At 46.9% G+C, this 69,969-nt stretch overlaps 4 protein-coding genes and 1 long non-coding RNA gene across 27 annotated transcripts in view; all 5 read right to left on the reverse strand.

Moving 5' to 3' along the window:
* Positions 1–277: 277 nt before the first annotated feature.
* On the reverse strand, positions 278–19,438 carry ZNF667 (zinc finger protein 667). Of its 17 annotated transcripts, none has more exons than XM_032487527.1 (7): positions 19,238–19,438; positions 15,434–15,516; positions 14,750–14,925; positions 13,371–13,624; positions 11,510–11,636; positions 10,134–10,226; positions 278–3,130 (listed from the first exon to the last, which is right to left on the reverse strand). In XM_032487527.1, the coding sequence occupies exons 4-7, from the start codon at positions 13,458–13,460 to the stop codon at positions 1,551–1,553; spliced, it is 1,890 nt and encodes a 629-aa protein (XP_032343418.1). In that variant the 5' UTR covers positions 13,461–13,624; positions 14,750–14,925; positions 15,434–15,516; positions 19,238–19,438; the 3' UTR covers positions 278–1,550. The 17 variants fall into 17 exon arrangements, with proteins under 17 accessions (XP_032343418.1, XP_032343419.1, XP_032343417.1 ...); XM_032487528.1 differs by lacking the exon at positions 19,238–19,438 and adding an exon at positions 18,862–19,216; XM_032487526.1 differs by lacking the exon at positions 19,238–19,438 and adding an exon at positions 18,628–18,723.
* Positions 19,439–26,754: 7,316 nt separating this feature from the next.
* Positions 26,755–47,457, reverse strand: EDDM13 (epididymal protein 13). Of its 5 annotated transcripts, XM_032487618.1 has the most exons (15): positions 47,286–47,457; positions 45,236–45,253; positions 43,576–43,679; positions 42,662–43,444; positions 40,626–40,768; positions 40,045–40,071; positions 36,169–36,186; positions 34,095–34,100; positions 33,351–33,359; positions 32,573–32,581; positions 32,216–32,242; positions 31,427–31,453; positions 29,618–29,742; positions 28,816–28,853; positions 26,755–27,071 (listed from the first exon to the last, which is right to left on the reverse strand). In XM_032487618.1, the coding sequence occupies exons 4-15, from the start codon at positions 42,724–42,726 to the stop codon at positions 27,047–27,049; spliced, it is 519 nt and encodes a 172-aa protein (XP_032343509.1). In that variant the 5' UTR covers positions 42,727–43,444; positions 43,576–43,679; positions 45,236–45,253; positions 47,286–47,457; the 3' UTR covers positions 26,755–27,046. The 5 variants fall into 5 exon arrangements, with proteins under 5 accessions (XP_032343509.1, XP_032343510.1, XP_032343511.1 ...); XM_032487619.1 differs by lacking the exon at positions 43,576–43,679; XM_032487620.1 differs by lacking the exons at positions 43,576–43,679; positions 47,286–47,457 and adding an exon at positions 46,915–47,254.
* A 912-nt stretch (positions 47,458–48,369) lies between these two features.
* LOC116665991 lies at positions 48,370–52,835 on the reverse strand. 3 transcript variants are annotated; one of them, XR_004322840.1, is made up of 4 exons: positions 51,850–52,835; positions 51,345–51,492; positions 49,554–49,680; positions 48,370–49,377 (listed from the first exon to the last, which is right to left on the reverse strand). It is a non-coding gene; the product is annotated as an uncharacterized LOC116665991 (long non-coding RNA). The 3 variants fall into 3 exon arrangements; XR_004322839.1 differs by having other exon boundaries at positions 48,370–48,730; positions 49,219–49,377; positions 51,345–52,835; XR_004322838.1 differs by having other exon boundaries at positions 51,345–52,835.
* A 10,690-nt stretch (positions 52,836–63,525) lies between these two features.
* LOC116665982 (zinc finger and SCAN domain-containing protein 5B-like) lies at positions 63,526–67,264 on the reverse strand. Its single transcript, XM_032487585.1, has 4 exons — positions 66,804–67,264; positions 66,348–66,500; positions 65,252–65,399; positions 63,526–64,967 (listed from the first exon to the last, which is right to left on the reverse strand). Exons 1-4 carry the CDS (start codon positions 67,245–67,247, stop codon positions 64,225–64,227), a joined length of 1,488 nt encoding a protein of 495 aa, XP_032343476.1. The 5' UTR covers positions 67,248–67,264; the 3' UTR covers positions 63,526–64,224.
* Positions 67,265–68,921: 1,657 nt separating this feature from the next.
* LOC102521125 (zinc finger and SCAN domain-containing protein 5B) overlaps positions 68,922–69,969 on the reverse strand; it is a 3,190-nt gene continuing 2,142 nt past the window's right edge. The window contains exon 4 of the mRNA XM_032487590.1: positions 68,922–69,814. Within this exon, the coding sequence (XP_032343481.1) occupies positions 69,072–69,814 (743 nt within the window). The 3' untranslated portion in view covers positions 68,922–69,071. The remainder of the gene's footprint in view (positions 69,815–69,969) is intronic.

A 69,969-nucleotide genomic window follows, 5' to 3' on the forward strand; every position in this document is an offset into this window, starting at 1 on the left:
GTGTTGCTTGCTCACCCTTTTGCTTCAAGTGTTGATTTTTTTATGCTGATTCTCCAGACTGATAGGACAAGTTTAGATGGAAAATTAATGGCTCTGTCATCCTGCATGCATGCTCACCTTCTGCAAATCCAACTGCGTTCTCAGTTGTGGTCACAGTTAGGCTGACCTAGCCACATAGCTGCACATTCCACAGAGCTGTCTTAATAAGGGGCTGATGCTTTTAAGAGTGGCTTTGGCAAAAGGGAAACTTACACAGAAGAGTCCAACTGTATATAACTCAATTACAAAAAAGGACTGACTTTATTTCTTACACGTTTTGCACAAGTGGGAGAAAGGCTGAAAGCGATTACATAACACGGTGAACAGCTGACAAAAAAAGAGCCTGGCACACAAATGTAGGGCTTTCCCCATGTATTAGCTTGGGTTGCCACAACAGAATAGCACAGACTGAGTGACTTAGACAAAGAAATTCATCTCTTACAGTTCTGAGGCTGAAAGTCTGAGATCAGGGTGCCACAAGGTTGGGTACTGGTGAGGGCTAGTTTCTTGCCTTGCAGACAGCCACCTTCTTGCTGCGTCCTTACATGGCAGAGAGAACGAGAGAGTGCAATCTCTCTGGTGTCCCTTCTTTTAAAGACACGGATCCTATCATGAGAGCCCCACCCTCATAACCTCATCTATCCCAAATTATCTCCCGGGGGCCTCAATTCCAAAAGCCATCACATTGAGGGTTAGGGTTTTAACGTATCGATTTTGGGACAACACATTTAGTCCATGACATCTCCACCAATCACTTATTGCACACCAGTGTTCTTACATGAAAATACCAATGTTTATTCATATAAATATAGACAAATTTATTTTCAAATGAAACAATAATTTCTCCCTGCTCTGAAGTTCTTCATTCTTCAGTTCATGCTGGGTTTTCTCCCCATCAGCTTATCTCAGGCTTGTTGTATTTTTCACACCATGAAGATTATGTATCTTCACATCCATGGAGGCAGTATGGTAATGACCCTGCTGTTCCACACAATTACGTGTTATCTTTCCCCAAGTCTTCTTTATTCTCACCCACAAGTTTCTGTCAGCTGAAGCACTCTAGTTTGTGAGGAAATCCCTTCCGTGATACTTCTAGTTCTAAGGAACAAACTCAAAACTATTAATGTGGCCTTAAATCAGGTTCAAAGTCCCATCCAGAAAAATGGATTTATAATTCACTTTGTCGTATGTGACCAATAAAATAAAATTACATTGGAAATAAAGTATCAGTAACTTTTATCAAATGAAGAATGCACTTCATTAAAAATGGCTGATCCAATCAACTAAGCTTGCTACGTTGAAACTAGGATAAAGCCACTGCCTCAGTTGATTTCAAGTCATCAGGTCAAAAGTCACCAATGACTTTTGCTCTTTGGCTTCCAAAGTGGGACATGTAATCAAACTGTCCCGTTTTTACTCAATTTATGTACAGACAAATGCCTTTCCCCCCATGCCTCTCTCTCCACTACTTTGCTAGCCTCCCTCTTTGCTTTTACACATTGAAAACAATCTTAAGCTTTTTCTTCGGAATGTGTATTCTGATGCCGAATGAGGGATGAGCTCCGACTGTATGCCTTCCCACATTTACTGCATTCATAGGGCTTCTCTGAAGAATGACTTCTCTGATGCCGAATGAGATCTGAGCCACTGCTAAATGCCTTCCCACATTCGTTACACTCATAGGGTTTCTCTCCAGTATGACTTCTTTCATGGAGAATAAGGGACGTGCGTTGACTAAAGGCCTTCCCACACGTTTTGCACGTATATGGTTTCTCTCCAGTGTGAATTCTTTCATGTTGGGCAAGGTGTGCACTCTGACTGAAGGCCTTCCCACACTGATCACATTCATAGGGTCTATCTTCAGTATGAATTCTCTTATGTCGAGTAAGAGATATTCGATGACTGAAGGCTTTCCCACATTCCTCACACTGATAGGGTTTTTCTCCAGTATGAATTCTCTGATGTTCAATAAGAAATGACTGGCGGCCAAAAACTTTACTGCATTTATTGCATTTGAAAGGTTTCTCTTCAGAATGAATGTTCTGATGTATTTTAAGGTTGGCAGTTCCAGAAAACATCTTCCCACATTCCTTACATTCAAACAGTTTCTCTTTCTTTGCATGAACTTTCTGGTGTTGAACAAGGGAGGAATGCCGACTGCAGACCTTCTCACATTTATTGCATCTGTACAGCTTCTCTCTACTGTGAATTCTGAGATGCAGAATAAGGGTTGAAAGCCGCCTGAAGACCTCCTCACATTTATCACATCTGTAGGGTTTCTCTGAAGCGTGAATTCTCTGATGGAGCATAATGGATGAAACCCTGTTAAAGGATTTCCCGCATTTTCTGCATCTATAAGGATTCTCTAAACGGCGGCTTCTCTGCTGTAGACTCTGACTTAAGGCGTTCTCACTTTCATGAGTTTTCTCTCCAGTATGAATTCTTTTATGCATAACAAGGACTGGTTTCTTATTGAACCCTCTCCCACACTTACTACATTTATGTATTTTCCTCCCATTATGAATTTTCTTATGAAGTAAAAAAGATGACCTTCGAATGAAGGCTTTCCCACATTTTCCGCACTGGTGGACATTTTCAGCAAAGTGACTTTTCTGACGTATACTGATAGGTGGACACTGACTCGAGGCTTTCCCACAGTCAAAGATTTCCTTTTCATCATGAGTTTTTCCATGTAGACTAAGCGTTGCTCTCTGAGTGAAGCTTTCCCCACATCTGCCACATTCATAGCTTTTCCTTCCATCGTGAATCTTCTGGTGAAGAATGAGGGATGAGATCTGTCTGAATGCTTTTCTACAACTACTGCACTCATAAGGCTTCTCTCCAGCATGAGAGTTCTGATGAAGCTGAAGAGAGAAGCTCTGACTGAAGGATTTCCCACAGTCATTACACTTTAAAGATTTCTTTCCTGAATGCACTTTCTTGGGTTTTATTAGGACTGAATTTTTCTTGCAGCCTCTCTTTCCTGTGGGAATTTTCTGTGGTGCAGAAACTGGTTTCTGATAGATGCTTTGCCCAGATTTGTTGCTTTGACTTGGAGGTAACTTCTTGGTCTCACATTTAGACCCTGAGTCTGAAAGACATCAAGAAATTCAATGTTTGTTTTCCTTTGCTAGAAAAGTGGAGCTTCCATGCAATCTTTCTCAATCATAATGACAACGATGATGATCAGAAGAGTAACTTTTTAGTGTTGTGTTATGGTTTTAACATAGTAAGGGCTTTATAGAAATACTTCACAACTGAAATTCAGGAAAGCTTGCAATTTGAAATGAATGAATGAAGTTTTACTTATAGAACAAATTTTTACCATATATGACATTAAACTCCACAGACTGTTCATTAGATCATACAGCTTTATTATATGAAGCATCCAGAAAAGGCAGAAGGTAAACTACAGGCAGAAAGCAAATTAGTGGTTGCCCAGGGCTGGAGGTGGGCACGAGGGATCTTATTGAGGTGATAAAAATATTCTAAAACTAGATTACAGTAATGGTGGCACAACTTGGTAAACTTATCAAACACTACTGAATTATACATTTAAAATGGGTGAATTTTACAATATGTAAACTATGTCTCAATAAAGTTGTACATTTTAAAAATACATTCATAAAATCAAATCTTTAAAACAAACTGGACTTCTGGTTTCTGACTCCCCATGTAAAATTTTGGAAGTCACCATTTTGTCCTAACAAGTAAAAAGCTAAACATATGGTAAAACCAACAACTTCTCTTGAATCCATCAGAAAGGGGAGGACACAGGGCAAACCACTTCCTCCAAGACTTGAGAGGAAGGTGAAGAATACAGGGAGTCACAGCTTATCAGAGTAGAGAGTCACAAGGAAAACCACCATGGGAATCTGCTCTGGGGTAGGAAAACCTGAACTGGGATTAACAAATTGTCAGAGGCTCACTACCAACAAGTCTGAGAGTTAAAGACTCAAGAGGCACCTAGTTATGAGGGGCCCAAACAGCACTGCGAGATTTACCTTTAGGAGCTCGATCAGATTCTCACCTTAAATACAGGGGAAAAAGAATAATTCTGAAATATACCAATCTGTCCCTCTTAACAAGGCCTGCCCTCAGGGGCCACTAGGTAGCCACAGCCTACCAGGCTGAGGTTATATCTGAGCCTAATTGACCTGGGGAGGGAAATACCCAACTCCAACTGGCTTTAGACAGCCTGTACCACCTAAGAGGGGAGGAGAAAACTGAGCATCACTTGTGATATTCACAGTCCAGAGGAACAGGCTCACTAAAAGACTTAAAATCTAATCACAGGACTATAGAATGCTTCTGCACGACTCCACCTCACTATCACATTACTAAAGGCCTATTCACAGCAGTTCCTTTTAAATGGTACGTCATGGCCGGCTATCAAGAAACAAAATTACAAGACACACCAAAAGGCAAAAAACACAACCTGAAGAGTCAGAGCAAGCATCAAAACCAGACTCAAGTATGATAGGGATGTCTGCATTATCAGACCAGAAATTTTAAACAAATGTGATTAATATGCTAAAAGCTCTAATGGAGGAAGCATATAGTGTATAAGAACAGATGGGCAATGTAAGCAGAAAGATGGAAATTCTAAGGAAGAACCAAAATGAAATGTTAAGAGATTAAAAACAGTTTAACAGAAATAATGCCTTTGACGAGCTTTTTGGTAGATCTGACACAGCTGAGGAAAGATTCTATACACTAAAAGATTTATCAATAAAATACTCAAAATCTGGAAAGCAAATAAACGTAACAGCCAAAGGCTGAGGGACAACTACAAGAGACACATGTGTAATGGAACATACGTGCAATGGGAATACCAGAAGAAGGAGGAGGAAAAAGAGAAAAAACATTTGAAGGAATAATAACTGAGAATTTCACCAAATTAATGTCAGACACCGAATCACTGATCCAAGACACTTGAAGAAGACCAAGCAGGATAAACGTTAGGAGACCTGTAACTAGGCGTACCATTTTTAAATTGCAGGAAGTCAAAGAAAAAAATCCTGAAAGAAGCCAGGAGGAAAAAGAGACCCCATCTATAGTGGAACAAAGGTAAGATTTACATTCAACTTCTCAAAAACAATGCAAGCGAGAAGAGAGTGGAACGAAATATTTAAAGTGTTGAGAGAAAGAAACCACCAACCTAGAATTCTGTACCCTGTGAAAATTCCCTTCAAAAGTTAAAGAAAAATATAAAGTCTTTTTCAGATAAAGAAATACTGTGGGAATGTGTTCCCAGTACACCTGCTTTGCAAGAAATGTTAAAAGAAGTCCTTTGGAGAGAAGGAAAATAATGTAAGTCAGAAACTCGGATGTACACAGAGAAAGGAGAAGCACTGAAGAAGGAAACGAATGAAGGCACAAAAATCCTTCCATTTTCTTACTCTTTATTGATATAACAGATAACACTTTATTCAAAATAATAATAGCAACAGTGTATGTGAATAGGTATGCTTATATAATTATCTTATGTTTATGTTAATGTGTACTTATACACAAGTGAAATAAATGACAACACTGATACAAGGGGCAAGAGGGAGGAATTAGCATTATTGTTATAAGGTACTCACACTACCTATGAAATGCTATGGTGTTATTTAAACGTGGACATGGATTAACTGTAAATGTATATTGTAAACTCTAGGGCAACCACTAAAAGAAGTTTAAAAAGTGAAAAAAAAAGTGTAACTGATATGCTAAGAAAAGATAGAAAATAGAATTACGTGAACATTCATTTAAAAATCACAAAAGGCAGAAAAAGAATGGAAGACAAAAACAGGAACAAAAAGTAAAGGTAACAAATAAAAAACAGTAATAAATATGGTAGATGTTAATTCAGTAATATCAATTATCACTTTGAATGTCAATGGTCTAAAGGTAGAGACTGTAGAGATTGGATCAAAAAAAAAAAATGACCCAACTGGATGTTGTCTATAAGAAACCCATTTTAGATGTAAAGGCACATATAGATTAAAAGTAAATGGATGGAGAAAAACAGACCACGCTGACACTAATCAAAAGAAAACAGGAGTAGCTATATTAACTCCCAGCTGGCTTAAAAACATGGAGAGTAATTATGGATAAAGAGGGGCATTATAATGATAAACAGGGCAATTCTTCAGGAAAACATAACAATTCATAACATGTATGTACCTAACAACAGAGCATCAAACTACATGAGACAAAAACCAATAGAAATGCAAGGAGGAAGAGATGAATCCACTATTATAGATGGAGACTTCAACACCCTCCTCCCACAAGAAATAGACAGACCTAGCAGGCAGAAAATCAGTAAAGACACAGTGGTTATGCCATCATTCAACTGGATATAACTGACATCTATAGACTATTTCACCCAACAGCAGAATTAACATTATTCTCAAGCTTACATGGAACATTCACCAAGACAGACCACATTCACCAAGATAGGCCACAGAACACACCTTAATAAATTTAAAAGAATAGAAACCATACACTGTCTGCTCTCAAACCACGATGAAATTAAACCAGAAATCATGAACAAAAAGATCACTGGAAAATCCTCAAATACTTGGAGATTAAGCAGCACACTTTAAATAACACATGGGTCAAAGAAGACATCTCAAGAAAAATTTTTAAATATTTTGAACTAAATGAAAATGGGAGCACAAGTTACAAAAAATGTGTGAGATGCAGTGAGTAGGTCTTAGAGGGAAACTTATAGCATTGAATGCATATATTAGAAAAGAACAAAGATCTAAAGTCAATAATCTAAGTTTCCCACTTAGGAAACTAGAGAAAAAAGAGCAAATTAAATCCAAAGTAAGCAGAAAAAAAGAATAAGAATTAGAGCAAATCTTTGAAATTGAAAACAGGAAATCAATAAAGAAATACAATAAAATCAAAAGCTGGTTCTTCAAAAATTAATAAAATTGTTAAGTTTCTAGCTAGGTTACCTAATAGAGAGAAGACACAAATTGCTAATATTGGAAATCAAAGAGGGCATATCACTACAGATCTCATCAAGTATAATAATGGAAAACTGAACAACTTTATGCCTACAAATCTGATAACCTAGATGAAACTGATCAATTCCTTAAATGACACAATTTTCCAAAACTCACACAAGAAGAGTAAGATGATCTGAATAGGCATATATTTATTTTAAACTCTTGATCAGTAATTAACAACCTTCTAAAGAAAAAAGCATCAGGCCCATACGGGTTCACTAGTGAATCCTACCAAACATTTAAGGAAGAAATCATACCAATTCTCCATAATCTCTTTCAAAGGACTGCAGCAGAGGGAATACTAATGCACTGTATGAGGCCATCATTACCTTAAAACCAAAACCAGACACATCACAAGAAAAAACTACAGACCAATATTCCTGATGAAAATTGATGCAAAAATCCTAAACAAATTCTAGTGAACCAAATTCAACAGCACATTAAAAGGATCGTAAACATGAGCCAGTGGGATTTATACCTGGAGTGCAAGGATAGTTCAATATGGGTAAATGGATGTAATATATAACATTAACAAATTAAAGGCCCATAAAAACACATGTTCATCTCAACTGATGCAGAAAAAGCTTTTGACAAAATTCAATACCCCTTCATGATAAAAACACTAAACAAACTAGGAAGAGAAGGAACTACTTTGATTTTACTACCAAAAACTTTTTGAATCAATAAAAGAATTTGGTAAAGCAGCAGGATACAAAATCAACACTCAAAAATCAGTTGTCTTTCTATACACTAACAATGACCACTCTGCAAAGGAAATTGAGAAAACAATCCCATTTACTATAACATCAAAAAGGATATATTTAGGAATAGGTTTAACCAAAGTGATAAGAGTTGTACAATGAAAACTATAAACATTGCTAAAAGAAGTCAAAGATACAAATAAATGGAAAGACATTTTCTGCTTGTGGATTGGAAGGCTTAAAATTGTAAAAATGTCCATACAATGTTATCTACAGATTCAGTGCAGTTCCTCTCAAAATCCCAGTAACAATTTTTGCAGAAATAGAAAAAAGTCCTAAAATTCATGTGGACTCTCAAGGGATACTGAATAGCCAAAACAATATTGAAAGAGAGGAACAAAGTAGGAGGTCCTCACACTTCCTGATTTCAAAACACACCACAAAGCAGCAGTAATTAAGATGGTGTGGTAGTGGCATAAAGACATAAAGATACACAGACCAGCGGAAAAGAATAGAGAACCCAGAAATAAACCCTTGCATATCTGGTCAAATGATTTGCAGCAAGGGTACCAACCCTGAAAGTACAGTTCCGTTCATGAATGACATTGGGAAAACTGGGTATGTACATGCAAAAGAATAAACCTGGACCCTTACCTTATGACATATACAAAAACTAACTTAAAATGGATTAAAGACCTAAGTGTAAGATGTAAAACTATTAAACTCCTAGAAGAAAACATAAGGGAAAAGCTTCAGGACATTGAATTTGGCACTGATTTCTTGAATATGGCACCAAAAGCATAGGAAAGAAAAAAAAATACACAAATCAGACTACATCAAACTTAACTTTTGCATGTCAAAGAAAACAACAGTGAAAAGGCAACCTATGGATACTGCAAATCATGTATCTGATAAGGGGTTAATATGCAGAATATATAAAGAACTAAAACTTAAAAACAGAAGACAAACAACCCTACTAAAAAATGGGAAAGGATTTGAATAGACATTTCACCAAGAAAGATAGATAAATGGCCTATAAACATGTAAAAAGATGTTCAACATCACTAATTATTAGGGAAATGCAAACTGAACCCACAGTATCACCTCACACCATAAAGATGGCCACTGTCAGAAAAACAGAAAATAACCAATGCTGGGCTGGCAAGAATGACAAGTTGGAACCCTTGCGTACTGTTGGTGGAAATGAAAAATGGTGCAGCCACTGTGGAAAATGGTATGGAGGTTCCTCAGAAAATTAAAAACCGAACTACCATATGCTCTAGCAATCCTACTGCTGGGTATATAGCCAAAGAAATTGAAATCACGATCTCGAAGAGATATCTATGCCCCCATGTTCACTGCAGCATGATTCACAGTAGCCAAGAGGTGGAAGCAACCCTGATATCCACTGAGAGATGAATGGATAAAGAATATGTGGCACATACGTACAATGGAATATTATGTAGCCTTTAAAGAGAAAAAATCCTGTCATATACTACAACACGGATGAACCCTGAGTACACAATGCTAAGAAAAAAAGGCCAGTCACAAAAAGTCAAATGCTGTAAAATTCCATTTGTGTAAGTATCCATAGTAGTCAATATCATACCAAGGGCTGAATGAAGGGGTGGGAATGTATACTACTTAGTGGGTATAGAGTTTCAGTATTGCAAAATGTAAAAGTTCTAGAGATATCTTCACAACAATGTAGATATACGTAATGTATATTTTTAAATGGTTAATTTAATGTTATGTGTTTTTTTTTTTACCACAACTGAAAAACCGTAACTTGACCAGCTGAAGAAGAATCTATTAGAAAACTGAATGAGTTATTGACAAATAGTCAAACTAAAGTTATGGAAAAGTCTTTTTTAAGGAATGAAGTTTGAACATTATCATCAGAAATGCTATATTTAGAGAGGTCAGAATACACATTCTCTGAAGGGAAACATGAAAGCCAAGGCAGGGGACTTGATAGGTGGGGATAAGGCTATTAAAAGCTGAGCTTGAGACCAGAAACCTGGGTTCAAATCCAGCTGTACTGCCACTTCCAAACTGGGTGACTTCGGGCAAATCTCTGAACCTCTCTGGTCCTCAGTTTCCTCATCTATAAAATAGGAATAATAATAGTACCTACCTTATAGGGTTGTTGGGAGGAAACTGTACTTAGAAGAATGTCTGATACCTAGTAAGGGGCTTATTAAATGTTGGTTATTCTCCCTCTGGGGGCTCACACTGACGAGACTTGAGTTCTCTACACAGGCCTCGGGACTCAGAGGTGGAGAAAGTCGCTCTCAACTATTATCTTAAAGATGTTGCCCTCTCATGGTGGAGGGAACGCTCGCACAGAATGTCAGCTTCTAAGCCCTGGTTCTCTGTCACTCACCCGAGCCCCAGCGTCTTTTCACTGGCTCCACCATCCAGGGCGCTTTCCCTTTCTCCAGTAAGGCGATCACATTTGGCCTCCGAAAGGAAAGTCCTGCACACAGGGAGACACTGGACTGAGTATGATGTGGGCACCACAGCTTTAGTATCAACAGAAATGGGGGGTTATCAGCACAAAAGGAGCACGGAGGATGTGAAGGGCAGATGGAGAATAAGGATGAAAGGTCAGTCACAGCCAGCAGAGCTGTTCATTTCTAACTCTACAAAGCCAACAGTTTTCCTGAAAAGTTGGACCAGAAACTCCTGAAGCTGGCTATTCAGCTACTGCCTTTCCACTCCGAAGCCCACCACTCTCTGACCTGTTTTGCGGTGCACAGTATTGGGCCCTGCAACCCACACTTCTACACCAGCCGCTCGCTGGCAGTGTCCACCAGTAGAGGCACTGGTGGTTTCAATTTCTGCTTTCCTTTTTTTCCCTGCACTCCCAGAACTAGCCTCATCTCGCCTCCTCAGGAGGATAAACAAACCAGGCACGGCGCCTCTCGCCTTCAGAAGTCTGAGTCCCTTCCTCGATGTCCTAAAAACTCCAAACTCTTCCCTCTGTCCCCCCAGCCCGAGGATGGTGGCCATAACCATCTCTGTGTTATCTCAGTGTCCGACACTCACCTTTTAACAATAAGTCAATTCTTTATATTCTTGCTCGTAAGACAACCTGGGCGTCCTCAAAAGGTTACATGTATGGTTACTATATGACCGGCACATACCACTCCTAGGTATATACCCAAGAGAAATGAAAATGTGTGTCCACGTAAAGATTTGTACTTGAACAAATCAGATTCATTACAGCAGCAGATTCATAATAGCCACACAGTGGAAACAGCCCAAAGTGCCCATCAACTGGTGAATGGACAAACAAAATGTGGTCTGTTATCTGACCACATGCTACAATGTAGATGAACACCAAAAATATCACAGAGTGAAAGACGCCAGACACAAAAGACCACACAGTCATGATTCTCTCTCTATGTAAGGCCAAGAATAGGCAAATTCAGAGAGACAGAAAGTGGATTCGTGTTTGCCTAATCTGCGGGGATCAGTGGGCAGGGGGAAATGAAAGGTGATTTCTAGTTAATAGGTGTGGGGTTTGGAGGTAATTAAATGTTCTAAAATTGACTGTAGTGATTGGGTGCACAGCTCTGTGAATATACTAAAAGCCAATGAATTACATATTTTATACAGGTGAACTATATAATATGAGAATTATACTTCAATAAGACTATTAAAAAGCAAAACAGATGTGGAGTGGCTTGTGCTCCTGACTAGACTGACTCATGTCTGTCAACGGGCCAGCTGTGCACTATGGGAGGAGAGCCTTACCGAGAGAAACCAGGTTCTGGTAGTTTTCCAACATGACATCTTCATACAGATCCTTCTGAATGGGGCTCAGCCACTCCCACTCCTCCTGGGAGAAGTAGATGGCCAAATCCCCAAATGTCACTGGTGCCTGAAATGGAAAATCACATGGCCTTTCACCGTGGGTTTGTGCTTCCACGCGGCTGGAGAAAACGTGGCCTTGCCCAGATGGGAGGTGTACAGTGCCAGGACTCTACTAAGGAAACATTTGCAGGTCTCAGGCCAAAAGGGGCAGGTGTATTAAATAAAACACAAGGTAATATATCTGTTATTAAAGATTGTGTTGCATAAAAAATGTATCAACTTGGATTTACTGGGCACTGACAAAGACAAGGCATTTTCCTAAGTACCATGCACATACTGGCTCATGCTAGCCAGTGACTGGGGCACTGCTGAGAGGATCACAGCAACGTGACAGATGAGGAAACTGAGGCCCAGAGGGGCGAGGTGACCTGCTGAAGGTCTCACAGCTTGTAAGTGGAGGAGCTGAGGTTCAATCTGGGCAGTCTGGCTACTGATTCATGTCCCTAACCTCATGTGAGTGCGTTACACACGGCAAAACGTTATTTGCAGCGAGGAGGGTACAGCTCAGTGGTAGAGTGCATTCCTAGCATACATGAGGTCCTGGGTTCAATCCTCAGTACCTCCATCAAGGAGAAAAAATTTTTTTAAATAAATAAATAAGTAAACCTAATTAACCTCCCCCTAAAAAAGGTTATTTGCAGATGAAATCAAGGTTATTAATCAGTTGACCATAAAACAGGGAGAGGAGCCTGGATTATCTGGGTGGGCCAAAGTCATCACAGGAGCCCGCAAGAGCGAAGAATTTTCTCTAGCTGGTGGAAGAGGAGAGCAGAAAGGGAAGCTGAGGAGATCTGAGGCATGAGTGGGGTCTGACCTGTTGTTGCTGGTTTGAAGATGGAAGAAGCAGGCCACATGGAAAGTGGGAGAAGGAACTAAATTTTGTCAATAACGAATGAATCCAGAAGAGGACTCTGAGCCTCAGTGGAGACCACAGCCAGCTGACGCCTTGATTTCAGCCTTGTGAGACCCAATGTAGAGGATCCAGCTAAGTCATGCTGTGCCTGACCTCCAACCCACCAACTGTGTGATAACCACAATGTGTGCTGTTCTGGATGGCCAAGTTAACAACAATGTGTGCTGTTTTGGATGGCCAAGTTTGTGGTAATGTGTTATAGCAGCAATAGGGAACAAATACACGTAACTTAGAGGGCAGACATGTTGATTACGAGAAATCTTATTATACCTGGCTTACTTGATCATCAAAACTGATGAAACATGATTACAAGAGGTTGACTCCCTGGCCCGGCTCCAACTAACTCAACCTGTATACAGGGTTACGAGGAGTCTCAGAGTTAGAGAGGCATCCTCCTTGTGAATATGGGTTGTACCAGCGAAAGCAAAGCAACACGAAGAGATTAACTCTGCAGCGCACAACCAGTCCTCCTCTGCCCTAGCAGGTCACACCTGGGCACACACAGCCTCCTCGAGAAGTCACGGTGGCTCTGCTCTTCCCCCTGGGGAGGCCGTGTCTCCCAGGGCAGGCAGAGGCCCTGGAGATGTTGGATGCACAGGCAGATGATCATGCGCATGCTGAGGGTGAAGCCGGGGGCTGGCGGGGGGCTGGGGGCTGGCGGGGGCTGCGGCTCCCAGGAGCCCTTCTCAGGCTCCCGCCCCCTGCGGTGACAGGAAGACACAGGGAGTAGGTCTCAGCTGGGTCTCTGTGCGGCAGAATGTTCCCATGCATAGAAAGCAGATGGTTTCTTACAGGATGGAACTTTCCCAAAGAGGAATCTCTACTTACCTTGGACTTGGGTTTCCCACGTGCAGCAGGCATCCTTTCCTTCTGCAGAGGGGCGGAGTGCTGAGATGGTGGGGCTGGGAGAGAAGTCATGAGGCTGACTGGGCCTTGTGGGTGGTCCCAGAGACTCTAGGATAAGACTCCCCAGGCCCCACACCCCGGTCACACACACATGCATATGGAAGGAGGCCAGAACATCTGAAGCATTCCTGCCCTTCTCAGGATCACGGAGGGGCCAAAGCCAACGTTCTCCGCTCCTAAGATCACAGGAGGCGCCGGATCAGGAGGCAAGTGAGACGTGCGGACACCCGCTCTTCCCCCTGACAAGTGTTTGCTGAGTGCCTACCAGGCGCCAGACACTGCCCCAGGCAATGGGGAGAGCAAAGTCAGAGCACAGAAGTATGGCTCCCATGCACCTTACATCCCAGTAGGGAAGACAGGGCCACACAAGAGCACAGGGTTAGCTGAGATCACAGCCCTGTAGGAAGAAAGGACCTGAGCAGGGCGGGGAGTGAGGGATGCTTGGGAAAGGCCTCTCAGAGGAGGCAACACTGAGGTGTGAATGTAGTGCCAGTGTGAGCTACTTGGGCACTGGGAGAAGAGCATTCTGGGTAGAAGCACAATAGATGCAAGGGCCCTGCGGCAGACACACGTTTAGCATGTGGAGGGAGGCGAGAAGGTAGGTCCGCTGAAAGAGAGTGAGTGAGGTGGGGAGTGGTGGGTGAGGAGGTGGCTGAGGTCAGGAGGGGCCAGGTCATGAAGAGGTGACAGGCAGCTCGGATTTCATTCTAAGTGTGATAAGGTATCACTGCAGGGGGTGCAGGGGTGGGTGTAGCTGAGCAAAGGAGTGATGGAGTGATGTGGCTGCCTTAACATTTAATAAATTTTTTTTGGTGACTATGTGGCAAATAAACTGGGTGTGTGTCCCAGACCACAGAGCTAGGCATTAACCCTCCTCTACTGTGCAGAGATGTTAGTCAGAAGCCCTCAGAGGCCAAGAGGCAGAGCTGGAGCTGGCTTGCCCTGGGTCCCACAACTCCGTTGTGCACACCTCTCCAGCTGCGTGCTCAGTGACATCGCTTTGATAGCTTACAGTGGGCCCTGGTGGGATTATTTACACCGCGGAAATTGGCAGATGCTACAAATTATCCAGCACACCGCTGTCGCAGGGTCAAATACAGAGAGAATTCAGGTGTCCAAGACTCTGTCACACACAGTAGTGGAGGGTTAATGCCTAGCTCTGTGGTCTGGGACACACCCCAGAGCAGCTGCCCATGACACAAAATCCTGAAATCTTCTGTTTCAAAACATCCATGCCACTTTTGCATCCTGCATCATGATAAACCTGAGTTAATCTATAAATCATGTTTTAAGTTATTTACCAGACAAGTACATTGCTTGGCTCTTCTGAGTCCTCAAGTAAAACGGACTGCTCCAGGAACCGGCACCGTGTCCGGCCTGGGTTTTCTCATAGCTGTTTGTGCTCAGTCACACCCCCCAAACTGAAGCAGCACGATTCCTGTCCACAAAATACTTTTCTCCAAGGAACTCAGCATAGCTGGGGAGAAAAGAAGAGCAGTTTGATATTAGATATTTCTGGATTCAAAGCTTGCCTCCACCAATTACTGGCTGTGGGAGAGCTACACAGAGCCTCAGTTTGCTCATCTGTACAATGGGGTAAACAAAACCTACCTCACTCTTGGCTGTTTAGTTTACACAAGACACCTTCAGCAATGGGCACATGGTTATCTCTTGCCTTTCTTTTCCTTTTAAAGTCAGTATACACCAAGTGTCGCCAGGGAAGCCTGACACCCCCTAAGAGGGTTGCAGTAAGAATTCTCACACAGTGCTAGTTGGAGAAACTGGCAATTTGGCAGTATCTCTAAGACTGAAGGTGCACAGAGCCTTTAACCCAGCAACCTCATTTCTAGTATTTGTCTTCAGACATCCCTGCATGTGTGTAAAATGACAGGGTCTGTAGGAAGAGGCAGCACAGCCCTTCAGTGAAGCGTGTCCGTCTGCAGTCAGGCTGTCTGCGTTCAGCTTCCACCTCTGCCAGCCCCTACCTGTGTGACCGCAGACCCGCTCCCTGTCCTCCCTGGACCTCAGCTTCTTCAACTGTCAGCTTCTGCAACCAGCCACAGGGCTGCTGTGAAAGTTAAATAAATGAAAACATGCAACACACTTAGAGCGCTGCCAGTGCCCTACAAATGTCAGTTTTTAAAATTATCATTATTATTCCCACCAAGAGACTGGAAACAGCTGCTTATCAATAGGAAAGTGGCTGAGTGACTATGACATGCACATACAAGACACCATGTAGCCCTTAAAAGGAACAAGGCAGCAATACACCAGTGGTTCTTTGCTGGGGGCAGTTATGCCCTCACAGGACACGTGCAATGTCTGGGAACATTTGTGGTTGTCCCAGCTTGGCATGGGCTGGGGAGAAGCTGGTGCCCCTGCGTGGAGGCCAGGGATGCTTTAAACATCTTACAATGCACAGGACAGCACTCAGAGCAAAGAATGATTTGGCCCAAAATGTCAACTGTGCTGAGGCTGACAAATCTGCTCTACATGTACTGTGTGAAATGATCTCCAAGACAGAGTGTAATAAGGGAAAAAAAGGTATAGAGAAAATGCTCAGAAAAAACAGAACACACAATACGAATGCATGAGTTTGAAAAGGCACACACAAGTTCTCAAAGGGAAACAAAAGAAATTGGTAGCAGTGGTTGTCCCAGAGGAAGGGAACTAGGTCACTAGGGTTGGGAAAGGAAACTAAAACTCACTTTTCCCTATCTATGCTTTGGCATTCTGTATCGTGCATGTATAATTACCTCCTCAAAACACCACCACCACAAATAAAACAAAGAGGCTGGATCCCACACCACCTTAGGGCAGGGATGTAAACCTGGCCGGTCTTATGAGTCCCAGACCATCAGTTGGGAGAGGGCTTTGCAATTTAGCACAAAGCTAAATCCTTGCTCCTAAGGTGAGAATGGCTAGACTGTGGATGAGAACAAGCTTCAGAGAGTAACTGGACAGTGGCCATGCCTCCCCTCACGGCACATCCCTGCAATACGGTGGGACTGTGCTGGGTGTTGAGCTGGATGTGGGTCCTGACATCCCTGAAAGCCAGCCATTACACACCCACCCAAGCTCACTGTTTCTGTTCAGCCAGAATTTCTTTTTGCTGTACACTTGTCTAGTAGTTTAAGATCACTCCTACCCTGAACCTGCCAGCCCTAGAAGCCAGAGATACAGGAAGGTACTTTCTCCAAACACCCAGCTGTAACAGAAAACACAGAATTTGCATGTGAATGTCAGCCTTGCCATTTCTCTGCTGTGCATGGGGACAGATTTGATTTCCTCACTTGCAGGATGGGGCTAGGAATGCCTCTAATGCAGGGAAGCCAAGCTGCTGGGACTACATTTGATAAGATATTGAAAGCACCAGTCACTGTTACCCTCCTCCCCTCTCCTCTCCACCAAATTAATTTCTTTCATTCCTAGAAGCCCCAGAGGAACCCACAAACTCTCACCCTGTTTGTACACCAGAATCTCTTGGGAGCTTTTTAATAAATACTGATAACTGGGCTCCATGCCAGAACAATTAAGTCAGAATCTCTGAAGACTGAGCCCAGGCATGTTTTATTTTTATCTTTTAAGGTTTCCAAGGTGATGGTAATGCAAAACCATAGTTTAGAACTCCTGCCCCAGTCTCTGGCTGTAGCCCAGACCTCAGTGCTGGGGAGGAGAAAAGTCTCTGATAAGCTCAAAGCCAAACTCTCACATTCCCTGATCAAATGAGTCCAAGGAGTCATTGATGGTGGCCATTTCTGGCTTTGGAGCTGACTGAGACGCCCACGGGAAGCCTGGGTGTTGATTCTGAAAACAGCACCCACTGTCACCCTGCAATCCCTTCACCCTGCTTTACTTTCCAAAATACTTATTGCCACCTGTTATCAATTTAATTTCATCTCTAGTAAATGCAAGCTCCAAATGAGCTGGAGCAGAGTCCATCTTGACTAGCAAGGTGTGGGGCTCATGCTCCTGCCCTCCTAGGACCCTGACTAGAAAATTCTAAGTCTAAGCTCAACCTGGATTTCAGGGTTATTTTATCTCTTGGCCTGAAACTTTTCCTTTGGGGCCCCACCTTTTGCTTTTCTTTCTGTGGATTTTATTATCTGGGTGTGGAATCCTTGGGGTTATTAGGTTAATAGTAGAGCAATTATCATTTATACATCACTTACTTGCGTCACGCACTGTTTCACTTAACGTTCACCACAAATCTAAGACCGGTACCACTATTATCCCCGTCTTGCAGGTGAAACCGAGAGGCAGCAATTTCAGTGACCTCTCCCAAAGTCACACAACTAGCAAGTGATGGAACCAGAAGCCCCAGAGTCCCACCAAACTACCCTGGCTAGGAAGGAAACACAGCCATATGCAGCCGCAGGTCCCAGAGACCAGGGTGGCCCCTGCCCTCCCTCCGCACGCACGCTGATGCAGAAACACACGCAGGAGCGGCTGGGCTGCTGGGGCACCGCTTCTCAGCTGGGGGAGGTCAGCCCCTCAGCTTTGAGGACCGACGCCCAACCGCAAGTCCAGAAACGTAAAATCCCCCAGCATTCACCTACTTCGGCACAGGGAGCAGGGAAAACCGCCACCGGCACCACAGCAAACGCCCGCACCCACACAGGCCCCGGGGGTGCCGAGCACTGCACGGGGCGGCTCACCTTTGCTACTTCGCGTAGTTCTCCCAACGCTGAGGCGGGCGCGGTTCCCACCCTGTTCCACCGAGGGCGCAAGCCTCCCGCAGCCGCACACGGAACCCCTCTCCCGGAGCCTGCACACCCTCACGGCCGCTCAGTCCTGCCCCCGGGGCCCCCCTCCCACAGTTACAGGGAGACACACCAGGACAGCAGTCACGCACACTCACTCCAACAGCACAGACCCGCGGAGCCACGCTCACGTACGCGCCCCGGCGCCCCGCCCCCCGGCGCAGGCCCTGCCCTCCCGCAGACGCCGCACACCCCGCGGGCGAGGGCGGTCGCGGCCCTGAGGCACGCTCCCGTCAGCACACGGCGGGCTCCGCCTCACACACGCAGAGGCGCCGACACGCGCCCTCCGCTCGAGCACACGACGCCGCCACACGCGTCACTCGCTCACACATACGGAGTCCTTCCCCTCACGCTCAGTCACCACACAGCAAGACACGGCCCCGCGGACATACACATACACCCCGTCCCACACTCACTCCGTCCTCCCGTGTCGCGCCTCGGCGGCGCCCACCCGAACGACGCGCAGGACGCGCAGAACCCGCGCACTCCCCTCCGCCGCCCGGGAGGGGCGCACCCTGGCCCCGCCCCCGGCCCCGCCCCCTCACGCGTGGGACACGTCGGCGGCCACGGCCCCGCCCCAAGGGCGTCCCCGAGAGCACGAGGCCCCGCCCCTAAACAAAGCCACGCGGCCCAGAGGCGCTCACGCTAACCTCTCTCGGGACCAGTCCACAGGCACCAGCCTGAGGCCCCGCCCCCTCACACGCAGCGGCGTACGCAGGCACGCTCGTGGGCGACGCCGTCGCGCGACAGCCCGAGCCCCGCCCCTGTGCCAACCCACGCAGCACGCAGGGCCGCGCGCACGCGCAGGGCCCGCTGTGCGCTTCCTGGGGCTCTACGCATCACTGTCCTAATGAAATCACGTAGTCGTATTCGGGCGCTAAAGCCCTTCCTTGAGCCGTTCAATCAAATCCAACCTCTCCAGCTCGCCGCCATCCTCGGCAACCACACTTTCCGGTCTGGGGCCTTATCGCCCCAACACCCTCCCCTTTGCCCTCCGCGTTCAGACGGAGCTGGAGCGGGGCTCACCCGCGGACCGTAACTCGCGCGTTCGCGCTGCGAGCTCTAGCTGCAACTCCCAGAGGCCTCGGGGTCGTGCTGCGGTTCCAGGAGGAACCCGGAAAGGGAGGTTGAGGGGTCCGGGCTGAAAGAAAATTATCCGGGAGAGGGGCGGAGGGGTGTCCCTCCAGGCTGGGAGCAGGATCTCGCTCGCGCCTTCACTGAACAGCCCCAGAGTCCTTTGCGCGGCGCCTTCTCGGGGTCCCAGACTACATCTCCCAGGAGACCCCGCGGCCGGCTTCCGCCCGTGTGCGCGGCGGCCGCGCGGCTGGCGGGGACGCGGGCGCCCTTCTGTGGCGGCGTGTGGGATGACCGCGAGTGTGTGAGAGGAGACGCGAGGTGTGACCCCGCCCCTGTCGTCCGGGTCCGGAGTGTGACTGCATTCGTGCATGTGGGGCCCAGATTGTGTTATCGTGTGTATGTGTGAGGATGAGCCATTGTTCGTGAACGTGTGACTGTGTGTGTGTGGGTTGGGGCCCACAGATAGTGGGTATAGAAGCTACCGTGTCTGGAAGTGTGTGCTTCTGTATGTATGAGTGTGGCCTGGTTTTTGTGGTTGTGTAGGTGCGTGTGGAAAGCTGCTGTTTGTGACCTTGTGTGTAGAGATCCAGTTCTGCGTTTTTATAGGTGTGTGTACATGTAATTCTGATTCCAATTCCAGTGTGCGGATTTTTGCCTCCACCATCAAGCAATTTTCTGACAGTAGCTGGGTGTCAATTATGTCCCTAAGGGTGTCCTCCCATCAGACACCAATCACAAGTCCAGGTATCCCCTGCACTTCTGACTGACCCATTATAGGCTGGAGGTTCCAGTGCCCCTTCCTCATGTTAGAGCAGGCAGACAGCTAGATATGAGCAGAGAAGGGGAGGCATGGGCCAAATGGCTCAAAACCATACATCTTGTGATCAACAGGGGTCTCTGGAAAGAGAAAAGAAGGAATCTCTGGACTGATAATAAATCACATTTGAGGGTAACAAGTGTCCTGGAGGCAGGCAAGGAAAAGTGGGGAAAGGCAGGAACCTCCAGTGTCCAAATGTAACCTTTTCCTCATAAAGCTCTCATTACAATAAAATTAGCCTTGCAGATTAGAAGCACCCATCATGCGCTGATGCCATGACATTTCTGATCCAGACTAAATAAGGAGGAAGATCCCTCCTCCCCTCGGGAAGGTGGGACTGGGATGAATATCAGGGAATACTACCCCAAACCCTTCCCTCCCCAATGAATATTCTGCCCATTTATTTTTACACTCTATGCAACCAACTTGCCAAAGAAACTCAGTGCAGCTGCTTACCTGAGCCTGCCTGCTCTCCCATGGAGAGTCCTGTCACTTAATAAATCCTCACTCTACTTTCTTGATCTCCATGTCTCATCTCTGAATTCTTTCTGAGACAAGAACCTAATCACTGGCTTCACTGGGGTTTGATTAATTTGCGAGAACAGCTCACAAAACTCAGAGAAATTTTTTACTTACCCCCCGGTTTTTATAAAAGGATATAACTCAGGAATGACCAGATGGAAGAGAAACAGAGGGCAAGATATGTGGGAAGGGGTACAGTGCTCCCATGCTTGCCACTGTTCCAGAACTGCCATGTGTTCACCAATCCGGAAGCTCTCCGAATTCCATCCTTCTGAGTTTTTATGGTGGCTTCATTACTTAGGCATGATTGCTTAAACCAGGACTTTAGTGACTGAACTCAGCCTCCAGCACCTCTCCCCTCCCCAGAGTTCTGGGGATGGAACTGAAAGGTCTGACTCCTGAATTACTTGGTTGGTTCCCCTGGCAACCAGCCCCATACTAGTCATCTCCTTAACATAACAAAAGATACCTTGTCTGGCTCTTCACAAAGGAAATTCCAAGAGTTTGGGGAGCTCTGTGCCAGGAGCTGGTGAAGAACAAATACATATTTCTCATCATGTATCACAACATCACAGTATGTGCGGGTGGGTCCCAGTGCTTGCGGTTATGTTGATATGACCCTATGAGTGAGAGAGTTTCTGGGACTGGGTATCAAGAGTGAATGTGTGAGATTAACAAACTTAATAATAAAAACCATATCAGCATCTCAATGGATGCAGAAAAACCTTCTGATAAAATTCAACATGCATTTATGATTAAAAAAAAACCTATAGAGAGTGGGCACAGAGCAAACATACCTCAACATAATAAAGGCCATATATGACAAACCCACAGCTAACATCACACACACTGGTGAAAAGCTGAAAGCATTTCCTCTAAGATCTGGAACAAAACAAGAATACCCACTCCCACCACTTTTATTCAACACAGTTTTGGAAGTCCTAGCCACAGCAATCAGAGAAGAAAAAGAAATAAAAGGAATCCAAACTGGAAAAGAAGATGTAAAACTGTTACTTTACTAAATTAGGAGGTTGGGATTAACATAAACACACGACTATATATAAAATAGATAAACAAGAACCTACTATATATAACAGGGAACTATATTCAGTATCTTGTATATGTATAATTGAATCATTTTGCTGTACACCTGAAACTAACACTGTAAATAAACTATACTTCAATAAAAGAAAACAAATAATTAAAATTTTTTAAAAGTAGACAGCTGAATGCTAAGTACCATACAGAATCCACTATTTGTATGATAGTGTATCATTGTAATCAAAAGGAGCTGTGTGCATACGATTTTGACCAAAAAATTCTTTCTATTAAAATAAATTATTTTCATTTTTGAAAAAAAAAAAAAAGAGTGTGTGAGAAGTTTGGGTTTCCCAACTCTGTGACTAGATAGTGGTAATCAAAATAGCAGCTAACAGTACTATCATTAGGGCTTTCAGTGTTACTACTACGACCGCTAATACCAGCAGTCAGCACTTCCCCACTGCTGTCCTGGGTCTAAATTGTATTTTCCACTTAAGGTTTTATTTCATCCTTTTAACCCTTGTCTGAGTTGTTTCTACTGAAATCTCCAGTTTCCAGGTATATAAACTGAGGCACTGGGAAGTTAAGGACCTCACCCAAGGGCACACAGTTAGAAAAGAACAGAGCTGACTTTTGAATCCAGGTCTTGCTGACTCCAAAGATCTTTCCAACCCTTCCAGGTTTGTTCTTGGAGTTTGTTCTTCTTCTTGGACTGGGAGATTCTTCTGAGTACCTGGTGGTTCTGGGACAAAAGGGGTGGCCAAGAGATCCAAGAAACCTCAAGATAAACCTGTAACTTGGCAGGTTCTCTGTTTTCTTTAGACCACCTCCCAAGGATGAGTATCATTTCTTCTGCTGTTTAGGGGAATTTGATGGGAAAGTCTGGGAAACCCTGGACTGATGAAAAAGCTTTATGCATCCAGAGAGACCAGAGTGCTGGGGGTCAGATGTCCTGAATCCCGATCCGGCTTGTTCTGTCTGTCTTCTGAATGAGGCAACCTTCGCCCAAGAGGCAGGTGAACTTATCGAAGGCAGCAAGTTTGTCCCAAACCAGGCTCACAATGCAGGCTTTTTCTTTGATCTGGTCAGTTCTCCCTGGCATCCTAACCTCTGTTGACATTTTGAAACTCATACCTGCTGTCTGGGAAGCTGCTTTCCCTCAGGAATTGGCCAGAGGCTGGGCACCCACAGGCCCTGGGACTGCTAAATGAACTGAGGAATGAATGCATAAATGAATGAACACTGCTAGTTTAAACACACAAAACTGAACTTTAAAGACATTACAGTATTTCTTAAGTGAAATTTTGAGAGCCAAGGTTCAAACCAGAAATTTCTGATACAAAACCACAGTGATATTCCAGAGCTTGAGCTTAATTTAAGCCTTTTTTTTTTCTTGGCTTTTTCATTTATTCTTTAATTTATCCAATATTTTCTTTAGTTATATACCAAGCTTTTGCCAAGCTGGTGTAAAATGGTTAAATAATAACAAAATAAAGATGGTCTTGTTGCAGCTGAGGGTAGGCTGCTCCAAAGTTTGCCTCAATAGCATATAGACTATTTTGAATTAAAGTTACATAAGAAACAGCTGGTGCAAGAGGGACACTTTGACCCTCCTCTGCATTTCCCCCGAAATCCTTACCACCGAAGATAGGGAATTCAGGGCCAAGAAGCCTGTATGAACAAATCTTGTTACTACTTAAATTTACCACCCAAATCCAACTCTGTTTAGATTCTTCACTAATTGAGCACTCAAAGCCTAAGTTTCTTTGTCCTATTAATTCCTCACAAATCTATCGCTTCTCTGTCTAAAACGTATAAAAGCTGCCTGCTCTGGCCACTTTCTGGGTCTCACTTCTATGAATTAAAGTTTGTTTCTTTTTCCCCTGTTAATCTGTCTTGTGTCAATTTTATTATTAGTCCAGTCACAAGAACCCAAGGCGGGTGGGGAATTTCTTTCTTGTTGACAGTCTTCAGAGTCATGGAGATCACAGTCAAATAAATAACCCTTCCATTAAACAAGCAAATAGAAAGATTAGGATTGGCCAGGGTCACGAAGCAGTGGCCATGACAAGGACAGATTTCTGGAATCCTGGTGTTTCACCATCAAACCTTGTACCATCCCTCTGGGAGAACAAAGCGCTCACAAAACCCAACGTGCCCAATTTGCAGGTCACCACACTGAGACCCCAGAGCGGAGGAGGGACTTGTCCAAATCCCCAAACGATGATCATGATGGCCATGCGGGACGCTGACACTTGAATGGTCACTGTGTGCGGGCACCGACTTAAGGCTCCTTAACTCTACAACAACCTTACGAAGGAGGCAAGTTCTAGCATCCTCCTCCTTCTACGACTGGGGAAACTGAGGCGCAGCGCGTGTGTACCTTGCCCAGGGTCCCAGGGCTAGTGAGAGTCGGAGAAGGGGCTCCACAGGGCACTTCGCAAAAGGGGAAACCAAGGCCCAGAGCGGATGGAAGGGGGCGGACAGGGTGGGCGGCTGAGAGTCCGCATCCCCTTCGAATCTGCTCCGTCTCCTCCCTGGGGGAGCTAGGACGTCACCTGCGAGCGAGGAGGCGGCTCTTACCGCGGAGACTGGGAATCCCATTCGGAAACCCGGGGAGGGTGCGGGGATCTCACTCACCTCCCGGGGCATTTCTACGGAGCCCGCACTTCTGGCCCCGGGAACGCGGCCCGGAGCGCCTTGCGTGCGCAGACTCGGCCTCCCCTCAGCGCGACCTGCGACACCGCTGAGTCTCCGAAGGCTTGCGGATCCCTGGACTCAACTGACCGAGAATGCGCGCGGGGCTAACGCAATGAGCACGCGCACCTCTGACCTGTCCTTTAAAACTGGCGGTGTGGCCGCTCCACCAATCGGAATCCTTCCCTCAGCCTGGCCCCGCCCCATCCTACAGGCTTCCGGCGTCTCTGTCTCCAAGGCAACCGTTCTACTGAGGGCCTGGTAAAGAGCGGCCCTAAGACTTCTGGGTATTGTAGTCTCAAAGGGGCAGAGAAATGGGAGGCTCACTTGTTCCTAAAAGGAAGACTGTGATAAAAATGCCTACATCCAGGGATGACTGCGTGGATAGAAAGCACGTGTAAATGGTTCACCAACAGTTATTTGCTAGGGAAGCAGGAAGGCATTTGGAGGAGGAACAGGAGGGGAAGGGAGAGGGAGAAAGGTGGCCGCAGAGGCTTCTGGGAGTTGTAGTTCAGCACGCTGCGACCCCACCACGGATCCGGTAGTCGTCGCCGAGCAACCGAGCAACCGATGGAAGTGAGACATGTCCCCGACCCATCGTTCCCGTTTTCTTCCCCTGGTCCTGTTTGCCAGGCCCTGCCACGGCGGCCGGGCCCGTTCGGTGGTCTTGTGGTCAGTTGTAGAGGCTCCACCCTCCGTTGTGGACTTCTCTGAGCGTGTCGCGGTCACTACGGTAACACAGCTCGTTCGCGCCCGTCCCTGGCGTGGTGACGTCACGCGTCGGGCCCTGCGAGAGGCAGTGGGCGCATGCTCATGGGGAGGGCGACGGTGGGCGGGCCCTGGGAGGATCCCTGGGGCTGGTGTAGGCACCTGCCACCTGCCAGCCTAGGGTCGGAAGTTTTCTTGAAATAATCAATAATAAATGGTCGTGCCTGCATGCCTGCTTTCTAGTAAGTGCGAGAGACCTCGCTGGATTCATTCTCTCGTTTTTCTTTTTTTTTTTTCTTTTTTGCTCCCAATTTGGTTGGAAACCCTGACTTTCCATTTCACGCCTGTCTCCCAGAGAACTGGGCCCCTACTTGGTCTCAGGGGCACCCCCGGCTCCCCTGCCCGCCCTGGGCCTTCCTTTATTCATTCAGCAGCTCGTTTTTAAATGCCCCGAAAGTGTCAGTTGCCAAGGAGACAGCGGTGAGCCGACAGAGGAACGGGTGGTTGCAGCGAGGATACGCAGAAAGTGAGCCTGTGTTTCTCAGCCTCAGCGTTATGCACATTTGGGTCTGGGGGCCGTCCTGTGCACTGTAGGGTGCAGAGAAGCACCCGTGGCCTCCGCCCAGTGCTACCAGGAGCCACACCCTCACCCTGACCCCGAGTCATGACAAACAAACCCTGCTCCAGACACTGACAAACGTCCCCTTGGTGGGCAAAGGCAGCCCCCTCACTCCACCACCCCAACCAATGCTTTTCAAGGGCTTTTCCTAAAAACAAAACACTGCTTTTCGTAAGCACTTGTCCTATGTTGGAATACCTTGGGCACCTAGTAAACTCTCACCAGCTCCTTAAAATCTAACGTTTGTATATTTGAAAGTTGCTGAGATCGGATCTTAGAGGGTCTCATCACAAGGAAAAACAAAAAGCTACGTGAGGTGATGCATGCTAGCTAACCTTACTGTAGTGGTCATTTCGCAGTATATACATATATCAAATCATGTTGCACACCTAAAACTCAGGTAATGGCATATGTCAATTATAGCTCAGTAAAACTGGGGGCAAATCTTTTATCGATTGCTGTGTTGAGCTGACACATTAACAAAACTCAGTTTTAAAGAAATTTAAGAGCCCCTCCACCCCCTTCACCACCACCATCCCACCATCAAAGGGAAGGGGTGCTGGATGTACAAGGCCATTAAAGACACGCAGGGGAAGTTACAAAAAGCCAATGTCAACCAGCACGTGAAAAGATGCTCTATATCACAAATTATCAGAGAAATGTAAATCAAAACTACATTGAAGTATCACCTCACACAGATCAGAATGGCCATCATCAAAAAATCCACAAACAATGCTGGAGAGGGTGTGGGGAAAAGAGAGCCCTCTCATACTGTCCCTTATTTCCTCAGTGGGAAGCCCTAGATCTTTATACAAAAAAGTAGAGACTTTGAAACGGGTCCAGTCCCAGCTCTGTCACTTGTGTGCCCTTGGATCGGTTATCCATCTGCCTGAGCTGCAGTTTTTTCACCTATGAAGCAGGCAGCATAATAGAACCTCTCTCCTTATTGAGTTGCTGCCAGAATTAAGTGACAGATAGGATTCTCGGACCCACTGCCACCCCTCGTGCTAAGTCTGTGTTAAGTCTCAATGGAAGAACTGGGCATTCAGCCATTTCAGCAGGTGTACATTTTATTACAGAAACAGCAGGGAAGGGCTGAAAAGGGCACAGGAGGGGGTGAGGGGGAATCCCCTGCAGAGGCTCACGCAGCTCCTCTCTGGCCCATCTTCTTACAGCCCTCAGTGACAGCTTCTCCCCCGTGCCTCTAGGAAGACAGGTACTCTTTCCTCAAAGGACCCAACGCATCAACCCCCAAACCTTTAGTCCAGGGGACAGAAAGACTTCTCGGGAGGGAAGCCTGACTCCCCGGGAGAGGGAGGATTTGGGGAGGCTGCACTGAGATGGAGCAGGGCTGCTAGAAAGCACAGCAGGGATCATTCCTAAGGAAGGGAAGAAAGAAGAGGGAAATGTGTTTGTGCATCAGTTTTCATCCTGGACCACTCTCCTCACTCACTGGGCTCCACTCACCCTGTGCCTCCACCCGCCAGGCTGATTGACCACCTGGGACATACTTCTCTACTCTCCCCATCACTCAGCACAAACAGCTCCTCTTCAGAGAGGGATTCTTCTGAATGCCCAGTGGAACAAAGTCGCCCCCTGCCATTGCTTTCTGTCACAGCACCTTCTAGGGAACTCACGTGGTTGCTAGTGTACCCCCGCCCTCCCACTAGACGGCTCGCTCCAAGAGCACAGGGCCCTCCCCAGCTGCAGCCCCTCTGCACTCCCAGCCTGGCACACTGCAGCCCTGCAGGGTGGTGCCAGGAGTGAATGTACGAGGCTTGCTCTGGGATAGATCAGTCTTCTTGCTCCCAGACGGGCTCGCGGTTTAGTGCACGGGTCTGAAAACTACAGCTCGAGAGTGACTCCAGCCTCTGCCCCTTCTTACAGTTTTTTTAAAAATTGAGGTAAAATTCACATGACATAAAATTCACCATTTAACCATTTTAACAAACCCAGGATCCATCACAGAGCAGTTGCTCAATAAAAATGTATTGTGTGAGTCCCTCAATAGGTGAAACACAGACTTATCAGAGGAGCCAGCAATTCTACTAAGCATGTACCCAAAAGAATTGGAAACTGGTGTTCAAACACAGGCGGTCAAGCAGCACCAGTCACAAGGCGGAAACAACAGGAGGGAGGGCGTAGCTCAAGTGGTAAAGCACGTGCCTGGCATGCATGAGGTCCTGGGTTCAATCCCCAGTACCTCCTCTTAAATAAATAAATAAATAAACCTAATTACCTCCCCTCCACACACACACACACACACACACACACACACACACACACACACACACACACAATGGAAACAACTCAAATGTCCTTCAGCTGAAGAATGGATAAACAAAATGTGGCATATCCATGTGAAGGAATACTATTCAGCCATAAAAAAGAATGAAGTACTGATACATGCAACTACCTGGATGGACTTTGAAAACATTATACTAAGTGAATGAAGCCAGACACGAAGGGACCCCATAGTACGTGATTCCATTTCTATGAAATGTCCAGAATAGGTAAACCCCGAGACAGAGAGAGAGAGTTGACTAGTGGTTGCTAAGGGCTTGGATGAGACACTGCTGTAGGGTAAAGAGCTTTCTTTGGGGATGATAAAAATTTTCTGGAGCCAGATAGTAGTGAGGGTTGCCCCACATTGTGAATGTACTACTAAATGTCACTAACAGTAAATTTTATCTTATGTGCATTTGGCCACAAATTTTAAAAATCCCACATAAGGGTGGGGGAGGGTAGAGCTCAGAGGCAGAGTGCATGCTTAGCATGCCCAAGGTCCTGGGTTCAATCCTCAGTACCTCCAGTAAAAATAAATAAGTATTTATCTATTTAATAAATAAATACCTAGTCACTTCTCCCCAAATTTTTAAAGTGAAAAAATCCCACAGAAACTTTACTGAGGAAACTCATAAACGGATCCCTCCAGCTCTCCTCATCCCGGTCACGTGTGAGCGGTGCCTTGAGCTTAGGCTGATGCGCCTGGCACTTGTCGTGCAATTCTGTGATTCTACGATCGCAGGTCCCCCACCTGGGTTCTCTACTCCAACACTAAGCAGCTGGGACCCAGTCCTCCCACCCCAGCAGTGGACGGAACCCCTCCCTGCAGGAACATACCTGTTGTCCAGTTCTGGGTTACAGTAATGGCAGTAACACTTGGAAGGTTGGAGAAGGAGTGAACAGAAAACAGAGCAAGAAACGGTAAGGTGAGGCAAGTCATCTGACTTCCCTCCCTTTCTCCCCACTCCTCCTGTCCTTCGTTCCTGCCCACCTCTCTCTCCTTCTTCCGCAGGTGGTGACATCGTTGATCTATTCAGCCTCCCCCCTCTCTGCTCCCATGTTCTGCCTCATCTTCCAGCCAGTTCCCTCCATCCCCGCAAGAGACACCATCCTCCAGCCTGGGGTTTCTCACCTCCATCCCCGCTGACATTTTGACCTGGGGGCATCCTGTGCCATACAGGCTGCAGAACAGCACCCCTGGCCTCTACTCACCAAGTGCCACTGGCACCCCCTCCCCGAGCTGTGACGGCCAAAAATGATCCCAGACACTGCTGAGTGTCCCCTGGGTGCCAATGTCACCCCGTTTGAGAACCACTCATTTAACCATGGGCCTAAGCCCAAGCCTGGGGCTCATCTCCTTGGCCCCTCCATTTTCCCCATCCCTCACACCAAATCTATTAGCACATCTCCTCATAACTGTCTCCAGGTCCCCTGATCCTCCCCACCTTCACTGAACACCCTGCCTGGGTCTGAGATACCCAGCTCCTCCATCCTTCCCTCTGTGCTCCCTCCCTCTCTCCCTCCTCCCATCAGGTACCAGGCTCCTCCAACCCTTCCTCCGTGCTCCCTTCCCCTCCCCTTCCACCCCTGTCATCCGTTCCCCCTGCCCCCTCCCTCCCTGGGTCCTGGCCCCTCCTACCCAGTCTCCTTTATTGTAGGACACGAACAAGAAAGTGATCATCATGTAGGCGCATCTCAACCCATTCCATCTGGTTTTTTTCTTCGGTGGCTTCTTGGGCGTGGTGGTAGCTGGGAAAAGCTTCACTGGGGACAACCAAGTGGCCGTGACTGGCGTGAAGGTCTGCCCTTCCCTGTCCCGACTCCTGCCTCCCCAGGTCTCTGTCCCTCACAGATCTCCCTCTAAACTCCACACCCACAACACTAGTATTTAGCCTTGGATTTTGCATTTACATTTGTAGGAAAGATTAACCTGAAATTCTCCTTTCTCTGTTCTATACATCAGATCTTTTGTCAAAGTTATTCTGACTTCAAAATGAGCTGGAAAGTGACTGTTTTTAGTTTTATGGAAGATTTTATGTAAGATCAGTGTATTTCCTCCTTAAATGTTTGGAGAAATTCACTATCAAAGGCACCTGATCCTTGGGCGATGTGTACAGAATTATTATTTAATTACAGATTAAGTTCCTTTAACAGAGGACTATTCAGATACTCTGTTACCTTTTGTCTCACCCTTGGTAGTTTGTGTTTTCCCAGGTTCTGTCCATTTCAACTAAATGTTTCATTCTATTGGCGTAAGGATTTTCAAACTATCGCCTGTCATTCTTCCAGTGCCTGAAGGATCTGTGCAGATGCCCCCTTCTTCACTTCTGATGTTGATGATTTGTTTCTCCCTTGTTATTTTTATCACCAGTAATGCTAGGGCACCCCACTTTTATTAGTCTTTTCAGAATAACCATCTGTTAGAGATGTTGATTTCTATTAATTTTTTTTTTCCTTTGGCTTTTTAACACGTTCTTCTTTCTACTCAGATTCAATTTGTTCTTCTTTTTCAAAAGTCTTCAGATAGGTACTGAAATCACTGGTTTTCTGCCTTTCTACCTTCCTTCCTTCTTCTTAATATGTACATTTACGATGATAGATTTCCCTCTAAGCAGAATTTTGACTGTATCCTCCAAGTTTAGATACTGATATCCTTACTAGTAATTAATTCAAAATTCTAATTGTTTTTTTCTTCTTTGTCCCATGCACTATTTAGAAGTATATCTGTTAATTTATAAGTTTGGGTTTTCTTTTATTGTTGATTTATAGCCTAATTCCCTTGTTCTCAGAGAGCATGCTCTAGGTGACTCCCACCTGAAACTGAGTCTTGCTTTATGAATCAACATGTTGCCAAATTTGGTAAGAAAAAAAAAAAAAACCCATTCACTTGAAAAGACTGCGTCTTCTGTCAATGCTGGGTGCAGAGTTCCATACGCATCCCTTAAGTCATGTTTGTTAGTTGCTTCCATCTGTATTCTTACTAAATTTCACCTACCTGTTCTATCAGTTATTGAGAGAGGTGTTACAGTCCCCCACCGTGGTCATGGATTCACCTATTTCTTATTTTAATTCTGTCAATTTTCATTTTACCTATGTAAAAACTATGCTGCCATGTGAAAACAGATTTAAAACTTATATATATATATATTTCAATGTGCCTCTTCACCTTTAGGAATATGTCTTGACTTCAGCAGTCAACAGAAGCAACTGGGAAGAGCCCAAAGGTTCCCCACTCATACCTCGGGATGTTGGGTCTCCTTGGTCCCCGCGAACAGTACAAAGCTGGCAGGGTGGTCTGAAAGCACTGGCTGCCCTTCAGAAAGACCCCCGCTCAGGCACCGAAGCCCTGGCCTTGGTCACCTGAAATCTTCTCTTAAGGCTTTGTCGTAACCCAGACTGAAGGAACTCACTGTCCTCTCGATGGGAAAAGACAATTCCATGCACTCACCTTCTTCCTTACAGCCATTTGTTTCTTCTAAAAATGAAGAGGAGGAGAAGGAGAAAGAAGGAGGGAGGGAGGGACGGAAGAGGGAGAAGGAAAGGGGGAGGGGATGGAGGGAGGGAAAGGTGGGAGGAGGAGGAGAGAAAGGAAGAAAAGAAATCAGCACGTGCTGACGTGGGTGGAGCCCACACAATAAATTGCGCTCTGGGTGCCTCAGATACGGAGGGAGGAGAATGCAGCTGACCGCCTTGCGCACCCTTGATCCCAGGCACTGCTTTGCCTCGTGGCCTTAGCCCATGCTGTTCCCTCTGCCGGGAACACCCTCCGCCCAGATGTACACGGGGTTGCCTCGCTCACTTCGTTCACGTCCCCGCTCAGGAGTCACTTTCCCTGATCACCTCTCCCACGCTGCGTTCTCCCCGCCTGTACCCTGCGATCTTCACAGGACTCAGCGCCCCACAGAACTTTCATCTACTTTTTAAAAATCTATTTGTTTCTTTCTCTTCTCGTGAGTTCTACCTGGACTCAGATTTCTGTCTGTTCTGTCCCCGCTGTATCTCCAACACCCAGCACAGGACTTAGCACAGAGTAGGCTGATATTAATTAGTATTTGTTGTTGGATGAACGGAGGAAAAGTTAGACGTACGGCGGTAAGCTGATGACGATGAAGAGCGTAAGGTCTGATTAGCTCTAAGGGCTCCCCAGCATTAAAAAAAAGGAAAGCTAATAACGGTACGTCTTTGTGCACAGGAGCAAAGGCAAATGGTGGGGCCAAAGGGCATAGTCACTGCTTACCATTTAGCACCTGGAGGCTCAGCAAACCTAGGAGACAACGGACAGACTGAATCGTCAAGGCAGCATGGTAAACGCCCTCAGATCAACAGGTTGAACGGCCCACCCCAGGCTCCGCCTCACCTGTTCTCACTGCCCCCCCCCCCCCCCCCCCAGGACGCTGACTCACGCTGCATCAGCGCTAGCTGTCTGTCTCCACGTCAGCCTGTGAGTCTATGTAGAGGCAGCAAGCACGTCAGGTTCTTCTTTGGGTTTCCACCTCCCTGCACGGTCCTGGCCCACACTGAGTCTTAAGAGAATGTTCTTGCCAAACCAGCTTCCCGCCAGAATTCCAGGGTATGCACGGACCGAGATACTTACCTAGGATCTCTGGTGTCATCCATCCAAAGGGAAGTGCGGTCCGAGAGGCAAGACCAGGTTCAGGGGTGCAGACAACGTCCAGAGTGTTGGGTCCAAGGGGCCATGAGAGACGAGACCACAGGAGGGAAAAAGAAAATCACAAGATCAAAAGGCGGGAAGATTGGGAGCCAATGAGGGCAGCGCCCAGGTGGGTCTGGGCAGCAGTGCACAGGCGGAGAGCCACTGAGGGCCCCGCTGTGTGGGGCAGAGGGGAAATCGAACGGCTCGGGCTGCGAAGGCAGCCTCCACTGCTTTTCCCTGTATTTGGTGCCACCATGTTGTAGGCATCTTACATACTTCAGACAAACAGTGCCTGCGCTGGGAAGAGGCTGTGGGGAACACGTAACACAGCATGTTAAAGGTGCTTCTCGTGCCTGGCGCCCAGGAAACACGAAATGAGGTTTTCTGATTGTCAGCGCTGCTGTCATCATAATGCTGCCCACATCCCTGATTTGAGGAGTGGGGTGGCTCCCAGAGGACACCCCACCCTTTTTGAAAGGGAAACTAGCATACCTATGTTTTCCAGTCTCTCTCTTTTTTTATTTTAAAGATTCTTTGGGAGATGAGCTGTGGCTAGGAAAGAACTCCTTAGCAGAGATGAGAAAGGGAACGAGAGAGAGGAGCAATGTTTATATTTAAAGGGGGAGGGGCAGCTCGGTGGCAGAGCAGGTGCTCAGGATGCACGAGGTCTGGGTTCAAGCCCCAGTGCGTCCACTTAAAGAAAAAAAAAGACTCTTACGTTTCAGTACTGTTGAGATGTGGGCAGCAAGGAGGAGAAATCCCAGCAGGAGTCATCGGGCACCAACAGAAACAGAGAGGAGAGGATGAGAAAGGTGTTCATGGCTTCATCCTGGCCCGTCCCACCCTGCTTGTCCTCAGAAGACTCCAGGCTTCTACACACTCGCCCCCTTTGGAGACCTATTTATCCCCAGGTATCCGTCTTCCTTGGGGATTTGTCCCCCAGAGATGAGGAAGATTATCCCGTTGACCCATTTTTCTCTCACTATCTCATTGCTCTCCTTAGAGGTCAGGAGGGAGAAAGCGTGAAAAAAAAGCAAGCTGCAGCTTTTGGTCCTCCTCACTCAATAATCCTCTCAACAAACATGCACAGCTCAGTCCGTCTGCGTATCCTGGGGCAGTGGTCCTTGGCTTTTGAGGATCTGATAAAATCCGGGGACCTTACACACCCATGTGCTCACATGCCCAGTCACACTTAGAGCCTCGGACCCACCCGCACCCCACACGCTCTTGAGATGCTCCATGCGATCCCCGGGGCGGGGGGGGGGGTGTGGACCCCAGGAGCCCGCCCCGAGCCCTTCAGAGATGGGGGCAGCTGGCTGAGGCCTCCCTTAGCCGGCGGCCTTTCTCAACCCGCGCCTTCAATTGGAAACAGTCTGAAGGTTCCCTTCTCTTTCTTGTTTTTCCCTTTGTCCCAGCATCTGAAAACACCCAAATTACCCACAGAAACGAAAGAATAACTTACTTTTTACTGGACGGTGCAGCAGAACAGAAGTCAGGGAGCCAGCACGGAAAAAAGTGAGCAACAGCATAGGAACAACATTAGCCCCTTCTCCCAGTACCTTCCGTCGTTCGCTCATTAAATATTCTTTAAGTTATTTTTAATGTTTTCTTGTGTACTAACTATAGGCTCACAAAACATTGCAAAAAGTAGTGGAGAAGGGTCCTGTGTACCCATCGCCCGGCTTCCCCCAGCGGTGGCATCTTACCCAAGCATAGTATGTTATCGAAACCAATAAACTGACATTGGTGCAGTGCTATTAACTCAACGACAGACCTTGCTCAGATTGCACCAGTTTTTGCATGCACTCTTTTCTTTTTTGATACTTTATTAAATATTTGTCTCACCATCATCCTTAAATGATAAGGACAGCATTACCTTAGAAAGAAGGGGGAGGCATACAGTAGCCGAAAGCGTTCAGGTATAAAATGCCCAATCAATGACCCAAAACAGGTGGGCAGCACTGAATCGCTGCCTCTCCATCTCAAGGGAAGAGTGGCAGCAGGACTTGAGACTCAAGATTGGAGACTGAAGAGAAAGGACCGCCTCCTTCCTGGCCCACTACACTCATGAATTATGGTGGCTCCCCCTTGAACAATTTGCCCGTTGAGCTGAAGTTGGTGGGTCCACATGTGCAAGGCTAGTGTGTACAAGGGTCACCACCCGGGAAGCTTGTCACAGACAGAGCCTCCAGCTCCAACCCCAGGAGTCGTGGTTCCTTAGACAGATCTGAAGTGGGATCTTAGTTTTAAATGAAGGCCCTGAGAGGCATTGTGCTGGCTCAGAGGTCAGCCGACTTCTCCTGGAAAGGGCCAGGCAGTGGCCCTGCAAGCCACACAACCTCGGTCGTGACTACTCAATGCTGCCATCACAGCACGAGAGCAGCCACAGAGGACCGACGGATGGGTTAGGCTGGTGTCAATAAAACTTTATTTACAAAAACAGACCTCGGACCAGGCTGTGGTTTGCCAACTCCTGCTCTCTGTCTCAGCGGTTCCCAAGCCACCTGAATCAAATCACTGGAGAATTTTTTTTTTTTTTTGAAGGAACAGATTCCTAGATCCCACCCCTTGGCATTCTCATGTAGAAGATCTGGGCAGAACACAGAAATCTGCACTGTTTCCTGTTTTTTTTTTTTTTTTTAAGTTTCTGATCATGAGCCAGTTTTTGGGGAATTATGCCTTAAAACATGGGCTCCAACCGGATGGCAGTGCCCTGTGAGAATTCAGTAATATAATAGCAGTATGTTCTCCAAAGTTAGTTCTTTTTCACTCCTGCCCGTTAGCAAAATAACAGGCACCAGTAGTTGAGGGAGCACAGTTTTCCTTCAAATAAAAGCCAGTGCAGCCCAGCTGTGTGTAGGGTGTTCTTCCAGGTCATGGACATCAATGATGGACAAGTCCTTGCCCTGGAGGGTCCGTGGAGCCAGGGCAGAGGGGTGTTCCTCCCTCTCACCTGAGCCCTGGAGATGCGCATGCATCTGTCTCCAGAGGAGACGCTTTGCCATCTCCCTTCCTTGGAACGTCCCCTCCGCTCTCTAAAGGGCACGGCCCCTTTCTCTACCAAGAACCACCACTTCACCTTCTGGAAGAATGAATGAGGTAAGCTCTTTAAGCTCTTTTTCATTGGTGCAATTTATACACCAAATGAGAGAGACATAACTTAGACCCAAACCTGTGCTGGAGCTGGCTCACAAGAGAAGATTGTTCAATTTTCAGGAATTTCCTGAGCCACTGTGACACCACGAGTAGTTCGAGGTCAGCCAGCGTTAAAGTATTTACACTACAGAAGTTGGCCATCGCTCCGATCAGGGCTCTCTCCCCCACCGACAGCCCACAGAAATGTGGCTGTGAAATGTCACCAGCACACCACAACTGCAGTCCACCTGGACCGGTCACCCTCCTGACCCCAGGCCGGTGACTGAATGCCAGAGCCCACACCAACCCTTCCTTTGCACTTGGAATGAAATTTCAAAGTTTCAAGGTGCAAAGGAAGTTGTGGGAAGGTCAGCTCAAAGACACACCCTCGTGGCACTTACTTTCTTCTTCTGTCTTATCTGGAGGCGAGAACGCAGGCAGCCGGGTTCCAGCGGAGATGCGGAGTAGAGAGAGAAAGCAGCATTAAGACCCGGGTCCCAGACACCCCTACGCAGCGCCCCTGACTAGTCAGGGGCGAGCAGAAGCGTCACAGCGGGCGGGCGGACTCCGGAAGGCGGCCGCTCTTTCTCGCCAACAAATATCGATGGACATCTACCAGGTGCAGGGTCTGGAGGACACTTGGACGGCGAGTCAGACAAGGTCCTGACTGACTCCCAGGGAACGTGAGCGGTCACGTTCCAGCCAGAGAAGCGGGCAGCGGGAGAGTCATCCATCGGATACCAGAGGGATGAGTGTTTCTGGGCAAACCTACAGGGCGTAGCAGGAACAGACTGGGGGGCGATGGCTGCTGACCTCGTAGGGGTGCCGGGGAAGGCGCCTCGGAGGAACTGTCACTGAGTCTGAGACCTGAAAGATGAGTGAGGGTTAGCAAGGGGAAGATGCCTGAAGGCGAGAGAGATGAGCGTTCCAGGCAGAGGGAAGAGCGTAGACGTGGTCCTGGGGTGTGTGTGTGGGGGGGGGGGTGGCTGGTGGAAGGGGTCCGGAGCTTCGGAAGGACTGAGAGAGACGCGCTGAGGGGGCGCAGCAGCAGAAGGTGACCCGGGCATAAGAGTATACAGAGCTAGAGGATGGAGACCCCGCAGGTGATTTTAAAGACCTCAGACTTCATCCTCAGAACAGTGGCGAGTCGTGGAAAGATCTGGACCCAGCTCTGTTGATTACTAGCTTTGGCAACTTACCCCACCTCTTCGTGCCTTGGTTTCCCCATAAAAGTGGAATTACAACAGAATGACCCACTGTCCTGTTTGCCCAGGATTAGAAGGAGGCCCCAGGGTGAGAGAGGTTTTATGTTTTCCCCTCGGGTGAGAGAGTTTTGGTGCGACAACTGGGACTGTCCTGGGCAAACAGGGTCACTCTAGATTATGACAGCATCACCCCTTCCTAGGGGGAGTTTGATGATTAAAAGAAACAACACAATCAGAGCGCTGAAAACACCCTGGCTTTTGAAAGGTGCTTCGAGAGATTTTTGTTAGTTGCCACTTTGCCTCTGATGTTCTGCGTCCTTCTGGGCCTCAGTTTCCCCATCTGTGGAGATGCTCTCCAGCCCCGTGAGCCTCTGACTGTCACCTTGTCCACCCTCAACTCTACGCTGAAGGTATCAGATAATAGGTTATTATGCCTAATAATGGCTAGATTACACTGACCCTTGGCTTCATAGCCGCTTCACATGTTGAAGAAGAAGCACATTTTGCTATTTATCAAGTCTAATATACATGATGGAATACTGCACAGCCATAGAAAAGAATGAAATAATGCCATTGGCAGCAACATGAATAGACCTGGAGATTATCATACTAAGTGAAGACAGAGAAAGACAAATATATGAGATCACTTAGACGTGGAATCTAAAAAATATACAAATGAACTTATTTGCAAAACAGAAACAGACTCACAGGCATAGAAAACAAACTTATGGTTACTTAAAGGGGAAGGGAGGGGAGGGATAAATTAGGAGTTTGGGATTAACAGACACACATTACTACATATAAAACAGAGAAACAGCAAGGTCCTGTGGTACAGCACAGGGAACTATATTCAATAGCTTGTAATAGCCTATAATGAAAAAGGATATGAAAAAGAATATATATATATTCTGAATCACTATGCTGTACACCAGAAACTAATACAACATTGTAAATCAACTATATTTCAATTAAAAACAAAACTGGAAAAAACAAAGTCCAGATGTTTTCCAAAGAGGCAAGGAGGGAGGTTCTGGTTCACAAAGGGCTGGCATCTATGGATAAGTGGACTATCTGAGGGCAGGAGTCAGGGACGGCTATGTTACCCAGCTTGTCAGAAGGGGGAGGACTTGGAGCTCCACAAGCAATGTGGCAAGAAGGAGAAGGGAGAAGAGAGAAGAGAGAAAGAGAGTGGGCGGAGCCACTGAGATGGGAGAAAGCCATCTACTCAGAATGGCTGTGACCATTCTTGACAAGAATCTCCATCAAAACTCATCAATTGCAGATCTGAGTGGGTTTCTCATGGGAACCCGTGAAGGAGAGTTCTACTTCCAGGTTGATAAGAAACCAGAGGAAGCACAGAGTTCTTTAACAACCCAAGGTGGAGAGAAGTGAGAAACTGTTGTCTTCCAAGGAGCAGAAACCATGATGAGAGCTTTGAACTCCAGAACCCAAGGAATGGTAGGGGGTGCGGGTGGGGCAGAGTTGAACCCACTTTAACCAGCTCCCTAGTGCCTGAGTTTTTCATGTATTTTATCATAACATCATAAACAACCCCTTATAGTTGGATTATGAGCTCTACTTTACGGGGAAGAGGACAGACTTGCCCCTGGTCTCATAGGCTGGTAAAGAACAGAGCTGGGTTGAAACTCCAGCACATCTGCTCCAGGAGGCCCTGCTCACACGCACTCTGCCTAGATCTCCATATCCAGGCATGTCCTGTGTAGTGGGGCGTGAACCCTCGGGGATGGCTGAGGGGACCTCAGGTGAACACACATTCACTTCAGCTCCTTTGGTGTCACACGATGAGTATATCTAATTTTATATCTAATCCCTAATTCCCTGTACACTTATCTTTGGACTACAGAGAAAGTCTCAGAATGAGGCTGACTTGTCTATAGCACCCCTCTAGTGCTCTCTGATCTTCCTTTCCACCAAAGAGAGAGACCAGAGTCTTCAGACCAAGATCCTCAGCAAAAGCCAGTACTGTGTTATAATTTATTAACACTTTTATTTTCTTTATGTTTATTTTTGCAGTTGTCTTCTCCTCATAGCAAATGATACTGGCTTTGAACTTACTCAAGTGATGTGAAGTATCCTTTTCAAAATTGCCCATTTAGTAAAACATGGAGTCCATTTAAAGAAAAGCATAAATGATAGCATTGAATTGGATAGTAAAGGATGTGACAGGAATTCAGTCTCTCTGTGAATATGGGGACCATTTTTTTCCAGTCATCTCATTATCAAACAATCAAAAAGATAACACCCTGTGTTGCTGAAGGCGTGGAGAAAGAATTATTATCGTGGGCTGTTCATAGATCTGTGAATTCGTTACACTTCTGTCCAAAGTTAAAATGCCCTTTGACCCAGCCACTTCCCTTTCAGGGGTTTATCTTACAGATACGTACGTGCAAAAATGAAAACAGCAATGGCTGTATAAGAGTGTTCGTTGTAGCACTGTTTGCAGTGGCATCAAAACGAACCGAAACAAAACTGAAATCAGAATACGGAAGAGGAAGAGGAACCTTCCGTGAACAGGAGACATTAAATTATATGAGTGTGAATGAAACTTCATTCAGATATTTGAAAGAAAGGGGTAAAGTTCTATTGCTGAACTGTATATTTTTAACTCAAAAAGTTCAGTATATACGTACATAAGTCTGAGTGTTTCCTGTGAGAATATATAAAAGACTAGTCATGATGGCTGTTTCTAGACAGTAGACTGGGAATGAGATGGAGAGGAAGATTTTTGACTTTCGTTTCCTGCTTTTCAAATTTTCCCATGTGCGTATACTATTTTTATAACTTAAAAAGCCCACAATGCAATATTTATTATGTTAATATAACTGTATTAAAATTATACAGTAATAAAAATTTCCATTATCTTAAAACTCAAAGAAACAAAATGTAATTGGATACCTCTGGATGGTTCTTCCAAAACAAATATATAAGACATAAATAAACAAAATGCTTGTTTTAAATAAATAAGTAAAAACACAAATTACTCCATCAGTCTGCATTTCCTTAACGACAAGAGAAGAGAAACACCAGGAACGAGAGATTCCTCAAACTTACCATCTGTTGACAGCCTGCTCATCATACCTGAGGAAGAAGATGTAAAAGACATTCAACCGGGGAGCGATGGAAATGTTAGCCATCTTGACTGTGGTTTTATAGATGTGCACATCTATCAACATTCATCAAAGTATACATCTGAAATATGTGTAGTTTACTGTACAGGAACCATATCACAATAAAGGTGTTTAAAAAAAGCTATTCAAATGCCATGAAAGGAAATATTCCTAATTTCTAATGGATTTCCCCAGTTCGACAGATTTAACAAGCTCTTTCTTTGGGAAGCATGGCTGTGATTAAGTTTTCCTAGTATTCCCACCGTCCCTTTTCTCAGCCCCATCATCACGAGCAGGCATCACCGTCTCTAATCTAATTCAATTCCTGGGGGTTTTTGTGTGGGTGTATGTCTAATCTCCATCAGTCTCTGAGGTCCTAAACAGTGAGCATATCTGATCCATCTTTGGGTTTCCATTACCCACGCATGGGTCCACGTGTGCATTAGATGCTCAGAAAATCTTGCTCAAAAATCTCCCCCCAAAGTTCACAGTCTAAGGGCATCGTAAACGTGGCAAGGGACTTACCTACGATTCCTGACAGCAGCCCATCCGGAAGAGGAGTCGGCACGGTGGTCAAGGATACAGGTGTGGTGCAGGATGGTGGGACCGGGGGACCACGGAGATGAAGCCATAAGTAGAAAACCAAAGACCAGATCAGATGCTGGGAGCTGGAATCAGGTCAGGAAATAGAGTCCACCCTGGGTCATGGGAGTGGGTCGACGTGGGTAGGCCTTTGCTTTTGGGGAGAGTTTAAGTGAGCTGGGAAACGGTCATAGACCATCCTTCAGTCATGTGAGAAAGAGAGGAAGCAACTATGCTTTACTGACTCTGGAAAGAGGTGCCAAGCTCTTCCCTTCCGCTGACTTCGCACCAACCCTCTCAGATTACAGAGCTGCCCCCACACTGCTGATGAGAAGAGCGGGACCTCAGAGAAACTGTATGATTTGTGAAATCCCATGCCGCTGCTGAGTGAGGCTGCAAGAATTCAAACTAAGATCTCCCCAACTTCCTCTATTCACGAAACAAGAATATTAATACCCATCATGGGGTTGGGGTTAGGCTCCCTACATACTGAGAAATTCCACTAAGTTTGTTAGTGGAAGCTTCTCTATTTACGTAGCTCACAAAACCATCCTCCGTATCACTGCAAGCACCTGGTGGCAATGTTGCTGGGAACACTGGGATGGAGATGAGCAGATATCCAAGATACCTGCTTCACTAACGGGGTGACTGTGGGCTGGCCACCGAACTCTGTGCCTCGGCAGAAGGAGACATTATCTTTCACTTGGAGCTGTAGCGATAGCAAAGGAAGATAAAGTACATGGAGTTCTTAGCCTAATTCCTGGTCCGACATAAACATTCAGTAAATGACAGAAATAGCAATATGATGTAAGTAATAATAATGACACTCTTACATGGGGATGACTGTGTGCATACGTGCGTTTGCGTGTGTGAGTGTGTGTGTGTGTGTGTGTGTGTGTGTGTGGTGTTGAGGGTGGTGGGGATAGAAGCTGGAAGAACCACTGGACCCTAGTTTTCTTAGGTTGAGCTGAAGAGTGTTTCACGCCTCTGACTGCGTTCAACTGCATGAAGCAGGCATAGAGAGGTGAAGTGACTTCTCCAAGGTTGTCCAGCTCGGAAGGGGCAGACGTGGGCTCTGAGTACAGAAGGGTTTGATCCTGAGCCCATGCCCTTTCTGCTGGCCATCATCTCACTTTCTGAGCGAGTCTCCTGCCTCCCCAGCTTATAAACTCAGTCATAAAGATGTGGCCTCATTTTACTGAACTGGTTCCAGGTTGCCATCTGTTATGGACTGGACGTTTGCATCCACCCCAAATCCATATGTTGGACCCCTAAAGTGATGGTGTTCAGAGGTGGGGCCTTTGGGAGGTAATCAGTCCTAGATGAGGCCATGAGGATGGGACTCCCATGATGGGACTAGTGTCCATATAAAAAGGAGAGACCAGAGCTCTCTCTCTCTCTCCCCACCAGACAAGGACCCAGTGAGAAGGCAGCTGTCTGCAAGCCAGACAGGGGGACCTCACCAGGAACTGAACATGCTGGCACCTTGATCTCAGACTTCCAGTCTCCAGCACTGTGAGAAACACATGCCTATTGTTTGAGGCACCCAGTCTACAGCATTCTGTTACAGCAGCCCACGGTGACTGAGGCAACCTCCACAGGAATTATGGAGTGGACAGTGGTGATGCTGACTTCTTCTACGACCTCAGAATGCAGAGGTGGAGATTACTGTGTCTGTCCAAACAGGAGATCTCAGGTAGACCTGAATTTAGCCCTATGACCAACTGGCTTTCCTCTAGTTATATGGGGACCACGAAAATGTGCTCAACTTCTGGGCAGCTGGTTTTTACGGGGGAAGGAAGGGTGCAGTATTTTGTTTTCTTCAAGATGTTCGAGTCTCCATTGTTTATGCTTCTAGATTAGAAGCTGGGCTGTGGACAGTCAGTAGAAGAAAGATCCATTAAAGGTCAGTAGAAATTACCCTTTTCAGGCAAGGGCAATCAGAGGCAAAAGGGAGAGAGCTGGAACAAGAGACTTACCTTTCAGCACTGTTGACAGGCCAACAGCGGGAAGATGGGGACCAGCAGTGGCCGGCGAGGATCATTTTCCCAATGAAGATACAGAGAGAATGTGCAATTAATCAAGTCATCCTTCATACCTCACTGCACTCCCTAGGTCCCAAGATGGGGTGGGGCACCAGAATGAGAAGCTGTGACCCATTCTAAGAGCCACAGACCTCTTTAGAGATGCACTTGTCCCACAAGTCAAGAAACCCCAGGGAGACCAGTTGTCTGAGGCATCCAAGCCCTCCCTCCACTGAGTCTCGGGAGGTCGGCAGAGGACCCTCTATAACAACCAGGAGTCATCTCCACTTCTCAGCCAGAGGCCAGGATGGCTGGCACTTGGTAAAGAGGGAGCCTTACCCTGTACCATATTTTTTCTCATCTAAAACGCACCATGAATACACAGAACCCAACCCAACCCAGTTGTATGTTTTAGAGCAGAAGGTCACTAATCCTACTGAACATCTGATCAAAGCTATGAAGTCCATATTCCCAGGAAACACCCAGGCTCTCTCTCTCTCTCACACCCAGCCTTACACGAGATGACAGAGGCAGGCTGACCTCCCCAGAGACCACCCATGTGCCCCCAGGGATCTGCAGATTCTGGGTTCAGAGCCATGGTGGGACTGAGAGCATCCTCTGAGGGGCCCAGACTGCAGATGGAGGTCAGCCCTTTGACCTCTCCCCTTTACCCCTTCCTTCTCTGGGTTGAAGGGCTCCCTGGTCACGCAGGGAGAAGGAGATAGGACTTACACTTGACTGGAAGGAGCAACAGAACCAGGAGCCAGCAAATTAACATGGAAGATAAAAGCAAGCAGGAAAGTTGGATTAGCAGTGACAACACCCACTTCGGTTAATTCCCGCACATGCTTCTTTATTCCTTCATTCACCTGCCGATTGTCCTGTGCAGAGGCTCCATGAGACACTATTTTCGCGTAGCTTGTCGCATACAATTCAACGGAGATCAAACAGCTTCATAACTCTGTTAGCAAGGCTGTTGGGAACCCCCTTCTTTAACATTACAGGTTTATAAATGAATCCCACAGATGGATTATATATACAATATACACATAAAATTATAAACTTATACATAATATAATCATATTGATATGATGTATTTACATTATATATTAATTACATATTACATAATTATTATTAATTATATAATTGACATAGTAATTATATACCATGTAGAATTCATTTCCAAAACTATACATACCCTGTTATATATATCATATTTATCATTATATACGGTTGGGTTTTTTTGAAGCATTGTTTAAAAGAGCAATCTATTGGAAACAATTTAAATGCCCGTCAATGAGTTTCTGGTTGAATGAATTATGGATGTTTATACAAGAAATATTATATAGCTATTAAAAATAAGATTGAGGCTGCTCTTTACAGACTGACATGTGGTGACCTCTGAGATGTATTGTTAGGTGAAAAAAGCAAGGCGGACACAGAAGAGTGTGCATAATATGCTGCCTTTTGTGTAAAAATGGAAGCAGGTAGGTTATAAACGTATTCAATGCTCATTTGCTTCTTCTTGCATAAACTGTCTCTGGAAAGATCTGTAAGAAACAGGAAGTGCTGGATGCCTTTGGGGAGGGGCACATGGTGAACAGGCTGGGGAGGAGCCATAGCCTTCAGAACATTTGAATTTTGTATCTTGGAAACCTTATTTAAATTAAAGTTTCATGAGAAGAGAGGTATTATTTTACATTTCTGAAAATCTCTCCAATGTCTGGCTTAATAGAAAACAGTCGGAGTCTTATTTCTGCTTCTGCAGTCAATTTGTTACGATTTGCTGTTTTGTTGAAGCAAATGATTTTTCTCTTGGACAGAAGTGGAATTCCTGGATTAATTAATGTTTTGAGGAACTACCAAAGCAGCCAAAAAATTTTACAGTCCTACCAACGTTCTAAGGGGGTCCAACTCCTCCACATCCTCACCAACACTTTTTATCACCTGTCTTTTTGGTTAGAGCCCCCCTAGTGGGTGGGAACTGGTGTCTCACTGTCATTTTGATTCTTACTTCTCTGATGACTAGTAATATTGGGCATCTTTTCGTGTGCATGTCAACCAGTTGTACAAATAAACACTCCTAAATTAAAAATTTAAAAATTCTAATAAGATAAATATCAGTGGAGATACCCCATATTTAAAAAACAAAGCTCTTTGGGACCCTTAATAATTTTTAAGAGTGTTCAGTGGCCCTGAGGCCATGAAGTTCAAGAAGCACCAGCCAGCCTGAGTGTGGGCCAGGCCAGAGTATAACTCTGATGGGAATATTCTGCCCATCCTTTCTTCCTGGTAAGAACTCCCTGTTCACCCACTGAACCTTTATTCCCCCAGACAAAAAGATGAAGGAGGGCAGCTCTTTTGGCTGTGGGCATCGATATAAGACAAAGGTGGTGGTGGCTTGCTTTTACTGGTTATTCCCTGGCCCCCAAGACAAAGCCCAGAATCCCCAGAGGGGTCTTAAAACCTGCACGAATCTGAGAGCAGCTGGCTATGGGGACACAAACTTGGGAAGTCCACAGTTCTTACTTTTTTCTTCAGTTGCGACTGGAGGCAAAAGTGTTAGCCATCCGGATCCCAAGAGCAGCAGGAAGCAGGGAGCAGAGAGAGAATTCAGCATTAGACTCAGATCAGTGCAATGCCCAAGAAGACCAGAGCTGAAAGTGTAACTAGAGGTCAGCTCACCCACCCTTTATTGATAATGCTCCATACATCCACTAGCCATCCACCATCCATCCATCTATCCACCCAACCATCCATCATCCATCTATTATCCATTCATCTAGCCATCCATCATCCATCTATCTATATCCAGCCATCCATCTTTCATCCACCCACCATCCATCCATCTATCCATCTACCATCCACCCATGGATCCATCCCCCCATCACTCATCCAATCGTCTATCCAATATCCAACCATTCATCCATCTTCTGTCTATCCATCATCCAACCAACCAGCATTCATCTGGCACAAACATTGGCCACTGGTCTGTGCTTAATGCTAGGGATGCTGTTGAATTAGACTCAGTTCCTGCTCTGTAGGCATGTGCAAGACTGGTGGGGAGAGAGATCCTGGCACAGGAGTAAACAAGATATCTTAAGCCCTGATCTCACGACAGCCATGACCTATGAAGGTCTCAAATATCTCACAGGCTTTTCAGACTTAGCATGTCCAAAAGAGAATCTGTGGCCATCATCCTCCCAGCCATCAAAAAATAAAATGTTGGTTTTTGTTAATAGAATAAATATCTGTGAGTTCACATTGATGTAAGCACTTGAATAAATAACTAGAGCAGAAGTGTTAGGTCCTCCTTGCAGAAGAATTCCAACTAGTACACGTGGAAGGAATAAGAGAAAAAGGGCAAATACTACAGTCATCATTTTTGCAGACAAGATCCATGGATAGATGCTAAAACTGAGGAGAAACGGGATATTTGCATAGTCTCCAATGATCTCCTCCAGGATATTTGTTAATTATAAGGGGAAATTAGTAACTGAGGAGAGTGGAGAACCCTGGCAGACGCCCCCTTAACCAAGTGATTAAAGTTAACATCGCAGGTAGTGAGCCACATCAGCGCCACGTAAACCCTGACAAAGCGTGCAGAGGACGGCGGGGCCCCATGTCTGTGGTGTTCCTTCCCCCAAATGCATAACCTCAGTGTAACCCTGGGAAGACTTCAGACTCAGATCGAGAGGCATTCTGCAGAATAGCTGGCCAGGGCTCTTCAGAAGTGTCCAGCTCAGGAAGATTGGCACACTTCAGCCACAAGTTCCAAGGAATAATCACAAGAGTACAGGGGTGTGGCAACTCAGTGCAGTGTTGGGTTAAATAGAAAAAGGACCTTTGTGGAAAAACTAGTGGCAGTTGAATAAAATCTGCAGTTTCGTTCCTGTGAAGGTCTCGGTTTTGATCCCTGCGCTACGCTTAGGTGAGACGGTAACATCAAGGGAAGCTGGGGGAAGGGTATTCGGGAACTCTGTTTTCTGTGGGTCTAAAATTATTTCAAGATAAAAGTTTTAAAACCAGTTGCTGTGTAGAACTTTTCCGTTAAGGGAAGCCTCAATCACTCAGTTGCAAAAAAAACCTCAGTCTTTTTTCACTCTCCTCTTCCCTAAACTCCAGCGTCTAGTCTGCCATTCGATCCCGTGAACCCTTGTTCCTGGAGGCCCGGTAACATCCCGCTGGCCCCGCCTGCGCCCCGGTACCTGCGCCTGTCTCCTGCCTGCTGCCTTCCTTCTGCCCTGCTTCCTGTCCAGCCTGCTCTTAGCCCAGAGGCAAAACGGCCTGCCCAAGCGCAGACCCCCTCCCACGCCCCAAATAAGGTATCGTCTTGCTGGAAGTCCTGTGACAGCTTCCTTGTGCTCCTGTGACGTTCACATGTTCTGGTTCCTGCCTCCCCTCTGTCCCCACCTGTAAGAACCCCCCCCCCCCCACGCCGCTCACCCCATCCGCCGCGCTCCAGACACCCTGTCTGCTCTCAGCCCCGCGGAGGGACACAGCCTTCCTGCCCCAGAACCTCGGCGGGCGCAGTTCCCTCCCCCTTCCCCATCAAGGCATCTCCTCAAATGTCACTTACTTGACCTTCCCCGACTTGCCACACTAGGACGTGTTCACCTGTGTAATGTAAGAATTCCACGGAGATGGGGCTACGCCTGTCTTTTTCACCCACTGCATTCCCAGCATCAAGCACGGGGAACAAACCAGGAACTCAATAAACAGTCGAGGAGCGGATGAGGCAGCGGGGAGAACTCAGCTTTGTGATGCAACTCATTTTCCTCCCAGCACGTGGTGTATTTATATCGTACAGGTTTGGGCTTCCACTAAACTCTGTAACCATGGTAACGTTAACTGCAGGCGCTATCCAGGACACACAGAAGTCCGATGGACTGGAGGTGTTTATGAAGCCCACTGGTCAGGTGAGGACAGTGAGGCTTACAGAGGTGATCTGCCCCACCCCAGCATCACAAGGAGTCAGTGATTAAACCAGGATACAGACTCAAGTCCGTCTGTCCCCAAGGGCGGGACCTATGGTCCCCAGAACCCCTCCACCCCACCGCCTCCACCAAGGGGAAGGGGAAATGAGAATGTCTAACTGGAAGCAAGAAGGGGCCTGGCTGGACGTCAGGAGGCTCCCTGAGGCCAGCCACCAGGAGCCCGCCCGTTGTGGGGAGAAATGGAGCAGGAGAGACCGGAGGGGGTGTAGGCTTTACCTTCCCGGGGAATGCAGGCTTCTGCCAGTCCCAGGAAACACAGAATCAGCAGGAACATCTTCAGAGGTGGCCCTGGTTTGTGCATAGTGGGGCTGGGATTTGGGGTGGACAAGCTCCTTCCAGGACAAAAGGGACTCCGGTCACCCACTGTCCTCCCAGATTCCAAGGGCAAAGCTCACCACCCACACACACCCTCCAGCTGGCCCGGAGGCTGACAGGTGTCCAGGCCTGTGCCCACGCTGCTGGGGACAGCGTCTTCCCCCTCGTGCCTGCTTCTGCATCTTAAAAAGCAGCATTTCACAGCAGTTCCACGCTGAGTGCGGTGGCTGCCATCCTGTGACCTTCGTCTCCTGTTTTTGTAGGGTCCATGTTTTAAGAGTGTTTTTTCTTTAATTTTTTAAAATTATTTTGGGGGAAAAAGACAAAAGAAGAATAATATTTCATGCCATATGAAAATTATATGCAACGAGAATGGCAGTGTCTATAAATAACGTTTTATGGGAGCACAGCCATGCTCCTCATTCAGGTTCTGTCCGTGGCGACAAAGGGCAGGGCTGAGTGGCCGTGACACAGGCTGTATGACCCATGAAGCCGAAGACATTTACTGTCCGGCCCTTTATAGAAAAATGGGTCAACTTCATCCTAGACAAATTGTAAATTTCAGAAAAACAACAGCAGCAACAAAAGCCAACCAACGGAAACACCTGGTACACTTTTACTCAGACTTAAATACACGTGTGTTCCCTTCCAAAGATGTCTGTATTTATACCCGTCCCAAGCACTGGCCAGCTTTGTGCCTCCGTGTCCTCACCTATAAAATGGGAACAGTGGTGTTTCCAACCTCACTGGGTTGCTGAAAAGATTAATTGTGTGTATATCTGCAAAGCGCACAGAAGACAGTCTCTCTTGCTCTGTGTGTGTATTAAGAACACAAGCTATGTGCATATCAGATGTACACACACATTTAATGTTTACTGTTAGTACATGATACCTAATGCATGCACATCTTAGGAAGTGATTATTTCATGCATGAAGTATTTAAAGTGATTTTTTATTATGTGCAGTATACTGCCCATTTCTCCAATTTCTTCAAATATTCAATAACCACTGTTTCATAAGCATAACTTAAATTTTTTTAACCATAAAAGTAAAGCACATTATAAATAGAAAAATGAGAGGGGGGTTTTAGGGCAGTGAAACTAGTCTGCATGATATTATAATGGTGGATACGTGACAGTATGTGTTTGTCAGAATCCACAGAACCGTACACGAGAGTGAACCCTAGTGTAAGCTACAGACCAGTTAGTGATGACGTAGCAGTGTTCATGCGTCAGCTGTAACAAATGTACACACTGACGTCAGAGCTGAGTAACAGGGGAACTCTGTGTGTCCACAGTCCTGTGTCTGGGGAGAGCCCCTTCCTTTCTCGCAAGTGGCCATCTTCTTGAGTGTCCTCACCTGGCAGAAAGCAGACAGAGTAAGAGCTGGCTCTCCTCTCTCTTCTTATAAGGGCACTAATCCCATTCCTGTGGGCTGCACCCTCACGGCCTCATCGCCTCCCAGAGGGCCCACCTCCAAACACCATCCCACTGGCAATCAGGATTTCAACATATGAATTTGGGGAGGACACAAACCTTCAGCTCACAAAACACACGAATGTTCGTAACAACCCTCTTCACAGCAGCCAGAAGGTGGAAACAACCCAAATGTCCACTGAGGGATGAATGGATAAACAAAACGTGGTCCACATATCTACTGGATCTAGCAACTATGAAGAGACAAAGTGGTGACAGAGGCTAACGAGAACGGGGTCTCTTTTGGGGCTGGGGGACGAAGATGTTCTGGAACCAGGTGCAGGTGACAGGGGCGAGACACTGTGCACGTGCTAAATGCCAAAGAATCCTAACACTTTTAAATGGCTACTTCTCTGCCAGAATTTTATCTCAGTTTGATAAATTTAAGTGTGGAAAGATACATTAAAAGCTCTAAAAAGAACCACAAAATAGCAGCCTGGATGCCAAAAAAAATAAGTACAAATGCAGTGACTGTACATATGGAAACTGAGTTTAAATATTCAGCCAGCAGCAGCAGCCCCCTGGCTCTCCACGGGGAAGCCAGCGAAGGTAGTTCACGCCTTCCCTGCGGTCCTGGAGCGATCCAGGAGCTGCATCATGGTGGGAGGGACCGGCGGGAGGGACCAGCGTTCCAGCCCAGCCACAGAAGCCGTTACTCCCCCGGGGGCGCTCACAGCCTCAGCGGGTGGGGCCTGCTCCGCCACACACATCAACGCTCCTCCAAACATTTATTTTTGTTGACTTATATTTGTTTACTTAACTTCCAAAGAAATGACTTTAAAAGTAACTATGACTTTTTGAAAGCTGTACAGTTGTCCCTTGGTAACTGCAGGGGACTGGTTCCAGGACGCCCCAAGGATACCAAAATCTAAGGATGCGCAAGTCTCCCCTATAAGACGGTGTAGGGCTGGGGTGAGGGCATAGCTCAGTGGTAGAGCTCACGCTTAACATGCGTGAGGTCCTGGGCTCCATTCCTGGTACCTCCACGAAGAAATAAATGAACAAATAGAAAGTAAAATGGTATAGCATTTGCATACAACCTACACATCTGCCCCCTTATGCTTTAAATCACCTCTAGATTGTGCGTAATACCTAACACAAGGGTAATCCTATGTACACAGTTGTAAGTATGATGTAAACGCTACATGAATAGTTGCTGGTGTGCGGCAAATTCAAGCTTTGTTTTTGGGAACCTTCTGGAACTTTTTTCCCCAAATATTTTCAATCTGAGTTTGGTTGAATCCAAGTATGCAGAACCCCTGGATACAGCGGGTGAGGGCTGACCATAAGGTGAAAACTATCTTCCAGCCAAACAACAATTTCAACCTAATGGAGCCCATTTACTGAAGAACGAGGTTTCTCAGAACGCGCACCTCGAACAGCCAACAAGGACGGTGCCGACCAGACGTGTGTGCCCTCCCAGCAGGTCAGATGACACAGGGCTCCTAAAACCCTTTCAAAAGGCCTGAAATACCACTTTACGATATTTATTTATATTTATATTTATTCACGATATTTTGTGACCCAAAGTCACAAAGCCAACAAGTGGGGAAGGCTGGATTGGAACCCGTAGTTTACTTTCAGATCAGCTGCTTGGCACACACACAAATCCTGAACGTGAAAATCCTTTAAAGGCTGTTTTTAGCCACTAAAATTCTGAGCGAGGTTTCAGACATTCTCACAAACAGCAGGATGGAGACATCAGAAAAGGTACCTCTGAGATAGGGCTGAGGGGAGGCGTGCAATAACCATTGAGCAAAGCTGAGCGTGGGTGCCGGCTGGGTGCTGCAGACTGCGACCCCGGGGGACGGTGTGCGGGGCAAGGGAAGGAGAGGGTGGGATCCGACGCACCTGGTGGAAGGCGTGATGCTGTTCGGAGCACATCCACCCCGAAACGTAGTGACTTAACAACAGTCATTGTGGTACGTCTCGTGGTTTCTGTGAGTCAGGACTTCAGGGAAGGTTCCGTCTGCTGGATGGTTCTGCCTCAGGGTCTCTCCTACAATGGCCAGAGTGAGAACCACGTGTGGCTGAGCAGCAGGGCACCGGCCACCATCCCTCTGTCTCCACGTGGAACGGGCTGGTTGGGTTTCTCGCAACATGGCGGCCTCAGGGCAGCGGGGCATCTCAGGGGTCCTCAGGCCCTCAGTGCAAGGTAGGACGGGGCTGTGCTGTCCTTGTGGCCGTGTTCTGTTGGGTACAAAGCAAGCCACCCCTCTGCCCAGGCACGAGGGAAAGAAGAGTGGACTCCCCTTCTCCATGGGGACCTGGCAAGCTCAGAACATATGAGATGGGGGAGTGTTGGGACCACCTTGGAAAAACACAGCAGCTGCGTCTGTGTGTCTGCTGCCCCCACCTGACTGTGCGATGTCCCGAGGCAGGAACTCTCCGCTTTCCTCAGTCTCCCCAGGGCCCACGCAGGCTTGGAACCCTGGAAGTGCTCAGCGTGTGCCAAAGCCCATGCAGGCGCCCAGAGGAGGCTCGCAGGGAAGGTGGCGCTGCTTGCCCCACCCCCCACCCCCGTGGCTTCCCGGGGACGGCGGCACCAGGGGCAGGTGGGGGCAGAGTTCTTGAAACGCGCCAGAGGCTCCTCGAGCCTCCCAGACCCACATTTAGGAAGGTGTGGCCGTGGTGGGTGGGAAGAGCCGGGGTGGGAGACGACCAGCTCTCCAGGTGAGGTGAGCGCCTCACCGGGTGACCAGCCAGGTGGGACGGTAGGCGTCTGGTTTCTGCACATCACTGATCTGTGAGGTACTGGAGGGACTCGCAGCCCACGTCCCAGGGACAAGTGTTCCGCATCCTCCCCACAGCTTCTCCTGAGAACATGGAGTCAGCCCTGGGCTCCTGTCCAGCTGACCCTCTGGCCGCGATGAGTCACCTGGTTCCCGGAGCTCCAGCGTTTCGCTGCCCCCCAGCCTCTCCTTGGCCCTCCACTCCCACTGCCCCGTCCCGACTGGGGCCACCTTCACTACTGCCCTGGGTCGCGTTCCCCCTTCCCTCAGCCCCTCCTCTGGTTCCCAGCCCCACCTCCCCGCACGCCCTCTGGACTCTCTGGGGCTCGTGAACCCCTCTGCAGAGGATGGCCCGGTCCAGCACCGACCCCAGAGCCCTAACCTGCCTATCCCTCGGGCTCCAGACGTCTCCCTGGACAGCCATCCCACGGCCTCACTGACCACGGAAGACGACACTTTGCTAGAGCGCATGCTCAGTACCCCTGAAGTCCCGGGTTCAATTCCCAGGCCCTCCACTAAAAAATAAATAAGCCTATTTACCTCCCCTCCCACCACCCCAAAATAAAAAGAACTCTGAACAGAGCTTAACTAAAAGGAAAAAATGTAAATGAGCACGTACGTTCCCCCTTCAGACCTGCCCTTCATCTGGGGTTCTCCTTTTGGGGGGACCCCCGAAGCCCCTGGTTGGCTTTTCTTTGTCACCACCCGCAACATACAGGCTTCCCAACACCTGCTCTTCCCGATTTTTGGATCCTTATCAGACTCTCCTCCATCCACGGCCTAGCTCCGCGCACGCCAGCACGCACTGGGGTGTCTGTCCCCGGGCCGACTGCCAGACCAGTTTTTTTTTTTAGAGGAAGTTCTGCTCATGTCACTTCTGTGTTCACATTTCTTTACTGGTCCCCTCCATTGTTCTGCATTTTAAATACATGTATGTGTGCAATGTGAGTGTGCCTGTGTGTATATGTATTTGTGTGTGTGTACAATGTGTATACTATGTATACAAGCATATTTATGTTATATGTAGATGTGTATATGTACGTGGATACTGTGTGCTATTTATGTAATAAATATAAGTATGTACACACACATAGGCACAACACCAGCAGGACACACACGAAAGAGTAAAACTGCTGGTCTCTGCATGGTAGGATTATGGGCGATTTACATAGTTCCTATTACTTTTCCTTTTTCAGCTGTGTTCAGTAAGCAGATCTGTTATCCTCGTGATCAGAAATAGGCAATGCTCATGCTTTTTTAAAAACAGGCACTGACGCACGCAGGCCACCCTGGGGGCCAGCGGCTGATGAAGATGTTTTCCAGACCTTCGGAGTGAACTTTCTGAGCCAAGTTGGCACCTCAGCTGTGGAGGAGTCGAGCTCCGCGCTCTGGGACTCATTAAAATCGCCTTAACAACTCTCGGAGGGACCCTGACAGCAAATGAAGCTGTTTTCTTTCCTGCCTGCTGTAATTACGATCAATTATTCAACCCATCTCAGGGCTGTCAGGAAAACAGCTTCTTTTGGAGGCCACAGGGGCCGGGAGCACACTAAAGGGAAAAACAAACCTTGGGCCTCAGGCAAGGGAGGGTTGGGAACAAACAAGTCTGAACGCGTTAGAGGGAATTAAAACTTTGAAATTGCAAGAGGAGAGTTACATCGGGGCTGTCATGAGGCGGGAGCCACCTGTGAACGCTGAGGCTGCTTGTTTTGTTTTGTTTTGTCATATTTTGTTCTTCCCATTTGTGTGATGAGGGAAGCTGCCGGCTGAGTTTCTTATTCTCCGCGGGCAAAGTTTCCTCCTGGCTCTCAAAGCACTCACTTCTCTCCGCCGCTCCCCACCCCAGCTTCTCAGCTGGCTTTTGGCCACATGTAAGACTCAAGGTTTACACTCCTAGGATCATAGATTAGGCACAGCTCTGCAGGGGGAGGGTGCAGCTCAGTGGTAAAGTGCATGCCTGGCATGTGTGAGGTCCCAGGTTCAATTCCCTGCACCTTCACTAGAAAAATAAATGGATAAGTAGATGCAAGGCTGGGTGTTATCCTCCCACCACTAAACAGTCAGTAAAAAGCTTTTTAACCAAAAAGTATCTTTATTTCTTCCAACGACAGCGGAGAAAGCACAAGTTCTCCCAGCACATTCCCCTGTGTTTTCTCCCCTATCTTGCACACGCACACACAGGTGCGCACACCTGCACGCACCTGTACTGAACTGAATATGCAAATGTAACCATATCGTACTTGTGGGTAGGTAACCTGTCTTTTTTTTTCCCAGTTATCAGCTTGTCACAGACATCTTTCCAGAGCAGTAGATAAAGGTCTGTCTTATTCCTTTGTTGTTGTTATGTCAAATTCCAGTGTAGAGCACAATTTTTCAGTTATACATGAACATACATATATTCACTGTCACATTTTTTCTCTGTGAGCTACCACAAGATCTCGTATATATTTCCCTGTGCTATACAGTATAATCTGGTTTATCTATTCTACATATGCCTGTCAGTAGCTACAAATTTTGAACTCCCGGTCTGTCTTACTCTTTCTCAATGACGACTTACGCTTCTAACCCATGGCTGCACCATGGATTTATTCATTCACTCCTTCAGCGAGTATTTTAAGGGCATGTGACATGTGCTGGGTATTGTGCTGGGGGTATGGTTGTAAAGAAAAAGCAAACAGAAGTCAATAAAACTAAGTTAAAGTAATAAAAATAAAACTAAAATAAAAATAAAACTAAATAATAAAAAATTAAAACTAAATAAAAGACATAAAAATGGAACTTACTGAGTAGGCTCTACACTTCGCACTGAAAGAGAAAGTTCACAGACGCACACACAGGGAACCAGAAGCAAAATAAAAAGGGAGAACAAGGATGAGAAAGGTGCCTGTAAAGTAACTGTGATTCAAAGTATGTTATTGTACAGATGGCCGACAGGCACATGGAAAGATGCTCAGTATCGCTAATTATCAGAGAATCGCAAGTCAAAACTACCATGAGGTATCACCTCCCACCAGCCAGAATGGCCATCATTCAAAAGTCCACAAACGACAAACGCTGGAGAGGCTGTGGAGAAAGGGGACCCCCCTACACTGCTGGTGGGAATGCAGTTTGGTGCAGCCACTGTGGAAAACAGTATGGAGATTCCTGGCAATAGACTTACCATATGACCCAGGAATCCCGCTCCTGGGCATATATCCAGAAGGAACCCTACTTCAGGATGATATCTGCACCCCAATGTTCACAGCAGCACTATTTACAATAGCCTAAATACATGAAGACAGCCTAAATGTCCATCAACAGATGACTGGATAAAGAAATTGTGGTATATTTATACAATGGAATACTACTCAGCCATAAAAAAGAATAAAATAATGCCATTTGCAGCAATACGGATGGACCTAGAGATTGTCATTCTAAGTAAATCAGACAGGGAAAGACAAACACCATATGATATCACTTAGATGTGGAATCTAAAAAAAAATAGACACATAAATTTATTTACAAAACAGAAATAGACTCACAGACATAGAAGACAAACTTATGGTTACCAGGGGGAAAAGGGGTGGGAAGAGATAAATTGGGAATTCGGAATTTGTAGATACTAACTATTATATGTAAAATAGATAAACAGTCAGGTCCTACTGTCCAGCACTGAGAACTATATTCAATACCTTATAATGGCGTATAATGAAAAAGAATATGAAAAGGAATATATACGTGTATAACTGAATCACTGTGCTGTACACCAGAAACTAACACAACATTGTAAATCGATGGTACTTCAATAAAAAAAGAAAGAACAAAAATAGTTATTTGAGCAGTGCTACATCTGTAAATAAATCAATTGAAGAGAATAGAGAATCTAAAAACACAGCCATGTACACAGGAGAGTTGTATGCATAAGAAAGTCATGTTTTACACCTCAAATGTCCATTAACAGATAAGCAGAGAAAGAATAATGTGTCTACGCATTGTTATTATTATTCAGAGAATAATAATCAACGATAAATTAACTATTGAAACAGAAGATAGTAGGGTGAATCTGTAAATCAAAATTACCAGTGGAAAAAGTCACACCCAAGGAAAATACATGCTGGCTGTATGATTCTGTTTATTTAAAACTCTAAAAATATGCACTAGTCTATGGTCACCTGGGCAGGGGGAGGAACAGACCACGTGGGCTCAAGTGGAAATTTTAGGGGAGGATAGAAATTACCTCAATTATGATCATGGTTTCACAGACAACAAAATGCATTAAATCATAAATTGATAATATGTGCAGTTTATCCCATTTCAATTACACCTAAATGAAATTGTAAGAAATTTTTTAAAAGTCACCTTTTTTTGCACCAAAGGGACACAGTCAGGCAGCGTGAAAAGACAACCTACGGAATGGGAGAAAATACTTGCAAATCATATACCTGAAAAGGGGCTTAAAGTCCAGAATATATAAAGAATTCAACAACAAAAAGCTAAGGACCCAATTAAACACTGGGCAAAGGACTTGACTAGGCACTTCTCCAAAGATGGCCAACAAGCACACGAAAAGATGATCAACATCATGAATCCTATGAATTCAAATCAACACAATGAGGTACACAGGATAAAAAAACTGGAACCCTTGTGTACCCAGTACATACAGAAAATTATATGGAACTGCGCAGAAAACAGCATGGAAACAGAATCACATACGATCCAGCAATCCCACATCTGGGTATATACCCCAAATAACTGAAAACAGGGACTCAAACAGATATTTTTACACCCACAGCGGCATTATTCACAATGCACAAAAGGTGGAGACAACCCACTTTAAAAATGAACACATTTCTCCGAAGAAGACACACAGACGGCCAACAGGCACATGATAAGATGCTCAGCATCGGTACTCACCAGGGAAATGCAAGTCAAACCATGATGAGGTGTCACCTCACAGCTGTCAGAATGGCCATCATCAAAAAGTCTGCAAATAACAAACGGTGGCGAGGATGTGGAGAAAAGGGACTCCTAGCACACTGTTGGTGGGAATGTAAACTGGTGCCGTCATCGTGGAAAACAGTACTGGAGAATCCTCAAAAAACTAAAAACCGACTTACCTATGATCCAGCAATCCCATCCATGGGTATACATCCACAGAAAACAAAAACACGGATTAGGAAAGATTCACACGCTCCAATGTTCGTAGCAGCATTATTCACATCGCCAAGACCTGGAAGCAACCCAAGTGTCCATCAACAGACAAATAGATAAAGAACATATATGTATGCACACACAGTGGAATATTAGCCATAAAAAAGAGTGAAGTTTTGATATTTGCAGCAACATGGATGGACCTAGAGGGTATTATGCTTACTGAAATAAGTCATTCAGAGAAGGCAAATACTGTTATAACTTATATGTGTAGTTTAAAAGATAAAACAAACAAATGTATATGACAAAACAGAACCAGATTCACAGACAGAGAGCAAGCTAGCGGTTGGTCACCCGGGAGGCAGGAGACACGGGGGACGGGCGAGATGGGGGGGGGCGATTAAGAGACAAACTACTATGTGTAAAATGAATACGCTACAGGAATGTCTTGTACAGCACAGGGGATACAGCCAGCCGGTGTTCTATGATAACTTCACATGGAGTAAAATCTAAAAATTTTGAATCACTGTGCTGCACACTTGAAACTAGTACAATATTGTAAATCAACTATACCTCAATAAAATTTTTTAAAATATGTAAAATGATCATTTTTGTCTCATTTAAAACTGCATGGTAGGGAGGAGGGCATAGCTCAGTCGTAGAGCGCATGCTTAGCATGCACGAGGTCCTGGGTTCAATCCCCGGCACCCTCATTAAAAAATAGTAATAATAATAAATAAATAAACCTACTTACCCCCCCAAAAAAAGCTAAAAATAAATACATAAGCCTGATTATCTCCCCCTGCAAAAAAAAAAAAACTGCATAAAAAATAAAACAGATTATAATCTAATTAGAAGATTATCATATAGTAAGCACAATTTTATCTCTGCAATACTTTGGGGTTAGTAATAATGACTCGTATAATGTTAAAATATTTCATGATGAAATTTAAATATACCGTTCTAGTTAAAGAACAAAATGGCAGGTCATGTAAACTACCATACGAAGCATCAGATTCATCCTCACACTAACAGCAGAAAGATTTAATTTTTTTTAACAGATACTCATTCCTTGGGATATCCATTAGAAAAACCTTTCCCCATTTGATGCACTGGTCATTTTATTTTATTTTTATTTTTATTTTTTTATTGAAGTACAGTTGGCTTACAATACTACATTAGCTTCAGTTGTACAACATAATAATTAGATATTTTTACAGAATGTACTCCTTACACTGTTACTATAAAATATTGACTATTTTCCATTACATCGCTGGAACTATTTTGTGCCTAGTAGTTTGCACCAATTAAATCTATCTTGCCCCTCCCTCTTCCTTCTCCCCACTAGTTACCACTAGCTTGTCCTGTGTATCTGTGAGACTCTTTCTGTTTTGTTACATTTGTTCCTTTGTTTTACTTTCTAGATTCCATTCATTATTTTGACATTTTATTTTTACTATTTTTATACAAATTTTAAAGGTCACACTTCACTTACAGTTATTACAAAATACTAACTATATTCCCTGTGTTGTGCACTACATCCTTGTAGCCTGCTTTACACCCACTCCCTCACCTCTATATTGCCTCTCCCCCTCTCCCCACTGGTAGCCCCTAGTTTGTTCTCTGTGAATCTGCTTCTTTTTTTTTTGTCGTATCCAGTAGTTTGTTGTTGTTTTTAGATTCCACATATAAGTGATATCATACAGCGTTTGTCTTTGGCTTATTTCATGTAGCAAAATGCCCTTCAAATCCATCCATGTTGCTACAAATGCACATTTTATTTCTTTTTATGGCTGAGTAGTATTCCATTGTGTGTGTGTGTTTTGTGTGTATCACATCTTCTTCATCTATTTGTCTGTTGATGGATACTTGGATTGCTTCCATATCTTGGCAATTGTAAATAATGCTTCTGTGAACATTGGGGTGCTTGATCTTTCTGAAACAGTGTTTTTGGGGTTTTTTTGTAGACATATCCAGGAGTGGAAGTTTCCATTGTTTTTTATTTTATTTTTATTTTTTAATTTTATTTTTTGATTTACGATGTTGTGTTAGTTTCTGGTATACAGCATAATGATTCAGTTATACGTATATATATTCATTTTCATTACAGGTTATTATATTGGTTATTTTATTTTATTTATTTTATTTTATGGGAACAGCTTCATTTTGTCTTGTGCCATCTCTACAATTAACAGACCACTTCATTGTTTTGGGTTTTTTTTTTCATTTGTTTGTTTGTTTGTTTACATTGGTTATTTTAAATGTTGGTAGCAGAACTAGCTAGACACACCTGTTAGAGGAAGCTCTTTGCTGCCATCTACTGGACATTTGTCATAATAACTACTACACAAATCAGCTCTAAAATCGTTACAATTTTACAATTTTAAATGTTTGAAATAACCAAGGTATATGTGATGCCAGTGGCACCAGCTTAGGCACCGCCACCTTGTTCTGTGAAAAAAAAAATCCGAACCAGCAAAGAAATGCAGAAGCCCTGATTGTTCCAATCCTCACTCACTCATCAGACCATCAAACCTTGAATTCCTCCCCGTAAGAAATGGTTCTCTTAGTGTCAATGATGCAAGATAATTTCTCACCAAACCAAAACATATTAACTTCAAAAACATATGACTACTGTATAAGGAAATGTAAGACAAGATTTAGTACTCCCCTAGCTCTGACTGGCAATTTTTTTAGGTATATTATTGGCTATTCAACATTTGATAAACTTTAGTTCTTGAGCATCTATTGTATGTCCAAAACTGTCATGGGCCTTTCTACATTTGGGGGTTTTGGAGGGAGGGGTGATTAGGTTTATTTATTGGTTTGTTTGTTTGTTTGTTTGTTTTAACGGAGGTACTGGGGATTGAACCCTGGACCTCTTGCATGCTAAGCACACACTCTACCACTGAGCTATAGTGTCCCCCTGTCATGGGCCTTTTGAGGCTTGAAATAAGATAGAAAAGTTTATTTAGTCCCACAAAATATTTACAATAAAATATCTTCCAGGACGTTCCACAGGAAAAAAAAAAAAACTCACCATGAGATTTCACTTTGCTAACCTTCCAACAATTACAATTTTAAACCTCAGGTCCTCCTTCACGAGACAACCCACCCCTGCCCCAGCCAGTTTGCATCTTGGCAACACACAGATTGGGTGGAGGTAACCTTTCCAATGTTCACTAACGTACACTGATTGCCACCGAGACGTCCATCTTTCTGGAAGCTTCCCAGTGGCTCCAGGACTTACTCTGTGCACAGGGTTCTTTTTGAGTTCCCCTACAACCCCAGGCCATCTTCCAGCCTTTCCAAGTGAGCTGCCTTCCCAGGACAGATTTCTGTCTCAGTCCCCTTCTCCCCCCTTCCCTCTCTTCTGGTCTGTCCCTTTCTCTTCTCTTGTCCTCTCTTCACGATCTGCCCAGAAGGACCTTTTACTTGGAGCATGCGGAAGTCTTGCGGCGCCCACTGCATTTCCAAGAAATGTTGCGTACATTTTCTGTTATCTAAAGCGCATTTCTGAGCCTGTGGCATTTGAAATGTCAACAGAACTTGGAAAAAATGTTTTCTTTCCACCCTAACACACGCTCCCCCTGAGGCAGTGAGCACAAAATTATGACAGCTTGACTGAGGAAGGGAAGGGGGGAGACAATTTAGATTTAATTTATTGATTAATGTCTGAAAATTCTATCCCCCTGGACTGTGCATTGTGTGATCCTGTTTTTGGAAAAGAAAAAGCGAGAGAATAGTGAGTAGAGAAATGGATACAAAGCAAACAAACAGGCAGTAGCACCCACAGCCACCAAGGGGATGGCGGTATTGTGACCTACTTGCCGTGGATAGAATATAACGCAGGGATGAAAATGAATAAACTACAGTGATCCTTAAAACCTGGACGGGTTTTAGTAACAAAGTAGAGGTAAAAAGCAAATCCAAGAAGATTAAGCTCAGTATGTTACTCTTCTGTTAAAAAATAAAAAGGGAGGTAGCACGCTGGGCAGTCCTGAGGATCTGTCTGCCTCCACGGCGTTTGGACAGAGCAGAGCCAGGGCCGCCCCCCTCCAGCCTCCCACGCCCTCCCCGCTTTCTTCGGCTCGCAGCTTTGGACCCAACCTCTCGGCGATCACGGCCTCCGGGACCAGCAACACCGCTTCTGGGCTTAGCTCCTTACCGCCGCCCAACCGTGCGCTCCGAGGAGCGTCAGAGCGACTCCCCGGGGTGGGGGTGGGGGGGCCGCCGTCCACCGCCAGGTCGGCACGCATCTGCCGGCCCCGGCACCTGCCTCTCTCTCGGGGCCTCGATTTCCGCCGCGACGACGGGGCTCTGGGGGCGGGGGCGGGGGCGGGGGCCGCCTTCCCCTCGAATCGGCGCAGGAGACGCGCCCGGGCGCCGAGCTGCGCTGAAGACGGAGGAGCAGCGGGCGGCGGCCCCCCTCCCAGGACGCGCGGGGGGTTGGGGCGGGGGTGGGGGCACCCGGGCGCTACCGGGGCCCCCGGGGCGCGGGGAGACCCGAGCCAGGCCCTTCGCGGTCCGCACGCCCTGCGCTCCGCCCGCGCAGACCCCGCCCCCCCGTGACTTCCCGGAGACGCGCGTCCTCGGTGAGCAGGTGCCGCGCATCAAGGGCTGAGCCCGCCCGACCCGCCTCCGCGGGCGGGCGGCCCCGGGCTGCGCTGCGGAGTGTCTCCCCCGAAGGCTCAGAACCTCCGCGAGCCTCCGGAGCCCAGCGGGCTGGGAGGGGCCCCGGTGTCGGGGCTCCTCTCTGCGGCCCCCGGGCAGCTCTGTGACCACCCTGGAGCCCCTCCTGAGCCTTCGACCAAATGGAAACAACAAAGCGTTTTGCATCAGTCAGTCAATCAATCAATCAATCAATCAATCATCAATCAATCAATCAATCAAAAGAGCTAAAACGAAATAACATATTCTTAGGCATACACGCACATATAATAAGATTATTTTCTCAAGTAAAGGAATGATGAACTTAGAATTTGTGCCGGTGGTTCCTCCAGGTGAGGAGGCTGGCGGCTGTGTCCCAGGGAACTGCCTACTTAGGTGTGTATTATTCCCAATATTCTATTTCCTGGAGCTGATAGAAAGCTCAGGGATTTTTAAAAATATATTTACAGAAGCAAATTAACAAGTACATATATAATTAAATAGAAATATAATTGGACCCGTTATAATACTGCCAATACAATTTCATGGCTGCAGGCAAAATTAAATAAATTTTTCTAAAAAGGAAATGAATCATGTTAACAATGACTATCTCTGAGTGTTGAAAGTATGCTTTTAATTTTTTTCCTTTGGGGTGAGTGTATAGTTCAGTGGTAGAGTGCAGACTTAGCATGCAGGAGGCCCTGGGTTCAATCCTCAGTACCTCCATTCAAAACAAACTAAAAAAGTAGCCTTGATTTTTTTTCTTTTTCTCTGCATTTTATAATTACTGCAGAGTGACCGTGTGCTACTTAATGTTTTTTAAAAATACTCATTCTAACAATCTGATGGGGTTTTTTTACCCACAAAAAAGGCATGCCGCTATTTACAAATCTGGGAGAAAAGGAGCTTATGAGACAGAGGAGCAGGAAGGAGAGAAAGCAGTTAAAAAGAGGAAGCTCAGACCAGCATGTGACTGAAGCCAAGCCGACAAAGGATTTTGATAGGAACCAACAGGCCAGTTTCAGCAAGGGCTTCTAAGAGTGTGAGGCCGAGGAGGACTGACTGAGAAATGACTGTGGACCCCGACAAGACCAAAGTCACTGTCCACTCTGTTAAGAGCCATTTTAGTGGCAAGTTGCAGAAGCAAGCCGGAAGGGAGGGGTTCAGAAGAGAAGAGGGTGGGAGGCCGTGAGGACAAGGCAGACACCTGTGTTCTCCGTCCTCCTGTTCCCTTTCCATGTTTATACGCGTTGACCACGTACCACTTGGAGGATATTTTTTTTAATAGACTGGATGAAAGGGACACAAGAGCCCCCTGAACTACTTTTTAACTTTCTGTGAATCTAATTTTGTTTTAAAACTGAACATTCCCATGGCCACACGAGAGCTACTAAATCAAAACCTAAGCATGGCACTCCTTCATTTGGGGCTTCAGAGAGCCTTCAGGGGAAGCCGATGGAGCTAAATTAAAGACTCAGATTGCCTCAGATTGCCTCAGTCGTCCTCTGGTCTAAGGGGAAGCTGTGGTTGCAAAAATCAGAAGATGAAAACACAGGACATATGGATGGTCATGAATTTTATTTTTCGAGTTGTAGACTATACTGCATAATATTGTAACGGTGGACACGGGTATTATACATTTGTACAAATCCAGCAAATGTACATTAACATGAGTGAACATGGATGTGATCTAAAGATTTGGGGTGAAAATGACATGCCAACGCTGGTTGATTAATTACAGCCAATGCACGACGCTGGTAGGCGTTGTTGCTCATGGAAAACATGACTTTGGCCGAGGGCGAGAGGTACATCAATAGGAAATCTGTCCTAAAATATTATTTAAAAAAAACACCCCAGCAGACCATATGACGCAAAAAAAAAAATCGAATAGGAAAGGAAATCCGCAGCAGCCTCAGTTTCCTGATGAGTGTTGAAAACCAGTGAGACTTGCACTCATCAGAAGAGGAAAAACACAAAGCAAAAAGTTCTCAAAAAAAAAAAAAAAAAACAACTATGACTCTGGAAGCAGAAAACCAAAGTCAATCCCAAAAGCCAAGTCATCACTCAGGGACCCTCATCATCCACGAGGGTGGAGACCCCATTGTGCTCCAGATCCTCCTGGAGTTCTTAACTTCTCACCCACCGTTTGGATCGTGTAGGTGACCAGTCATCCAGAATTTCCTTCTTGGAGCAGAAGGGACGTGGACCTGTGGACAGAATCATTGGCGAGTCATCCTGAAATGCGTTTTCTGGTGGCGTTTGAAGGTTCCCAGCTGACGGAAGGCGCCGTGACACTCGGGACACACGTAGGGCTTGAGTCCAGAGTGGGTGCGTCGGTGAACGTTGAGGTTCCCCCTGTGGCTGAAGGCCTTGTCGCAGTGCTCACACTGGAAGGGCTTCTCCCTGGTGTGGACCCTCTTGTGAGCACGCAGCGTGGAGTCGTGGGCGAACCTCTTGGGGCAGAGGTCACAGCAGTGCGGCTTCTCGCCCGTGTGGACTCGCTGGTGGACTCGCAGGTCCGAAGGCTGCATGAAGCCCTTGGCACAGACGTTGCATCGAAAGGGCCTCTCTCTCGTGTGTGTCCTCTGGTGAAGGGTGAACTGAGATTCATACCGAAATCTTTTCTTGCACACCCTGCATTCATACGGTGTGCGCGCCGGGGCTGCGTCTCCCTCAGGACGGCTGCGCGGCCCCACCGTGCTGGGTGCACGGACGGAACGGGACCCAAGTTGTCCTGAGACCTCTCCTGTGTCCACAGATGGGGCTCCTTCTTGACGCACATCTGGGCAAGCGGGACTGTTGGCCCGTTTTTGCTTATAACGTCTCAGACTCCTCCGAGAGCCTCCTCTGTGTGCACTCCGAGTGGAAACTTCTCTCTCTGGAAGACAGGTGGGAGGCCACATCCCCACCTGAAGATCCATTCCTTCTTGGGCATCCTTCCCGCCCTGTGCCGTCCCGGAATCTGCCGAGAGAGGGGATTCAGCGCACACCATGTACTGAGGAGCTTTCTCTGAGATCCCAAGCTCATTGGAACCAAGCACTGATGTGCGCTGACACCTTCCCGTGAAGCAGCCCACCTGAGTGTTTGGGTTGTGGGAAGCACTGAAAGGCAATGCAGGAGAGGGCTGGCGTTGGAGAACCAACCCTCCCCACTGCCCCCAGACCTCTGCCCCAGAGGGGTGTAATGCTGGGCCCCCACGGGAAGGGAGGCACTCACTCCTCCGAAGTGCGGGCCGCCCTACTCACCAGGACCCTCCTGGAGCTCAGGCTGAGCCTGCAGGGCTCCTGCCTCTTTCCTGTCTTCCAGCATGTCCTCCTCCACGTTCCGCTTGGGCGTCAGACCCTCCAGATCAGCTGATTCAGGAGTGGTCTCTGGCTGGAGAGCTTTCTCTTCCTGACAAGGGCCAACCAGAGTCAATAACCATCTGAATGTAAATTAGCCCATGAAGAGAGCGCTGTCTCCTCCTTCCCATCCCGCTCATCCCCCGGATCTGAGACCCCCCCTTTCCTAGGAACAGTTTGGAGGATACGCCCTGACTTCTCCTGGGTCTCCCCACCACCCTGACACTCATCACCTGACTCCTTAATCTGTCCGCAACACATCTCTCAGTCAAGTCCCGACCAGCATCACCCTGGCCCTCGGAATTCTCTCTGCATTAGTTTCTCCGAGTCGCCCCAACTTCTCCCTGCCCCTGACTCTGGAAGGAAAGCCCTCGGGGTCCTGGCCTGCTGACTCCAGCACTCATGGATGCTTTGGCTGGATTCGTCTTTGTGATGGAGGCTGTCCCGGGCATGGCTGAATGACCCTGAGCAGCATCGGTGGTCCCCACTCACTAGAAGTCAACAGCCTCCCTCCCCCTTATCCCCTTTTGGACAAATCAACTGTCTTCAGACATTCGTCAGTGTCTTCTGGGAGGCAAGGTGGGTGGGACTGGGAACGACTCCTCCCATGCAAGCCTCAAGCGTCTTTGAGGACGGCGGCCGCCGGGAAATCTGCTGTCAGTGCATCTGCCCGTGGCCAACTGACCTGAGCCTTCCACTGACACAATTTCTTCCTCCCCACTCTTAAGGCTGCGTGCTTTCAGGACAGAGGGACAAAGCTGGGGGAGGGTTTATGGTCACAGCAGCTGGAAAATGTCTAGGGGCCGACTGCATCCATGGGAATTCCTGGAGCCATTGGTTCCAGTTCTGCTCTACCCACGGCTCCCAGTGACTCCAGCAGCCACGTCCACCCGTCCTCTTCTGCATCCTCCCTACCTCTCTCCAGAGATCAGGCCTCACACACTCACCGCCCCGTTGACAGTGCCTTCACTCCTGGCCGCTCCTGCCGCTCTCGGCTTACCTGCTGGCCGTTTTCTGGACGGACGCCATTCATGGGAGACTGGGGTTCCCTGAATAGTTTTCTCTCGTCATCTGTGTCACTGACCCCGGCTTCAGCCCTCTGAACTTCTGGGTCTCGCACAAGAAAGTTCTTACCCCGTATGTGGACTACGGTCTGGGTGGGGAGGGAGTCAAACATGACCAGTCTCACTACAAGGACCACAATGCAGCTCCCAAGCCGTCCCAACTGCATCCGACCCCATAAAAGCACACTTCATATGAGAACCACTTGTTTACAGGAGCAACCGGCCCCAAGTTGGGACAGCCAGAAGCGTCTCTCAGCGATGATGCCTGATGCAAACTCACGTCGGGTTGGGAACCACTGGTCTAGAATCAGCCCCTCAGGCCCCATCTTCTTCAACCCCCTTTCAGCCCCCAGCCCTCCCTTTGCTGAACCAGTCGGGACGGTCCTACTCACCCATTTCTTAGGTTTTCTGTTCTCTCTTAGCAGGTCCTCCAGATCTCTGCAACTCTCCACGCCACTCTCCCTGACCAAGACCTGGCAGCCCAGGGGCATGCAGGTCATGAACTGCTCCAGCACCAGCTTGTCCATAATCTGCTCCTTGGTGTGGAGATCCGGCCTCAGCCACAGACGGCACAGCTCACGGAGTCTCCTCAGGTCCTGGATGGGGTCGGACTCCTCTGAGCCACTAAATGTTCTGAAGCTAACATACCACTTTTCAGGGTCGCGGTCTGGCTCTTCTGTAAGCGTGCCTTGGGACGGCACGGACGCTGGCGACTCTGATCCAGGGCAGTCTGGGAGTTTTCCGTGACCCCGGAAAAATGTCTCTTCCTCCACCATAGTGATGGGAGAAATTTCCATGGGACTCTGGGCAGACGCTTCTAGGCGCCGGCGCCTCATTGACACCTTTTGAAAGGGAATTCCTCCGGCTTCCTCAGCGATGGACTCACTGTTCAGAAGTCTGGGGCAAAACAGGAATGAACCACAAGAGTTTAATCTTCATCCATCCTTCCCTGTCCCCTGCTTCCCTCATCCCAGTACTGGACACCCTTCCCTAACTGGCTCAGTATTTCCTAAGGGAGACGTTAATCTACTGTGTTATTTTTCTAACATCCATCTTTGTAGGAAAAGGCTGTTGAAATGTCTGAACTGCCAGTGATTCCTGCACCCCGCCACCCACACGGAGACGCTGCCGAAGCCTGTGGAGGCCCTTTCGGTAGTCACACCGGGGGCCGTGGGAGAGGTGCGGAGCCCCAAGCTGGATGCGGCCACTCACCCCGCTGTGTCACGGAGGGACAACCCTCTCCCGTCCCCCAAACAACAAAAACTACGTGGTCAAAAACGTCCACTGGGCCACGGTTCCGAAACCCTTGCTTACAGAATGAAGCACCCCACACCTCGGAGCGGGGAGAACTGCTCCTCTCACGGAGGGTTCCACAACCAACCCCAGTTAATGTGGGGTTCGAGGGAGACCCCTGGTGCTCACAGGGCCTCCGGCTGACGCAGGGTGAGTGGAAAGCCAACTCTTCCTGAAGCCCGCCTCCTTCTGTCCTGATTTCCAAGCGTTCTCCGTGGGCGCTCCCTCTCGGCACGGACCTCCTCCGACCTCTTGCCTGCAGCCTCCTCCAGTCGGGGACTGGCTCAGTCTGCGCCTGGAGCTGACAGGCCTCTGTTTATATAGAGCTGGGGAAGTCCAGGGGCCGTCCTGCCTGTAACCCAATCAGCCCACTGATTGGAGCGACTAAGTTGGCGGAAGGCCTTGGGATCCATGACATTAGATAATCCAATAAGATTCAGTTTCCCACGGAAACTCCACCAGCAGAGTCCGTGACTTGTTCAAGGCGCCTTGATCCCGCTTTTGTGGTGGACTTTCCTTATTGCATTTCCTTTATCTTCGACTTTCATGGATTGTAAATTTTTTGGCAACTAGATTGATTTTCCTGGTCTAGCGAATTTTTCTCTCCCTGGCCTGGAGAGGTGGACAAAGTCAAGCAATAGAGGTCTACAGATTTAACAAATCAGGTCCCCTACTCTTTTTTTTTATGCAAGTGAGTCTGAAAAGACTTTGTCTAAAATCATCTGACAAGACAAAGCGTGAGATGCACCCGCTTCTGAGGAGGCGCGAGAACCCAGAGGTTGTGCCCCAGCGGGGGGGCGAGTGAGGTCCTATGGGTGTGGGGCACCTTCCATTTCCTCCCTGCCCGGGGAAGCAGCAGCAGAACGAGCAGAGAGGGGACCTATGTCCACGGGATAAAGGCCCCATGTGACCCAACCACAGGAAGAAGGGGACACACACGGCGTGCTCTGACAGAAACACCTTTATTGATTTGGAATTCAGACCGCAGTGCACACCCTGCATTTAATCTGGCCGCCCTACCCGGGTCACCCAGACTGACGAGGAAATAATGCTCAACAGGGAGGCAGTCCTCAGCAGCCTCGGTTTCCTGATAAACTGCCAAAACCAGCCAGACTTGCCCTCGTTGGAAGAACACAAAGCAAAAACTTAGGAGAAAACAAGAGTGAATCACGAAGCAGAAAACCAAAGTCAATCCCAAAGCCAAGTCATCACTCAGGGACCCTCATCATCCACGAGGGTGGAGACCCCATTGTGCTCCAGATCCTCCTGGAGTTCTTAACTTCTCACCCACCGTTTGGATCGTGTAGGTGACCAGTCATCCAGAATTTCCTTCTTGGAGCAGAAGGGACGTGGACCTGTGGACAGAATCATTGGCGAGTCATCCTGAAATGCGTTTTCTGGTGGCGTTTGAAGGTTCCCAGCTGACGGAAGGCGCCGTGACACTCGGGACACACGTAGGGCTTGAGTCCAGAGTGGGTGCGTCGGTGAACGTTGAGGTTCCCCCTGTGGCTGAAGGCCTTGTCGCAGTGCTCACACTGGAAGGGCTTCTCCCTGGTGTGGACCCTCTTGTGAGCACGCAGCGTGGAGTCGTGGGCGAACCTCTTGGGGCAGAGGTCACAGCAGTGCGGCTTCTCGCCCGTGTGGACTCGCTGGTGGACTCGCAGGTCCGAAGGCTGCATGAAGCCCCTGGCACAGACGTTGCATCGAAAGGGCCTCTCTCTCGTGTGTGTCCTCTGGTGAAGGGTGAACTGAGATTCATACCGAAATCTTTTCTTGCACACCCTGCATTCATACGGTGTGCGCGCCGGGGCTGCGTCTCCCTCAGGACGGCTGCGCGGCCCCACCGTGCTGGGTGCACGGACGGAACGGGACCCAAGTTGTCCTGAGACCTCTCCTGTGTCCACAGATGGGGCTCCTTCTTGACGCACATCTGGGCAAGCGGGACTGTTGGCCCGTTTTCGCTTATAACGTCTCAGACTCCTCCGAGAGCCTCCTCTGTGTGCACTCCGAGTGGAAACTTCTCTCTCTGGAAGACAGGTGGGAGGCCACATCCCCACCTGAAGATCCATTCCTTCTTGGGCATCCTTCCCGCCCTGTGCCGTCCCGGAATCTGCCGAGAGAGGGGATTCAGCGCACACCATGTACTGAGGAGCTTTCTCTGAGATCCCAAGCTCATTGGAACCAAGCACTGATGTGCGCTGACACCTTCCCGTGAAGCAGCCCACCTGAGTGTTTGGGTTGTGGGAAGCACTGAAAGGCAATGCA

Source organism: Camelus ferus, chromosome 9, assembly GCF_009834535.1.
Source record: "Camelus ferus isolate YT-003-E chromosome 9, BCGSAC_Cfer_1.0, whole genome shotgun sequence".
Lineage (NCBI taxonomy): Eukaryota > Metazoa > Chordata > Mammalia > Artiodactyla > Camelidae > Camelus > Camelus ferus.

Bases quoted from the DNA above. Each gene is read 5' to 3' on its own strand.
- ZNF667 (XM_032487531.1), bottom strand. From the start codon at position 13,460: ATGACTTCTCTCCCAGCCCCACCATCTCAGCACTCCGCCCCTCTGCAG. The intron at 10,227-11,509 runs GTAAGGCTCTCC...CCCTGTGTGCAG, and splicing joins CCAGAACCTGGTTTCTCTCG to GACTTTCCTTTCGGAGGCCA. The intron at 3,131-10,133 runs GTGAGTGACAGA...GATGTCTTTCAG, and splicing joins GAAAAGACGCTGGGGCTCGG to ACTCAGGGTCTAAATGTGAG.
- LOC116665982 (XM_032487585.1), bottom strand. From the start codon at position 67,247: ATGAGGCGCCGGCGCCTAGAAGCGTCTGCCCAGAGTCCCATGGAAATT. The intron at 66,501-66,803 runs GTGAGTAGGACC...CTCCCCACCCAG, and splicing joins ACAGAAAACCTAAGAAATGG to ACCGTAGTCCACATACGGGG. The intron at 65,400-66,347 runs GTAAGCCGAGAG...GGCCCTTGTCAG, and splicing joins GTCCAGAAAACGGCCAGCAG to GAAGAGAAAGCTCTCCAGCC.
- EDDM13 (XM_032487619.1), bottom strand. From the start codon at position 42,726: ATGATCCTCGCCGGCCACTGCTGGTCCCCATCTTCCCGCTGTTGGCCT. The intron at 40,769-42,661 runs GTAAGTCTCTTG...ACCTGATTCCAG, and splicing joins CCTGTCAACAGTGCTGAAAG to CTCCCAGCATCTGATCTGGT. The intron at 40,072-40,625 runs GTAAGTCCCTTG...CTTCTTCCTCAG, and splicing joins GCTGCTGTCAGGAATCGTAG to GTATGATGAGCAGGCTGTCA.